The sequence below is a fragment of the Mustelus asterias genome, chromosome 18 (genome assembly GCF_964213995.1).
Source record: "Mustelus asterias chromosome 18, sMusAst1.hap1.1, whole genome shotgun sequence".
In the NCBI taxonomy this organism is placed as follows: domain Eukaryota; kingdom Metazoa; phylum Chordata; class Chondrichthyes; order Carcharhiniformes; family Triakidae; genus Mustelus; species Mustelus asterias.
The window spans coordinates 85,708,543-85,780,631 of NC_135818.1; the positions used below are offsets into that span (position 1 = coordinate 85,708,543).

The following is a 72,089-nucleotide window of genomic DNA, read 5'->3' on the forward strand; positions in this document are numbered from 1 at the left end:
ACCAGTCACTGAATGTAAGCATGCAAGTGCAGCAGACAATATATAAGGCAGATGGTATGTTCGCCTTAATAGCCAGAGGATTCAAGTACAGGAGCAGGAATGTCTTGCTGCAGTTATACAGTGCGTTGGTTAGACTTGGAATACTGTGTGCAGTTTTGGTCTCCTTATCTGAGGAAGGATGTTCTTGCCATGGAGAAAGGCAATGGAAGTTTACCAGATTGATTCCTGGGATGGCGGAACTGACATGATGAGAGATTGAGTCAGTTAGGATTATATTCGCTGGAGCTTAGAAGAATGAGAGGGAAACCTATGAAATTCTGACAGGACAAGTTAGGGTACAGGTTACTGAGTTAGATGATCAGCCATGGTCATAATGAATGGCGGAGCATGCTTGAACGGCCAAATGGCCCACTCCTGTTCTTATTTTCAATGTTTCTATTTAACAGCCATTTGAGAATCTGTTGAACCAGAGTGGAAACAAGCTATCCTTGCATGGTGGTGCAGCGGTTAGCACTGCTGCCTCATAGCACCAGGGACCCGGGTTCAATTCCTGGCTTGGGTCTCTGTCAGTGTGGAATCTGTATGTTCTCCCCGTGTCTACGTGGGTTTCCTTCGGGTGCTCCGGTTTCCCCCCATAGTCCGAAAGACATGCTGGTTAGGTGCATTGGCCATGCTGAATTCTCCCTCAGTGTACCCAAACAGGTGCCAGAGTGTGGCGACTTGGGCATTTTCACAGTAACTGCAATGTAGTGTTAATGTAAGCCTACTTGTGACACTAATAAATAAACTTTAAATCCTGAGGGACTGCCTAAGAAGAAGAAAGGTAAAATTTGAAAAGATGGGACATTTAGCCTTAAAGGAAAAGGATTTGAAGTGCGGATTGTCCATATCGTATTCGTATTGAAGGGGCGGGGGGGGGGGGGGGCAATAATGTATCAGGGCTCTTGTGGACATGTCTAGTTGAAATGAATTAGCTTAAATTTGCCACTATGGCTCTTTTGGTTTGAACTCAATGTTATAGAAGATCATGTAGCCACCATTGAACATGTACAGTTTGTGATCTGAAGGATTGTAGTGGAGACTTATGACATTTTCATGCTTCTTTTCAAAAGGGATGCTGATAAAACTCTCCTTTCCTGTCTTTGTATCAAAGGTGTAAAATATCTCTTCCGTTTGAATTGTCAATGCCCGTGTCACATAGAGAACTCCACAGAGCATGAAGGCATTGCTGGCTGCCCTTTTGAACTGATTGGTCTCCCAAGTGGCCTGCACAATGAAGGATTCTTCATTGATTTTACTCACTACAATTTTTCCCTTGCTTTTTTCAGTGGCATAAATCACCCACAGGCCATTTTCATCAACAGAAAAGTCAAGATTTTGGTAGTCAGAAGAGCTGTATGAGAATCTATTTCCAGTGACTGCATCCTCTAACAGAATTGATTGATACTGGCTTGGTGATGATGCATTTGCTCTTGTGATATATCTGTTATCGTTATAGTAGTTATAGTAAAAATAATTTTTAAACATCACAACGCCTGATCCATAACCATAAGTACTGAATGAAGACGTTTGAAAATGCTCTTGGAGAATTAGATGTGTGTAGTCTGAGTAAAGTCGAAACTGATACATTGTTGGAAATGAATCCTGTGAAGTCACCCAAAACATGTTCTTCCTGCCAGGGACTGGATATGGGTCTTTCCCCCATGCACCATGTGGGTAGCTGGACCCGTAATAATTTTTCTGCACGACAAATCGTTTGCTCAAGTTTGCAATTCCTCCGTGTTCACAAGATCCTGGTATGAGGAAAGAGCAAAAGGTAGGATACAAAATCAAGTTGAAGTCTGATTAAATCTTCCTCTACTCTCCAACCTGCTGTTATATTTTAATCGTGGTTTTCTCATTTATTCATGGAATCTGGATGTAACTGGCAAGGCCAGCATTTGTTGCCCATCCTTAATAACTCAATAATTTGTTAGGCTATTTCAGAAGGCAATTAATAATCAACCACATTGCTATGATCTGGAGTCTATATAGATCAGACTTTGTGAGGAAAGTAGATTTCCTTCCATAAAGGATGTTAGTACATCAGATGTATTTTTATGATGGTCTAATAGTTTCATCATGCTAGCTTTTTTAATAGATTTTTAACTAAATCTAAATTTCTGGGTGTCATGGTGGGATTTGAAGAGCATTAGTCCACGTTTCTGGATTGCCAGTCCAGTAATATAACTGCACCATTACTGTTCCCCCTGTTGAAACAGAATTCAAACTGAAGGTTAACTTTTCCCAGAACCTGTTAACTGTCGAACTCCTTCCCTTGCTCAATCTTCCCTTCCTAAATTTGTTGGATTCCAAACCTTCTGCCTGGGATTGACTGAAAACCAGACCCCACAGCAAGAGAGCATTAATCTCATACTGTGTGGCAGTACGATGTGCCTAATCTTGACACAAGAGCAGCACCATTTTATGTGTAGCTTGTATATTTATTCACGAGTAATGATTAATATTGGGTTGCTGAAACTGATATCATTCCATTCCCCATGAAAGTGTTTATTATAAAAGGAGTATGGAGGTAGGGATAAATGTAGAAAATAAACACCAAATAAACCAGTTGGGATGAATGGCCTGTTTCTGTACTGTAAATTCTATGTAAGATGTCATTACCGAAATCGCCACCCTGGGATCCATTGTGAAGTTTCTGACATTCCTCCAAACGCTGCTGCAGTTCCTGAATTTCACGCCGCATAAGGAGCACATTGTTCTTATCGTAGTGTTCCAGCTGGTTAACAATGGCAGTCATGTTTCGAATCTAAAGGTACATTTGAGTTAGTAATGTTCTTCATGTCCATGTTAAGAACAGACTCTTTTCTCTGGAAAATTGAAGACTGAAGGGTGACATAATGGAAGTCTATACAATTATGAGTTAAGACAGATGAACTTAGAGCCTTGACTCATGCGCGTAACTTGGATGCGGTTGTGGTAACGGAGACTTGGTTAAAAGAGGGACACAACTGGCGGCTAAAAGTTCTCAGGATACAGGTGTTTTAGGCGAGGCAGAAGGGAAAGCAAAAGAGGTGGGGGAGTTGCAATACTGGTGAGGGAACATATTACAGCTGTGCAGAGGGAGGATACTTTGAAAGAATTATGTAATGAGACACTGTGGGTAAAGCCCAGAAACAGGAAAGGGGCAGTCACTATGATAAGGGTGTACGACAGGCCTTCCAACAGCCCACAGGATGTTGAAGAATGGATATATAAGCAGATTCTGGACAGATGTAGAAATAATAAGGTTGTTGCAGTGGGAGACTTTAATTTTCCTCATATTGATTAGAAATCCTTTAGGGCTTGGTGTCCGGATGGTGAGGAATTTGTTAGGTGTGCCCAGGAAGGTTTTTAGAACAATATGTGGATAGTCCAACTAGAGAGGGGGCTATACTAGACCTGATACTAGGGAATGAGCCCAGCCAGGTCATCAAAGTTGCAGTGGGAAAACATGTGGCAAACAGTGACCACAATTCCGTAAATTTTTGGATACTCATGGAAAAGGGCAAGTGTTGTCCTAGGGTTAAGGTACTAAATTGGGGAAAGGCTAACTACAACTGGATTAGGCAGGATTTGGAGGCTGTAGTTTGGGAGAGGCTGTTTGCAGGTAAATCCACATCTGGCATGTAGGAGTCTTTTAAGGAGCAGTTGATCAGAGTGCAGAAAAGGCATGTGCCTATGAAAGGATGGACAGGAAAGGCAGGATTGGGGAACTGGATAACCAGGGAAATTGCGAGTCTAGTCAAAACAAAAAAGGATGCATACATGAGGTCCAGGCAACTAAAAACAGAAGAAGCACTTGAAGAGTACAGAGAAAGTAGAAAAGAACTCAAACAGGGAGTTGGGAGGGCAAAAAGGGTCACAAAATGTCGTTGGCAGGCAAGATTAAGGAGAATCCCAAGGCATTTTATACATATATTAGGAACAAGAGGGTAGCTAGAGAAAGAGTTGGTCTACTCAAGGACAAAGGAGGGAAATTATGTGTAGAACCAAAGGAGTGGGTGAGATCCTTAATGAGTATTTTGCATCGGTATTCACAAAGGAGAGGGACACGTTGATTAATGCTGTCTCGGAGGGGTATGTAAACTCTCTAGAGCAAGTCATCATTATGAGGGAGGAAGTGTTAGGTGTATTAAAAAGCATTAAGGTAGACAAATCCCAGGGCCAGATGGCATCTATCCCAGATTACTGAGGGAGTCAAGAGAGGAAATTGCTGGGCCTCTAACAGAAATCTTTGTTTTCTCGTTGGCTACAGGTGAGGTTCCAGAGGATTGGAGAATAGCCAATGTTGTCCCATCATTTAAGAAGGGTTGCAAGGATAGCTCGGGTAATTATAGGCCAGTGAGCTTGACATCAGTGATAGTGAAATTGTTGGAGAAGATTCTTAGGGATAGGATTTATATACATTTGGAACTGAATGGTTTTATTAGTGATAGACAGCATGGTTTTGTTCGAGGCAGGTCATGTCTCACTAATTTGATTGAGTTTTTTGAGGAGGTGACAAAAATGATTGACAAGGGAAGCGCTGTAGATGTTGTCTACGTGGACTTTAGTAAAGCATTTGACAAGGTCCCTCATGGCAGGTTGGTGCAAAAGGTTAAATCACACGGGATCAATGGTGAACTAGCTTGGGCAGCTTGGGTGAGCACTGCTGCCTCACAGCGCCAGGGACCTGGATTCAATTCCCCGCTCGGGTCACAGTCTGTGTGGAGTTTGCATGTTCTCCTCGTGCTTGAGTGGGTTTCCTCTGGGTGCTCCTGTTTCCTCTCACAGTCCAAAGATGTGCATGTTAGGTGAATTGGCCACACTAAATTCTCCTCAGTGTATCCTCAGAAAGTAGTGGTGAATGAATGTTTGTTTCATTAGAGGAGGATATGCAGTGGGGAGCCCCATAGGTCATTGAACAGAGGGACCTGGGGCTGTATATTCACAATGAACAGAGGGACCAGGGGCTGCATATTCACAATGAACAGAGGCACCTGGGGCTGCATATTCACAATGAACAGAGGGACTGGGGGCTGCATATTGACAATGAACAGAGGGACCTGAGGCTGCATATTGACAATGAACAGAGGGACCTGGGGCTGCATATTGACAATGAACAGAGGGACCTGAGGCTGCATATTGACAATGAACAGAGGGACCGGGGGCTGTATATTCACATTGAACAGAGGGACCGGAGGCTGCATATTGACAATGAACAGAGGGACCTGGGGCTGCATATTCACAATGAACAGAGGGACCTGGGGCTGCATATTGACAATGAACAGAGGGACCTGGGGCTGCATATTCACAATGAACAGAGGGACCTGGGGCTGCATATTGACAATGAACAGAGGGACCTGGGGCTGCATATTGACAATGAACAGAGGGACCTGGGGCTGCATATTGACAATGAACAGAGGGACCTGGGGCTGCATATTGACAATGAACAGAGGGACCTGGGGCTGCATATTGACAATGAACAGAGGGACCTGGGGCTGCATATTCACAATGAACAGAGGGACCGGAGGCTGCACATTGACAATGAACCCCGGGACCGGAGGCTGCATATTGACAATGAACAGAGGGACCTGGGGCTGCATATTCACATTGAACAGAGGGACCTGGGGCTGCATATTCACATTGAACAGAGGGACCGGAGGCTGCATATTGACAATGAACAGAGGGACCGGAGGCTGCATATTGACAATGAACAGAGGGACCTGGGGCTGCATATTGACAATGAACAGAGGGACCTGGGACTGCATATTGACAATGAACAGAGGGACCTGAGGCTGCATATTCACAATGAACAGAGGGACCGGAGGCTGCATATTGACAATGAACAGAGGGACCTGGGGCTACATATTCACAATGAACAGAGGGACAGGGGGCTGCATATTGACAATGAACAGAGGGACCTGAGGCTGCATATTCACAATGAACAGAGGGACCGGAGGCTGCATATTGACAATGAACAGAGGGACCTGGGGCTGCATATTCACATTGAACAGAGGGACCGGAGGCTGCATATTGACAATGAACAGAGGGACCTGGGGCTGCATATTCACATTGAACAGAGGGACCTGGGGCTGCATATTCACATTGAACAGAGGGACCGGAGGCTGCATATTCACATTGAACAGAGGGACCTGGGGCTGCATATTGACAATGAACAGAGGGACCTGGGGCTGCATATTCACAATGAACAGAGGGACGGGGGACTGCATATTCACATAATGAAGGAAATTATGCTAAACCGACATGAGCCTCTGGTTAAGCGCCAGTTGATGTATTCTGTAGAATTCTGGGCATAATTTAGGAAGATGTCAAGGTCTTGGAGAAGGTGCAGAGGAGTTTTATCAGTGTAATACCAGGGATTAGGGAGTTCAGTTATCTGGTGATACTGGAGAAACTGGACTTTTCCCCTTCGAGCTGGAAGGGTTAAGAGAAAAACTGATAGGAGTATTGAAATTATGAGGAGTCTTGATAGAAAAAGTAAGGAGGAACTATTTCATTGGGACTTGGTCGCTAAGTAGAGGTCATAGATTTAAAATAATTGGTATAAGTACTAGAACATAGAACATAGAACAGGACAGCACAGAACAGGCCCTTCGGCCCATGATGTTGTGCCGAGCTTTGTCTGAAACCCAGATCAAGCTATTTCCTCCCTATCATCCCGAAGTACTCCATGTGCCTATCCAATAGCTTCTTAAATGTTCCTAAAGTTTCTGACTCCACTATCCCTGCAGGCAGTCCATTCCACACCCCAACCACTCTCTGAGTAAAAAACCTACCTCGGACATCCTTCCTATATCTCCCACCATGAACCCTATAGTTATGCCCCCTAGTTACCGCTCCATTCACCCGAGGAAATAGTCTTTGAACGTTCACTCTATCTATCCCCCTCATCATCTTATAAACCTCTATCAAGTCTCCTCTCAACCTCCTCCGCTCCAAAGAGAAAAGCCCAAGTTCCCTCAACCTTTCCTCATAAGACCTACCCTCCAAACCAGGCAGCATCCTGGTAAATCTCCTTTGCACTCTTTCCAGTGTCTCCACATCCTTCTTGTAGTGGGGTGACCAGAACTGCACACAATATTACAAATGCGGTCTCACCAAGGTCCTGTACAGTTGCAGCATAACCCCACGGCTCTTAAACTCAAACCCCTGTTAATGAACGCCAACACACTATAGGCCTTCTTCACGGCTCTATCCACTTGAGTGGCAACCTTCAGAGATCTATGGATATGAACCCCAAGATCTCTCTGTTCCTCCACATTCTTCAGAACCCTACCTTTGACCCTGTAATCCACATTTAAATTTGTCCTACCAAAATGAATCACCTCGCATTTGTCAGGGTTAAACTCCATTTGCCATTTTTCAGCCCAGCTCTGCATCCTATTTATATCTCTTTGCAGCCTACACCAGCCCTCCACCTCATCCACTACTCCACCAATCTTGGTGTCATCAGCCAATTTACTGATCCACCCTTCAGCCCCCTCCTCCAAGTCATTTATAAAAATTACAAATAGCAGAGGACCAAGCACTGATCCCTGTGGCACTCCGCTGGTAACCGGTTTCCAGTCCGAAAATTTTCCATCCACCACCACCCTCTGTCTTCTGTTAGATAGCCAGTTACCTATCCAATCGGCCAAACTTCCCTCTATCCCACACATCCTTACTTTCTTCATAAGCCGACCATAGGGGACTTTATCAAACGCCTTACTAAAATCCATGTATATGACATCAACTGCACTACCTTCATCTACACACTTAGTTACCTCCTCAAAAAATTCTATCAAATTTGTGAGGCAAGACTTGCCCTTCACAAATCCGTGCTGACTATCCCGGATTAATCTGGATCTTTCTAAATGGTCGTAAATCCTATCCCTAAGGACCTTTTCCATCAACTTACCGACCACCGAAGTAAGACTAACCGGCCTATAATTACCAGGGTCATTTCTATTCCCTTTCTTAAACAGAGGAACAACATTCGCCATTCTCCAGTCCTCTGGCACCACCCCCGTGGACAGTGAGGACCCAAAGATCAAAGCTAGTGAGGAAATGAGGAGAAATGTTTTAACGTCATGTCTTATGACACAGGTTGTTATGACCTGGATTGCAACATCTGAAACTGTGGTCAAATCAAATTCCATAGAAAGTTTTAAAAGGACATATATTCGAAGAGAACCAAATTACAGGATTATGGCAGGGAACGACTGAGCAGTGAGACTAAATTCCCCTCCTTCTGTATTGTACGCTTCAATGGGCAGGATTTTCCCTGCTGGCTTCTAAACCCTGTCGTCAGGCTGAAATGTGGGTCAGAGTGTGCAATGTGTGGGAAACAGTCACTCGTTGTGATTTTCCCCAGGGTGGCTAATTAATGGTCAGAGGGATGGCTCACTGTCCAATTAAGAATAACAGGTTGTCCTTCACAACTGGAAGGCCAGTCAGCTTAAGAGGAGCAGCAGGCTGTGATGGCAGGTAAGTAAGCGAGATGGAGTTTCAAAATGAAGGTACCCTCTCTCCAAACTTTATAAAATTTAAACTTAAAAAAAAGGCTGTGTAGCACCCAGGTAAGTGGGGAGGGCCTTTACGCCTGCCTGGAGCACTAGCTTCCTGATCTGTGCTAAGAAGCTGTCTCCAGGCAGTTAGATCTGCCCCCACCTCCTGCAGGAACCTGACTGGAAAATTTCAATCAATATCCTTTATTTGTCCTTAGTAAGCTCGTTAGGAGCTGAGTGAGCTATGTGTATGCATGTGGATACCCCTGCTATCCCCTCACCCTGCTTCAAGTGGGGTGGGTTGACACTGGGGAACTGGCATGCCAGACAGTGCTGGTATTTTCATCACCCCACGCTTCTGTCTCTGCCCCAGCCCAGCAGAACCCAACATCAAGTCCTATGATCTTTGAGCATGATTTTTCAACTTGACTTGCCACCTTTAAAGATTTGTGTATGATCCTACGCCATATCTTACTTGTTGTTGTGGCCCCAGAGTTCCATGAGGTCACACTGCCACCTTCTATACTTGATAAAGAGAAAGTACAGACATTGCCGTGTTAACTTGTATCTCAACAGTATCACATAATTACCTCCACAAACAGTGTTTCGAACACATGACTATCTCCCTGAACTGACTGCATCAGCTCGGTGATGAGGCGTTCCATCTCTTTCAGTTCCACACGCAGAAGCTCAAAGTCAAGTTTGGTGAATGTGTCTTCACTGTTCTCCATTGCTTCAAGCCGCTGAGTCAGATTTATCAGTTTGTCTCCATAATGAATAAGCACACTCTCGTACACTTCAAGCTATTAGAGTTCAAGATATTCAGATATTAAGAATCTCATTCAGTCAAGAAAGAATCAATATGTAAAGACTTTAATTTTGATATAACTAATCCTTTCCCCTCAGTGTTTGCTTTGTCTAAGCAAAATACACAAACTACAAATCAATGTTAGTTGGTGAAAGTGGAGGGTAGGTTTTGAGCTCTAAGCTCTAATTCAGGGTGGAAAATGGATAGTCCTCTTTACACAAGGGTCAGTATAAAAAATGGAGCTGCTATTTTTTCTGGTTTGGTGCTTTGGATCTGGATCCTCAGCTCCACTGAGGATCCACCAATCCTCTTATCCACTGCTTGGTGGCATGCTGAGCATCAGGCCAAGAAATTCCTGACAAATGAATTCCCTCTTTCTGACCCCATCTCTTCTGTCAGCATGCGCTATGTTGGGAGAGGATAGCAGTTCTGCCTCAATGAGAGCTATGATGTGGAGATGCCGGCGTTGGACTGGGGTGAACACAGTAAGAGTTTTAACAACACCAGGTTAAAGTCCAACAGGTTTATTTGGTAGCAAATACCATTAGCTTTCGGAGCGCTGCTCCTTCATCAGATGGAGTGGAAATGTGCTCTCAAACAGGGCACAGACACACTATAAAGTTACAGAATACTGATTAGAATGCGAATCCCTACAACCAACCAGATTTTAAAGATACAGACAATGTGGGTGGAGGGAGCATTAAGCACAGGTTAAAGAGATGCGTATTGTCTCCAGACAGGATAGCCTGCAAGTCCAGGAGGCAAGCTGTGGGGGTTACTGATAATGTGACATAAATCCAACATCCCGGTTTAGGCCGTCCTCATGTGTGCAGAACTTGGCTATCAGTTTCTGCTCAGCGACTCTGCGCTGTCGTGTGTCATGAAGGCCGCCTTGGAGAACGCTTACCCGAAGATCAGAGGCTGAATGCCTGTGACTGCTGAAGTGCTCCCCCACCCATTCCTGTGGGGGAGCACTTCAGCAGTCACGGGCATTCAGCCTTGGATCTTCAGGTAAGCGTTCTCCAAGGCGGCCTTCATGACACACGACAGCGCAGAGTCGCTGAGCAGAAACTGATAGCCAAGTTCTGCACACATGAGGACGGCCTAAACCAGGATGTTGGATTTATGTCACATTATCAGTAACCCCACAGCTTGCCTCCTGGACTTGCGGGCTATCCTGTCTGGAGACAATACACATCTCTTTAACCTGTGCTTAATGCTCCCTCCACCCACATTGTCTGTATCTTTAAAATCTGGTTGGTTGTAGGGATTCGCATTCTAATCGGTATTCTGTAACTTTATAGTGTGTCTGTGCCCTGTTTGAGAGCACATTTGCACTCCATCTGATGAAGGAGCAGCGCTCCGAAAGCTAATGGTATTTGCTACCAAATAAACCTGTTGGACTTTAACCTGGTGTTGTTAAAACTCTTACAATGAGAGCTGAGCAGAAACTGGAGTGTGAACTTGGGATTGGATATTGGTCAATTTCAAACTCCTCCATTGCACTCCTGACAAAAGTCAACCTGGGGAGGTGATGGCCTAGTGGTATTATTGCTAGAAGATTAATCCAGAAATTCAGCTAATGTTCTGGGGACCTGAGTTCGAATCCCACCACAGCAGATCGTGGAATTTGAATTCAATAAAAAATATCTGGAATTAAGAATCTACTGATGACCATGAAACCATTGCCGATTGTCGGAAAAACCCATCTGGTTCACTAATGTCCTTTAGGGAAGGAAATCTGCCGCCCTTACCTGGTCTGGCCTACATGTGACTCCCAAACCACAGCAATGTGGTTGACTCTCAACTGTCCTCTGAAATGGCCTAGCAAGCCACTCAGGTCAGGGGCAACTAGGGATGGGCAATAATTGTTGGCCAGCCAGCGACGCCCATGTCCCACATATGAATTAAAAAACCCAGGAATTCTGGGCCCAAATACTGAATCGATAGAGATCAATCAATGGGCACTATTGCACAAATTGGTAATCAAACTACTAGCCCTAGTTTAATTTGTCCACTAACGTGGCCAAACATCTGAGCCTGTGGGATATTTAGCCTTGTTTTCTTTGGAGCCATCTGAGTTTTTTTTATATCACCATGACCTGATGTAATCAAAATCACTTGGAGCTGCTGGAAGAGACACAGAAGTATAAATACACTTGTGAAAACATTATGTTAACATTAACAAGCAATGCTAATTAGCTCCAATAAATTAAGAAAACATGAAGCAGATTAATACACAATAAGCCCGGATTCTTTACTTCACCTTTGAAGTTTCAGTTTCCACTTTCTGAGAGAGGTTTTGGTAGGTCTGTTGCAAATCCAGACTTTATCAACTGGGAATGTTGTATCAGGCAGGAACACTTTACACACGCACTGTCCATTTCCATCAATCTCTCCAGTAACATTGCCTTGCTGAATGGGCTGAAGAATTCATAGGTTAAAAAGAAGGGAACTGTCAGAGCTAGATTAGTGCAAGATTAGCTAGCGAGGTACAAATGTCCTTTGCAATTTTCATGCTCTACGTCTGCCAGTTGTGCAGAATATTTAAGTGTAGTGTATAATTAAAGTTCCATTCACACAAAATGACGACAAAGGCCAGGGAAGGAATCAGGTTGCAGATAAGGAAGAAAGTGGGTAAATTCATCTGGAAAGAAACAGTAGTTTAGGTGTATGAAATACCATGGAGTCAAATGCAATACTTTTCATGGGCTTTTATTTTCTAAATGTTATTCATTCTGTAATGTCACAAGGGGCTGGGTGCTGGAGGGGTGGTATTTCTGATACTAGCTCCACTTTCTAGATTGCATCCATCCCTCACACAACATGGCTGCCAAGTACAGCCAGGCCTCACGCAAGATGGCCACCAGAACTCCCAGAATGAACTGGCAACCTTCAACCCAGAAAAGCTTCCAAGTCAATCTTGGAGATGAGGTTCAGCTGCGAACCCTTAGATAGAATATATAAGTAGCTCACTGAGCAATAGTAAAGGGGTAGAAATGCTCGGGTGAAAGTGAGATGGGGGTTGGATTACTTGATTTATAGATTACTTGCTTTGTGGATTATGACCAGAACGAGACTATCAACCCACTTTGGAACCTGACAATGGATTGTAAGAGAACCTGCCTCAGTAACTTGAGCCTTTTTTTGTTTATACGTCCATGGGCTTGGGTACATGCCTTCAACATGTGTTAATTGATAAATTGTTTATTGATTTGACTTGGTCTTCTGGTTCCCTATTTTGTGTCTCTAAACCCCACCTAAATCATCACCCGACCCCTTGCAACATTACATATGTACAACCAGTGTCCCACTAATTATTCTCCCTTGCTTACTTCAGGATACAAAATGTACAATTTGTGCCAAAAGATTTGTTAGTCTTTAGTCTCTTAGTCGAGCATGAAACTAGCAGCTGGAACTCCACAGAAAAATAGATATGATATAACTTGGAGAAGGATACAAGCAATGGTGAAATTATTGAGAAAGAGAAGACTGGCCATCAATGATGGAGCAATTAAAATTGGGGATGCTCAAGAGGTCAGAAAACAGAGATAAGAAGGAGGACACAATGGAGGTATTTGAAAACAAAGGTGAGGATTTTAAAATTGAGATGTTCCTTGACCAGTTGTGATTGTAGGTCAACAAGGCCAGCATGGTGATTGAGCAGAGCTTGGTGTGATTTAGGATATAGGCAGAGTTTTGGATAAGTTACCTTCATGGAGGGAATAACATGGGAGCCTGCCAGGAGTGTGTTGGAATAATCAGGTTTAGAGCAGACAATGGCACAATGAGGGCTTCAGCAGCAGATATGCTGAGGCAGGACAGAGCTGAGCAATGCTATTGATGTGGGAACAAGCAGGCTTAATGATGGTGCAGATGAATTTTCGCAAACTTACCTTAGGTTTAGATATGACACCAAGATTGTAAACAGTCTGTTTCAGCCCCAGACGATTTCCATGGAGCAAAATAGAGTCAGAGCTCGGAAACAGAGATTGTAGTGTTGTCCAGAGATGATAATGTTATCTTTTCAATATGTAGTTAGAGGAAATTTCTTCTCATCCTGTACTGGATGTCAAACAAGCAGCCTGACAATTTAGAGATTCTGGAGTGGTTGACTGAGGTTGTGGTGAGATGGAGTTGATGTCTTCAGCGTGTGATAGGCCTAAATCTTTTGGTCCCACCCATCGTGGGAATTACCATGGGCCGGATGGAAATTTTAATGGACTAACGAAAGGACTGTTGATTTAATATGAGAATTTACAGTCTCACAGTGGGCGGGATAAGAAATAGGAAGGGGCCAAGGGTTATTGGGGCACACCAGAGGATCAAGGTACCAAAATAGGAAGAGAAACCATTGCATTAGATTTTCTGGCTACAATTAGATAGGTGTGTATGGAACCAGGGGATTCCAGTACCACCCAACTGGATGATGGTGGAGAGGTTTTTAGAGGAGGATTGTGTGACACTGACTAGACTTGTCCATTCCTAGTTGCCCTGGTCAGATTTTCTCTTTGAACAAGTGCAGCCCTTGTGCTAATAGTGCTTCCACCATAGTGTCACATAGGAAATTCTACTAACCCATTGATAGTGATGGAATAGCAGTATGTGTTCAGTACGCAAGCCTGTTCTGCCATTCACTCTTAGATCGCACACAAATTATCCCACAGGATGTGGAAATTAGTGAAGCAGAAAGACGTGATCAGCTAAAGGGACTTAAAACTATCAAACACTTTGGAGCAGATGGCAGATATTCTTGGGTACTGAAAAACTCTAGGCAACCAATTTGTGAGGCACTAGTTATTTTCATGGAGAAGTTATTGCAAACCAGTTACGCAACGTAGATTTGGATGCAAGGAATCACAGTTCCTATTTATCCAAGTGACTAATCAACATGCAACTATATGTTCATTTTGCCTCATATTATCATCAATGCAAATTATGCAAACTTTGCTGCGGAGAAGGCTGGGGGGGAGGGGCATTGTATGGTAATTATTCAACAGAAGCAGTCAGCATAGATTTAGAAGGACAACACCTCAACTGACAAATCTGTTTGATTCTTTGAGGGCATTATAAGTAAATTAGATGAAGGATAGCGAAAATATATGTTTTGTTAGGACTTTCAGAAAGCTGTAATTCTAATCAAACAGAGCTATGAAAATCGAGAATAGAACATAGCTTCCGATAACAAAAGGTATTTGAGTCCTATTGAGATATAGGGTGAAATCTGAGTGGTATTGAGACCAGTACTTGACCTCATGCTCTTTCTGATCTCTAAATTCCTTCAGTGTCAAAGCCCATCATAAACATGCACAATTCTTGGAGGAGCAATAGAGAAAGGGGTGCAATTGATGATTTGCTAACTATTTAGATGAGTTAAACAATTAGGCAGAGAAAGTATAAATGAGATTTAACACTGTAAATTAAGCATTCCACATTGGTTGAGTAAAGTGTACAGTAAAAACCTACAGGGTGGAATTTTCCCATTTTTTTGGTAAACTGTGTTTTCAGGCAGGAGATGGCAGGTTTTCTCGCCTAGCCCCATTGGGGGGGAAGAAAGTTTTCATGGCATTCACACTGTCTCCGTGATGGGTGGCCTCTGATTTGCTCGCCCCATCATCAGCTGAACTCTTCAATCAGCAGGGTGCCAACGCTTTATGGCACTGATGGAAGCTCAGTGCCCAACTTCAATGTATGACCTCATCGAGGTCTTATGATCTTACCTGATACCCACAGAAGGCTGTGTAGGAATCATGAAATCAAGATCCCTATAGTTCAAAAATGAATGTTTTGTCTTTGTGAGTTGCTAATTATAATGACTAATTCTAGACCAGGTCATTTTGAATAGTCTCTCGATCAAACTGGAGATTCTTTCTGGTCTATTTCAGTACTACAGCTACGCTAAGCGATTGGGAAGTTTAAAACTGTTATTAATAATAATGAAGCAGAAATAAAAAGCAGTACTCACAATCCATGACAGCACAGAACTAAATAACCCGAATATCAAAAGGAACAGAAACATCCTTCCACCTCCTTCACTTTCTGCATGGAAATTCTTCAATGATGGACACAGTTATTTATATTGTTACCTTATCTCAGTGGCTGGAGACATATTTGTTTGTTTCTCAATTTCTACCGTCACTGGCAAACAGATATTATTTGATGTGACTTTCCTATCAGGAAAACATATATTAATAATTGATGAGGAATGATTACTGTATTTTCCTTTCATTCATCAATCATATTCTTGTGGAAAGCTGTTAACTCTATGAAATGCAAGTCTATCCAGCATATGAATATTGCTACCATATATAGCGAGACCCTTCTAAAACATGTCCAAGTCATCTGCAGAGCGCACGAGGGAAACCGTTAGTTATGATACCTATTATTAGCTTTGATACTTCTTGCAGCATTTTTCTATGTTACTATAGAAAACAGGAGGAGGAGTAGGCCATTTGGCCCTTTGAGCCTGCTCCCCCATTCATCATCTTGTTCCTGCTTTCCCCTTATGTGCTTTGATCCATTTCGCCCCACAGAAGGCTGTGTAGGAATCATGAAATCACTTGATCGCAATCAAGATCCATATAGCTTTATCTGACTCCTTAAAACTGTATGTTTTGGCCTGAACTGCTTTCTATGGTAGAGAATTACACAGGCTCACTCACCACTCTCTGTGTGAAGAAACTTCTCCTCATCTCAGTCCTTAATGGTCCTGTATCCTTAGATTAGGACGCCAGGTTCTAGACTCTCCCTCCATCAGGAACATCCTTCCTGCATCTACCCTATCTAGTTCTGTTAGTATTTTATAGGTTTCTATGAGCTCCCCCTTCATACTTTTAAACTCCAGCGAACATAATCCTAACCAACTCAATCTCTCCTCTTAGTCAGTCCCACCATCCCAGGAATCAGCCTGGTAAATCTTTGCTGTACTCCCTCAATAGCAAGAACATCCTTTCTCAGATAAGGACTGCACATAGTACTCCAGTTGTGACCTCATCAACGCCCTATACAATTTCAGGAAAAGATCCCTATCCCTATATTCAAATCCTCTCGCTATGAAGGCCAACATACTACTTGCCTTCTTTACTGCCTGATCCTGATTCTTTCCTAATCCTGCCACTGTTTTCCAAGTACTCTGCTATTAAATCTTTGATAATGAATGTGAGCATTTTCCCTCGACCGACATCAGGCGGACTGTTTTCTCTCTACCTCCCTTCTTAAAAGTGAGGTTGCATTAACTCCAATCTGTGGGAACTGTTCTAGAGTTTATAGAATCTTGGAAGATGACTACCAATGCATCCGTTATTTCTAGGGCCACTTCCATAAGCATGCTGGGCTGTGGATTATCAGCCCCTGGGCATCTACTGGCCTTCAATCCCATCAATTTCCCCAACACATCTCCCTCCTAATACTGGTTTCCTTCAGTTCCTCCGTCCCACTAAACCTCGTGTTCCCCAACATTTCTGGTATCTTATTTGTACCCTCCTTTGTGAAGACAGAACTAAAGCATGTATTTAGTTGGTCAGCCATTTTGTTGTTCCTCATTATAAATTCCTCTGTTTCTGACTGTAAGGACCTACAATAACCTTGGCCATATATTCATTCATTACTTTGCAACTTGCTGAATGACATACTTGATGCGCGATTGATTCACACGGGAGGCTAGAATGTACCTGGGAATAAAGGCTTTTATTCACTACAAATAGGAGCACACTACTCAACAATATTCTCCCAGACTAAAGACTAGTAGGAAGTAGCAGTGACCTTTATACTCCTGTAAGAAGGCGGAGTCCTGGGCGGAGCCGAACGGAGTGTACCACATAAACAGTAATAACAGGTGGAACACCCAACAACTCTAACCCCAACAGCAACGAGAGTAACATATATACAAGTACCCATAGTGGTAACCATCTATGGTTCATCACAATACTTTCTATTCAGACTTGTGTATGTGGTAGTCCCTTCCATAGCCTTTGATGCAACATGCCTATTGTGTCAGTTTGTCTCAGTTGATAGACTCATGCATCCAAGTCAAAAGATCGTGTGTTCATGTTTCCCTCCAATAATTGAACATATAATGTAGCCTGATATTTCAGTGCAGATATTATATGATGTTAAAGGTGCCCTATAAATGCATGCTGTTATTGTTGCTGTGGTGAGATGGTGCTACATTGTTAATGGTGCTGTCCTATACATGAGATCTCTTTTTTTCCATTTTCTCTCTCCCCTCATCTTTTTTTCGATTTCCGTTGTGGAACTCCACTGAAACTTTCTAATTAACCAGTGTTGGCTTTTCTATATTTTCTAATGTTAATCAGTTTTGAAGGTGGCATATTGGTACAAATTGGCCTCCAAATGGCTGAATACCAGCTACAAATTCCTTCACACAACTGGGGTCCTGAAATGTAAAGACTGCTTTGGTCTGTTTAAAACAAGTTTAAATGCAAAACAAGGAAGTTCTACCAACCAGTAGCTGTGCAATGATGAAATAGCTGATGGAATATCTGCTTGAATTAAAAATTAAGATGAACTATAAACTCATCATGTTATTTCTATTTTGAATGGAATGTCTCAGTTTAAGCATCTAACTATGGCAATTTAGAGTCACTGGAAAGTGTTCTACCACCTTTGTTCATCCACGTGTTTCCTTATCTCAATCTTGCCATGACCAGATTCCCCTGAGAGGGGAAGAAAAGTATTGAAGGAAGATTCACCATTAGGCCTACTCTTGCACAACTTCCTGGCCACCAGTTAAGAAAGGTGCATGGGGTTTAAAGAATGAGTAACTGCAGTCAATACATATATGAAAAGTAAGCTCTCATCAATTTCTCTTTCCTTTTCTCTTATAGATTTATGTATTTATTTCTCATTCTGAGGATATGGGCATCCCTGGTAAAGCCAACATTGATTGCCCATTCCTAGTTGCCCTTGAGAAAATGGTGGAACTTCTTGATCTGTTGGCGTGGATGCTCCCATAATGTTGTTAGGTAGAGAGTTCCAGGAGTTTAGCACGATGATGATAAAAGAACAACAATATATGTATAAGTGAGGGATGATGTGTGATTTGGAGGTGAACATGAAGGTGAGAGTGTTCCTATGCACCTTCAGTTCGTGCCCTTCTAAGTTTGGAAGTTCTATTGATGAAGTTTTGGTGAGTTGCTGCAGTGCATCCTGGTACAAAAGGCAGCCATGGTCCACCATTCATGGAGGAAATGGATGTTCAGGGTGATGAACCAGCTGCTGATCAAATAGATTCTTTTTTTCTGGATGACATCAAGCTTTTTCAGTGTTGCTGCAGCTGCACCTATCCAGGCCAGTGAAGACTCTTCTATCACATTGCTGATTTGTGTCTTGTAAATGGTGGAGAGGCTTTGGAGAGAGAGAGAGATTGAGAGATGTGGTTCTATTGTTGCTCAGTAGTACCTGCACCTCAGCCAAATGGCCATTCTTCACCTGAGTCTAGAGGAGGAATGTTGGAGGCTGCTTCATTCTGATTGGCATTAGAGCTGAGCCAGATTCTGTTTTCACCAATGAGAATGCTCCTGAACTTTCCAGATGGGACTATTGGGTAACTATCAAGAGCAAGAACTTTAGTTGTTATTTCTCACTACGGCAATGAAGTCTTCGGTAACACCCTTATTGCGTCCTAGCACCAGTGGTTCTTTCCATCTACATGACTCAGTTTCGCAATGGGCGATGGTGCACTTAACAGCTGAGCCACAAGGACTCCAGTGTCTTGGAATCCTTCTTAAAGTACGGGGCGTAATTGAGCTGCGTGGTTTGCAAAATGACCTTCTCATAATTGAAATTGTTATTTAAAATAAAAACAACACATGGTGGAGAGCAGCGGCTTTCTCCTGAGAATATACCGCGTGGAAGTGACAGTCCGAGTCGTATTTATCAAAGATAAATCAATAGCTGAGATGGAGTATGTTTGTATTTCTGTGAAATGCTTGTTATTTTCCATCGATACGACTAGGACACAACACGACCTTTGTGATAATGGTGTGTTTTCTCACCTTTTTTTCTCAGTGCCTTTGGTGACTAAATGGCACATAGGGGCCGATTTTACCAAATCGGGACTAAGTGCCGAGTCCAGTCGTCAAACGGATCCGCGCCCGGCAGCCGCGCTCCAGCGCGCCCATATGCCTTTTTTCGGCGCTGGTCTATTGGACGGGGCTTAGCGCTGTTGGAGCGGCCGGAGCTCCAACTGCACATGTGCAGTTCGGAACAGACTGCAGGCAGTGCGCCCGGGCGCGAAAGGCAAAGCAGCACAGCCAGCAGAGAGGAATTCCCTTTGGAGGATAATGTCCACGTTATAATCACAGGAACCAAAAACCTGACAGTCCAAAATCTGGGATAATATTACAGGACAGGGATGGGGGGATATACATTTTGAAATATTATCCCAGATTTTGGACTGTCAGGTTTTTGGTTCCTGTGATTATAACGTGGACATTATCCTCCAAAGGGAATTCCTTTCATCCTCTCTGCTGTCTGTGCTGCTTTGCCTTTCCCTGGGGGGGGGAGGGGGGGGAATGGAGAAGGGAGTGACGTGTCTCCCTGGGGTGGAGGGGGTGGGGCAATGGAGAAGGGAGTGACGTGACTGCCCCTGGGGGGGAGGGGGATGGAGAAGGGGAGTGATGTGTCTGCCCCGGGGGTGGGGGGGGGGGATCCCTCCTCCGGTGGGGAGGAGGGATCGGCCGCAGACTGGCAGCCCCCCCCCCCCAGGGGCAGACACGCCACTTCCCTTCTCCATCTCCCCCCCACCCCCCCCCCACCCCCATGGAAAGGCAGAGCAAGGCCAGGAACGTGCGGGAGGCTGTCGACAGACTGCAGATCGGAAGGATGGTGGAGGGAGACCAGTGATCAAGCTAGGTCAGGGGTGTGCCTCCCAGGGGGGTCCGATCCCGGGGGGGGGGGGGGGGTCTGCCGGCGGGGCCTGCTTCCTAGGGGGTTCCAATCGGGGGGGGGGGGGCTGCCGGGGTGGTTCGCGGTGAGGGTCCGTGAAGGATGGTCGGGGGGGATTGGCTTCGGCGGTTCCCCTGCTGAATTGGAGTCCCATTCGGACTTTTATTTAGCAGGTCGCTTAATGCGCGGACGCCAAATGCGCCGCAACCTGGTAAAGTCGGATTCGTAGGTAAAGTTGGGCGCAAGCTTCATTAAGTCGATTTAAATGCATGCAAATGCATTTAAATCGTCGCGCCAGCCGATTCGGGCGCGCGCCAGACCCGCGCCCCGATCGGGGCTCGGTAAAAACACGATCTGCCATGAGTCGGGTGCAGATCGCGTTTTAGGCCCGACGTCCAACTTTACCGTGATTTCGCGCCAATCGGGCCCATAGTGTGACGATCAAAGGGGAAAATTAACAAGTAAAATTTACAAATTGCCAGATATAATGAAGAACTGAAGAATGAAGAATCTGCAAGAACCATTCATCAAGATTTATTTTTTGTGCTGTGTATTGTTAGGCCATATTGTGTTATTGACAAAAAAAGGTAGAAAGGCAAGTTGCGAGAGGGGAGTTGGAGTATAAGAGTAGGGAAGTCTTGCTGCCGCTGTACAAGGTACTGGTGAGACCACCAGTACCTTGGAGTACTGTGAGCAATTTTGGTCCCCTTATTGAAGGAAAGATATTTCATTGGAGGCAGTTCAGAGAAGGTTCACTAGGATGATCCCTGGTATGGAGGAATTGTCTTTTGAGGAAAGGTTAAAAAAATTGGGATCCTACTCATTGGAATTTGAGTGGTGATCTCATTGAAACATATAGAATTCTGAAGGGGTTTGACAGGGTAAGTGCTGAGAGGATGTGAGAGCCTAGGACCAGAGAGCCTAGTCTTAGAGTAAAAGAATGCCAATTTAAGACTCAGATGAGGAGGAATTTCTTGGTCTATTGCAGTGAATGCAATAGACCAAATTTGAAGAGGTGCAGATGAAACGCTGCTTAACCTGGAATGAGTGTTTTGGGCCTTGGATGGTAAGCATGGAAGAGGTAAAGGGGCAGGTATTGCACCTTCTGCGATTGCATGGGAAGGTGCCATGGGTGATGGGAGAGGTGTTGGGTATAGTGGAGGTGTGGACTAGGTTATCCCGGAGGGAATGGTCTCTGCGGAATGCTGACAGAGGGAGTGAAGGGAAGATGTGTTTGGTGGTGGCATCACGCTGGAGCTGGCGAAAATGCCGGAGGATTGTGCTTTGCATGCGGAGGCTGATGGGGTGAAATGTGAGAACAAGGGGATTCTATCCTTGTTCTGGGAGGAAGGGATCAGGGTGAGGGTCATGGTACGGGAGATGGACCTCATGCTGTGGAGGGCCCTGTCAACAATTGTAGGTGAGGAAGAAGGAACATATATTAGAAACCACTTTGGAAAGTGGCATCAACGGAACAAATGAGGTGAAAGAGCTGAGAGAAAGGGATGGAGTCCTTACAGGATGTAGGGTGTGAAGAGTTGTAATCCAGATGGCTGTGGGAGTCAGTGGACTTGTAATGGATATTGGTAGATATCTCCCATATAAATATCTCCCACTTTCAAAGGGTCGTCTGGATTCGAAATGTCAGCTCTTTTTTCTCTCCTTATAGATGCTACCAGACCTGCTGAAGTTAAGTTGACTGTCTCTGTGTTGCAGTGACACACTATTCATTCCCATGCAAATTAACACTAAATGGGTATCAGGTTTTTATTTTAATGATGAACTTGCTTAGCGATGTAATGATATCTTCACAACAATTTCCATTTCACTTTTCAAGGCATGACAACAAGTCTCACAAGACAGCTATGAAAGTCATAGTACAGCACAGAAGGACGCCATTCAGTCCATCATCCCCATGTTGCCTCTTTGGTAGAGCCATCCAGTTGGTCCCCCTCCCCTTCCTTTCTCCCATAGCCTTGCAATTTTTTTCCCCTGAAATATTTAGGCAATTCTCTTTTTAATATTATTATTGAATCTTTTACCACCACCTCTTCTGGAAGTACATCTCAGACCATGATATCTTAGTGTAAGAAAAAAATCTCATTTCTCCTCTGGTTCTTCGGTTAATTACATTAAGTAAGATACATGTCACAAAAGAATGCATGAAAAAACATCGGAAAGAACTTGATCAGCTGGTAATTACCCTGTGGATTATGAAACTATTCACACCATGACTATGCCAGGGTTAATTCCTGGGTAGTGTTGATTTTGTCTATACCCCAGTGGTATCAATATCCTTGGCTAGGGAGAGGGAAATAAAAATGGTGATGAGGAAATCATGCTTTAGTCATTATAAAGACTGACACACAAATAATGGTTACTTTCTGAGGAACAAATGGTGTCTGTGGAACCATTACCATAGCAACGACCATGGCGTAATTCACTGATGCCGTATGCCCCCCTACCACTGCCAGTGAGAACGGACAACTTGGTTCTCAGCCAAATCGGAATTTACAGCAGTGCAGAACCGGAGAATCCCAGCTGCAGGCAAGGTCAAAGAATTCCAGCCCATCTCTTCAAAAGAGGAGAGGGGAGGAAAGTTGGCAAGAATTTGTTTTTTAATGTTTCTTGATTTGCCATTGTCATATAGGAGGTGGTTAGCAGGCAATGACCAAGGGGAAGCAACTGATAGGAAGTGGCTGCTGGGAGATAATTGTGATGGGATAATTGATCAGAGGTAACTGATAGGACGTAATTATCGGGAGATGATTAACAGGGAGGTGATTGACTCAAATTAATTTATACAGGCCAGTAAAATCCCATGAAAAGACAAAGATTTCACTGACTGCATCATGTCTGAGTCTTCACCTGGCTTCATTTGTGGTCAGAAGTTGCTGCTTGCACTGTGCGAAATGAAGTAGCAGGCCTAGACTTTGTGACAGGGTCTACATCCAGATTGGAGGTCAGACTTGGGAACGACAAAGAATGTACACATGATTCAGGCAGCAAGTCAGGTTGTGAGACTGAGTGCACCTGGACGGAAGAGCTCAACCTGGCACTGGAGACAGAGGGGCCATTGTTGGAATGGCTAAATGGGCGGTGCATTTGTATACTGCTCAGGATTGGCACCGAGTACCGACTGCTGATTGTCATTCCCATGTGATGCCATGAGCTCAGTGATGTGCCAGCTAAGTGTTGTGAACTGAAGGATTTGAGTGGTTGAATGTCTGGGAGCTTGACCTGATTGGGTAAGATAACGATCGAACTTCGCGGAGTAATGGCCTTCATCGCACTCTTGAGTGTTTTCAACACCCTCTGGGTCTTTTGTTTCTCTTTTCTCTGGCGCGTTTCCTCCTTGTGGATTTGCTCCCGTTGATCTCTGATCATCTGATTCCTGGTGTCGACGAGATTCCTGTTCAGCTCAGAATTGGGATGAAGGAAGAAAGGGTCCAAATAGGTAAGGAGAAAGAACATAAAACATGAGACCAAAAACATGAATTATCAAATGTTTTTGTTTAAAACAGAGCAGATTAATCACATATAACTGTTTGAAATTCTACAGCAGGAGGGAGGGGGAACACCTTGCTGCAAATTACGTAAAGTGCTCACTCTGAACCTCCATGGTTGGACACCTCCAAAATTGGAGAGGTCAGGACAAGCTCTCTTAATCCCCATGGCACAGGTACATGCATCCAAGGCAGTTGGCCATCGAGAGAATAGGTGACTGTAGGGATGGAGATACAGGGATTATCCAGAAGCGTCTTTATAAGGGGGCTGTATTTAAATTCTTACAACTAAAATTTAACATCTCCCTTTGGACCTCACTTGTCTCTGAGTCATTTCAGCACGACAAGGCACATAATTGGTCATATTTTAAGTCAGCAGTTTAGTATGTATATGCTGTGTCTTCATCTACATTCCAAACCTGAACCCTTTCCGCAGGGAAAGAATTATTAGCTGGCCCTGGGCTATTTATTTCCCCCATTAAGATTGCTTTTCTTTGCCTCCAAAAATGTGCATTTTATGCAAGAAAATACAGTATAATTTTAAAAAGACATATTTGAAGAAGTGGGAAATTGTAGGTTTTTTTTGGGATGGCTCGATGGAATGCAATCTTTACACAGGCTTGTATTTTCCTTTGTTCCCACATTCAGAGTGTGTAAAATTATGCACAAATTCTGTGGAATACACATCCCCTTTCAAACAAAATTTGAAATGAACAACTTACTTTAATGTTTCTTTTTAAATAGAACAAAAAGTTGCCATGGAAAGGGTAACATAACATACAGTGTTTCTGTAGTTAACCTCATCTTCTCTCTCCATTTTTTTGCTCTCTAGTTGACTTTTACCCTCTGGTACATGTCACCTGATTTATCAAAATCTATGGTTCCTGAGGCAGTGTGAAGCTATTTTGAAAAGAGATAAAAAGAGTTTAGCGTGCAGCAGGTGGTTGGGGTACTAGGGGATCAGGTATATCAGTTTCTCTCTTTTAAAATCTGCTTACCGTTCATGAGTAGACGTGGAATGTGTTTTGTAAGCTTACCCTTAAAACAGATAGCTACCTGCCTAGTTTTATTAACGTTTACAGATCATGAAACAAATCCCAATGTTTCAGTCATGAAGTATCAGGGCGAGACCTAAAACTAGTCTTAATCCCTCATTTTTCTGGTACACATTTCTTAAATTCTGTTTTTCCCAATGTGTATGCCTTCCCTCCTCCCCTGAAAGCAAACTGGTATATAGCTCCATTGCGACAAGCATTTCTCTGCAGAAACAAATATGAAGTGTTGCAACCTATAGAGCTACAAACTAAGAACTGGAATGTGGGATGCCACAGGCCATTTAAATTGCCTTTTACTTCAGTGAGACAGTAATATCTAGCTGGACAGGAGGGCCTGTAAAATCCTGGCCATTGTTTCTACCCCTTTCAAATGACCATTCTTTACGGTTGGCCCCAGATGGTTTGTGTCAGAAGGCTACTTCACCATGGCTGTCGCAAGGTAAGAAGGAGGCAATTTAACCCAGTTGTTCATCCTTCCATTAAAAAAATATTTCATTTCATCACAGCTAAACCTAATCCAAAACCAGGGAACCTGGGAGACTTTTCCTCTCACTAGCACAGTGATGCTACATTTAATTTCCTCCAAGACCTTCCCCAGCATGGACTGAATCAAGGATATTCTGCTTTATGTCAGCCTTGGCTCAGTAGTAGCAATGGCTCCTGTGAATTAGAATGTCATACATCAAACCCTCTGTCCACACCTTCAGCATATCATCTCAGTTGATTTTCTTTTTGGGGTTGTTTTCTTTTTGGTGAGATGTTAAACGGAATCCTTGTCTGTCCTTTCAGCTGGATGTATTTTGTGTAATTTGAAGAAGAAAAGACAAGTCCACCCAACATCCTGACCAATATTTATCCCACAATCCACATCACTAACATATGTTAATTTATTGGATTGCTGTTTTTGAGATCTTGCCAAATACAATTTTTTTCGATGTTTTCTATTTTATAACAAAGATTGTGATACAAAAGTGCCTCATTGACATAGAGGGAGTTCCTGAGATTGCAAAAGGCATTGTGTAAATACAAGTTCTAACAGGACAATGCAATCATCTGCTGCGATAATTGTCCCTTTTAAAGCTAACCTAACCCAGGAAACCAATCAGAGACTAAGTTGGGAATTCACCCTAGCAAGCAGAGGTTTCTGTTCCAGAAACATCTCGGGAGCTGGCTGCAGCTACAAGGCTGCAAACATCTGTATAGCCTTTACCCCATAATAAACATGTTGTTGTTTTTCGCTTAACTGGTGAACAAGAATTATTACATTTGCTGGGAGCACCTCATTAAAGGATAATTTCCCTTTTATTTTCCTTGTTGGCTGGCCTTCATTCAATGCCTCTGCATTCCAATGCAGTTGAAATTGTCACATTTCCTTCTTTACATCTCCAAAAATGTACCTGGTCTGACTAAAACAAGTTTCCCTCCAAGTCACACACCGGGTGGAATTTTCCCATCCCGCTCACCATGGGAATTGTAGCGAGCTGGACACGGACCATGCAAAGTTCTGCTGAACTTGGGTGGATTTTCTGGTCTTGGGGCGAGTGCAGCCAGAAAATCCCGCCCACCATCTCAATTTGGATTTACGTTACTGTTCCTTCATTGTTGTCGTGTCAAAACCCTGGAACTCCCTAACTAATAGCACTGTGTACCTTCACCACATTGATGGCAGCAGTTCAGGGGGAAGACCCAACCCCATCTGAAAGGCAACTAGGGATGAGCAATAAATGCTGGTCTGGCTGGCAATGCCCATGGTCCCAGAATGATTTTTTTTAAAGAGCAGATCCATCCCCCTCTGAGAGAGAGAGACAAGTTGGTTGAACAGTTATCAGTTTTTACAGCTGAGCAACCTCTCTGGCTCTACTGTGAACATCGAAATAAAACTCAAAAGGAGTGAAAAAAATTAAACTATTGTTGATCTTTTCCTTTAAAAATAATAAAGAATGTGTTATCGTGCAGTGGGAATTGACATATGTAACTAGTTATTTAATCTCTCATTCAAGGAGTGTGTCGCTGACCTCCAGTATGTTCTCTACTGTTGGAAAGGAAGTCTGTTCTAAACGCAATCCCTCAAAAATTTATTAAAGGGATCCACGCAATACCAACAAGGCCAGTATTTATTGCCCATCCCTAATTGCCTTTAAGAAGGTAGGCCATCTTCTCAAATATAGTTAAGTGGTTTGTTAGTCCGTTTCAGAGGCTTGCACTGATTATCTAGTGACATGAGTTCAAATCCCACTAACAGATCATAAGAAATAGGACCAAGGATAGGCCATTTGGCCCATTGAACTTGCTAGGATTATGGCTGATCTAACTGGGGCCTTAACTTCACATTCCTGCCTGCCCCCACCAGAGCCCCCAAAACCTTTAATGCCCTTGTAGATCAAAACTCTGTCTAAATGGGGAATTTAAATTTAGTTAATTGAGTAAATATAGAATAAAAAGATAGTCTCAGTAATGGTGATCCTGAAACTGTGGGATTGTTAGAAAAAGCCAGCAGGTTCACTGATATCCTTTAGGAATATCTTCATCCAATCTAGACGTACTCCAATGTGATGACTAATAGTCCAGTATCATAATCACAATCATACCTTATTCATCCTGAAATTCCTTACCTGTAGTCAATTGCTCCAGTGTTGTCCCTGTCAAGTTTGCTGAGTAGTTCCTGAACCTGAATGAGATCCAGTGGGATGTTGAATTGCTGATGGAATAAGATTGATAACAGAGGAATGGGAGACACTGAAAAATACATTGTCATTATTGATATATTTCTATAGAAGAGGTTACACAGAAATGGGGTTTTTAGTGCAATTAGCCCACGTTGACATTTACCCTCCTTGTGAGCAAATAGTTGTGTTCTCTACCCTTGATGCAGTTGATATTTTGCAGGAATCTTTATCCCTAATTTTGTTGCCCATAAACATGACTCTTCCAATGCTTTTCTTTGCTGGCCTCCCACCTTATGCTCTGCTTAAATTTGAGCTCTTCCAAAACTCTGTAGCCTTATCCTAACTCACACCAAGTTCCTTCCATCCCTCCCATGCAAAATGTGCTGGTAGCTCTGTGTGATTACACAGTTGAGGCTGAAGGACAAATTTACTGTAGTCCTTGGTGTCTACTTAACACCCTCAAAACTTACCTACTCATTTCTGGGACACAGATTGGATAGGGATTATAATGAGGCATTGCTTGGGGTGGCAGTAGTACTGAGGTTTACAATGGAGTAGGCAGGGGAAAAAATCCAAAACAAATTTAATCTGATGTCCTGTTGCTTTGGAATGCCTAGATGGGGAAGATCCAACAACACTCAAGAAGCTCAATGCCATCCAGGACAAAGCAGCTCACTCGATCGACATCCCATCCAGCTTAAATATTCATTCCCTCCATCATAGTTGCAACATAGCTGCACAGGTACACAGCAGCAAATCGCCAAAACTTCTCAACAGCTCATGCCAAAACCATACCATCTACCACCTAGAAATACAAGGACAACAGGTGCATGGGAACACCACCACTTGCAATTTTCCCTCCAAATCACACATACCAACCTGACTTGGTGACACACCATCACCACATGAACTAGGTGGTTCATGGAGACAGGTTCAACCAGCTTCTCAAGGGCAATTAGGAATGGAACAATAAATGCCAGCATTGACTTCATCATATGAATGAATATATATTAAAAAGAGGAGTAAACCATTTAGCCACTTGGATCTGCCCCGCAATTCATTTAGCCATGGCTGATCTATATCGTTAACTCCATTTACCCATTTTGGCTCTGTTTTGGATGTACATACACCACTTGGACTGGAGAAGTTTAATAAGGCAGCTCACTACCACTTTCTCAAAGGAAGTTAGGGATGGGCAATGCTTGGCCAGCCAGCAATGACCACATCCCATGAATGAATAAAAAAAACCTTCACTACTCTTGTCTGACAAAAAATCTTTGAATCATAGTTTGAATTTTTCAATTGATCCACCCAGTCTTCTCATAGAAGATAGGAGCAGGAGGAGGCCATTCATCCACCATTCATCACGATCATGGCTGATCATCCAACTCAATAGCCTAATCCTGCTTTCTTCCCATAACCTATAGAAGGGAGAAAGTTCCAGATTCCCTTTACATCTTATGCTGAAGAAGTGCTTCCTGACATCACCACTCAATTGCATGGCTCTAATGTTAAAGTTGCTGCTTTTAGTTGTATTCATAATTTATTTGACAGCACCACAGTATATAAATCAAAATTAAAATGATCACACCTAGGATTCCATGGTGCTGGCTTTCCAAATCGTAATTCTGAATGTATTTTGTTTTTGTTAGTAGGATGTGTACATTTTCAGAAGTTCAAATCATTTGTGCACATTTTCAGCAGTTCGTTTATGTGAGAATCTCCCCAAACCTGTAATGCTTTCTTGAAGTCAGAGACAGACACACTCATATTTCCAACTTTGTCCATGTTTCGGAAGAAATCGGAGAGTCGGAGTTTGCGCTTGTCGAGGTAATTCTGTTTGCAAACAATTGTATAGCCGTCAAGGACAATGTTAGAATATTTAGTAGCTATTTCTTTCTCTTTCCTTCTTTCTTCAAGGATTTAACACACCGGCTTTGCTGAAAAAATACATTTTATCAAAGCTTTTTCTCTTGCACTGATCAGGATGTTATGGTATGGATCACCAACCCCAAACTATATCATGAAGCCCGACTAGACCCCAATATTTCTTCTATTTTGACTCCAGGTGTGATTCAACTGACACACTAGGAAGCTTTTATCAAACAAAACGTTATTTAACTATACAGCTTAACTATAAGAAAAAGAATTAGCTTAACATTTACCAATTGAACAATATTTGAACATGACAAGATACAGTTTTTAACTGCTAATCTATCTCTCTTAGTTCCAATTCAACCAGTATTCCTCTCATATACTTAAACACATCTTCAAAATCAGTTAGCAACACACAGGCTTACATGCTTGTACTTGGGCTGCCAGTCCTCAAACCTCCAGAACACCTCTGGAGAGAGAGAGAGAGAAATCTATTTCTCCTAGCATGTCCCAAACAGCAGCTTCCAGAGAAAGAGAAAGAGAGCCACCTCTTGCTTTCTTCAGAACCCTGTGGTAACTGCCTGCTTTTCCCTGTAGGCACATGATTCTGTCAATCAACCTAATCACAACTCTACTCTGAAAACCCAGGGGAAAACACAAATAAACAAAAATGCATGAACTCTGATGAACACAAACATTTCCCGAGCTAAAATCACTCATCAGCCTGCATTCTCAGCATGAGAACTGCCTGATGCCCAGACAAATTGGCACCGTGTAAAACAGAGCTGAATTTTAAACATACTCCTTACAAGAAACATGATATAAATACATTTCTTGAATGCACTGTATTATCACAAGGGCAAATATATGGACACCAATGTGAAGGAAAACAACTTTATACTGTATGAGAAAACAGTGTTGATTCGTTGGCAAGTGGACTCTGATTGAAGGAGGCATTGTCTCCATTTCTATTTTCAGCAATACCCAAGCTCATACTACCAAATGACTAGTTGTACACTGGCTGTTCTGTCAAGGTGAGAGATGATAATGTTGGGTAATGAAAATAATAGTTTCCACTATCAGCATCAAGCACTGCCAAGTTAGATATAGCACAATTGGTTGCACAGTAAAGCTCCCTTACTCTGACCCAATCGCAGCTCAGTCAGGTGCAGTTATTCAATGTTAGATTCACTGAGATAATTGCAGATAGCACTCTTAGAACCAAACAAAATTTCCATCCCTTTACTGCCGGCAGTCCTCCAAGGTGGGACTTCCATCCAAGTGAGGACGAAAGTCCCGCGCACTGCCAGTTGATGTTCATTAGAACGTAAAATGGCAGTGGGCTTGTCAGAGTCAGCAGAGATGTGCAGCCACAGTCAGATCCCCACCATTCTAAAGATTCAAATATTTAGTTGTTGATGCTCTAGTGACACACTTTGGGACATCCTATCATGTTACGGGTGCAAATGTTTGTGAAATGTGATGAAACCAGAGGAGAGGGAACTACTTACAATGTCAGTTAATACTGGGGCCAGAGGAAAGTTCGGTTGTTTGGTGAGAATGGGGTGAAGGAAGAATTGGTGCATTACTGATTTAGATTTACAACTGAAGGGATTGGTGTCCAAATTTTCCGCTTTTAGCCAAATAGGAAGCATTCCACCTCATAATTAACCCCTTCTAATTCCACCCTCTCGCGCATCCTGGTTTTAGTTGATCCAGTGTTGGTGACAGTACTTTCAGTTGCTTAGGCCTTAGCTCTGGAATTCCCTGCCTATTTGCTCATTGGTATGACTTTCTCATGAATTAGAAAATTGTCAATTCAATCCCCAGTCCCCTACTTGAGCGCATCTACGCTGACACTCCAGACAGTACAGGGGGAATGCAGTATGGTTGGAGGTGGCGTCTTCAGGTGAGACAATAAATTAATGCTCTATCTGCCTATCCCAGTGGATGCCAAAGATCCAATGACAAGTTGTTTAAAAAAATACAGAGAATTCCTCAACCAACACCACCGAACAGATTAATTGCTCAGTGCAGTGTATTGGGTACAAATTGTCTGCCATCTTTGTCTACAAAGATCAACAGTGAGCACACTTCAAAAGTAACATTACTGAATGTGAAGCATTTTGGCACATCCTGAGGATGTGAAAGTTGGAGTATTCAGATATATGCAAGTTTTTGTTTAGCTGAATAGGACTCCCTTCATTGGATGTACTTTAATAAGGATCTACATTGCTAGGCTCTTCTTACCTGTATTACTTTCATTGGATCAGGTCGACGTGTTAGGCTCCCAACATTGGATCCTCCAATTCCTTTAGTTTCAATCTGAAAATGTGGATGGTCTTGAGTGATGTTCCTCAGTAACTCCATGAAGGTTTCATTCACCAATACATTCTGCAAACAATGAATGTTTCTGTAGTTCACTGGCTGCAAACAATTCTAAAAGACATGTGCGATGGTTTTTACTCCTCGATTATGTTGAGTCTCTTCATACCTCTGATGACTTAAGCTAGGTATGATGAAAGGTCATTGATTGGGAAGGTAATATCCGCTCTTCCACAGACATTGCCTAACCTCCATGAGCATTTCCAGCATTGATTTATTTTTTGTTGGGTTGTCCTTTTCTGCATTGTCTGAGATGTCTGGATTTCTTTGGTTGTGAGCAGAATTGTACTCAAAACTCCAGATGTAGCTGCACCAGTACCAGATGTAGACTATTTATTTCCTCAATCCTGGGATTGATGCTCAATCCCACTCAGTCTGCACTCAATGATCTAATTGATTGCATTGGCCATGCTACTTTCTCCCTCAGTGTACCCAGGCACCAGAGTGTGGCGACTAGGGGAATTTCACAGTAACTTCATTGCCGTGTTGATGTAAGCCTACTTGTGACACTAATAAATAAACTTTAAATTTTATTTTTGATTCTTTGATTGTTCCTCATTTCTATCATACACTGCACCAATGCCAGTTGCCCTCCTTTTTGTTTCCTGCAGCCTACATCCATATTCTATATTCTAACTATTTATTTCCTTCTAACTTCCACTGAACATCGATCAGACTCCCTTATGGCATGCACTCCTCCGCTGCCTGGTTTTCCTGTATTTGTTGTGAGCAGGCAATCCAAACTGATGGACAGTAATATGAAAAAGCCTATCACCTCAGTATGTGAACCGTATATCATACTAGTTTGGGCACTCCAGCTATTATACAATTAATACTGTCCCAAATCATGTAAACAAAGGATAAGACTTACTTCGAGGCTGATCTTTTCCAAATTTGATTTTTCATTCTTCCGCACAACCTCTAAAAGACGCAATGCACCATCCACTGTTATAGGATTATTGGACAGCTGAAATAGAAAAATAAGATTAATCAAATGGTGGTTAAATGACTACTGACTGCTCAGTCTAGTGCACCTTTATATTAACATGAAAACAAACAAAGTGTATGTCATAGATAGTAAATAATGTTCTTTAGGGAGTTTTAACCTTAATTTACCAGTGACTATCTTATATTTATGGCCCCTAGTTTTGGACTCCCCACCGGTCTAAACATCTCTGTATCTGCTCGATCAAGTAATTCAAGAAACAATCAAATCATCTCTGTTATCTTTTTCAGAGGCAAGAGCTCTAGTTTGTTCAGTTCATTGAAATATACAGGGCAGAAGAGGCCCTTCAGCCCATCGAGTCTGCACTGACACGTGAGAAACATCTGATCTCCCACCTAATCCCATTTACCAGCACTTGGCCCATAGCCTTGAATGTTAAGACTTGCCAAGTGCTCATCCAGGTACTTTTTAAAGGATGTGAGACAGTTTGTTATTTCATGCCCTCTCAGCTCTAATGTCATTTAAAAAATGTTTTTTGCATTTTCTCCAGCAATGTTCGATTGTCCAACTAACATCTTCTCTTAACCTCGTAAATCTGAACCTGGGTTCAGCAGCAGCAAGAAATTCCCACCAGCACTATTTAACATTAGTAACATTCAGGTGAGTTGCTGGTAAATTTTTACGAGCTATTTCTGATTTAGAAATCCATGGAGATTTATACAGTTACTTAAAGTTGGTAGTTTACAAGGAATAGTGTGGCATGTGTGGTCTAGGCTTTCACTTCAAGAGTTTTGCTTGGATCAGCTGTTCCAGTCATGAATGCTGTAGTTTCTCTTTGGCCTTGGCCTGCAGCATGACAAGGCGAATGAGCAGAGGAGGAGAAACTGAGGGAAGAAAGAGAAGGGGGAGATGGACTCTCAGTGGTAGGCCATATTCATTCAGGATCCTAATAGAGCAATTCCCCAACCTCACCCTCAGCCAAGAGCAGTGTGTTCCTCCTAGAAGGAGCTCAGTGAAGTCGACTAGCTTTTGTAGGCAGACATGCAGCCTCAGAGCAGAGTGAGTACAGCATTGCCAGTGGCTGTAAAGTTGACAATAGCCATGATCCTCTTCCCTGTAGGCTCCTTCCAGATTACAGCAGGCAACATTTCCAATATGTCATAGTTCATCATGCACTGTTTGTATGAGAAACCTCATTGACACTTTGGTGGCAAAGAGAGGATTCGTAACATTTTCTCTTCCCAGACAGAAGCAGGCAGGATGTGCACATGGCTTCATCAGGATAACATCCTGCCGGTGTGAGATTGATAACTTAGTGCTTAATTATCTGTGATGAACCCATCACCAGTAGCTAGAGTGTGAGTACTCCAAACTCAATTCATGGCAGATCCTAGAACCAGTGAGCGAGGCTTTCATTGCATCAGCCCAAGCAAGATTTGAATTCAGAAACTTCCTGAGCCACCCAGCCCTCTGCCTACATTTCTCTTCGAGCATGAGATGTTCACAAATTCTGTTTCCTTCCGCCAGCCTTCTCCCCTCCACTGGTGACCAAGGTCCTAAACACAAAAATTCTCTCCCCAATCCTCTCTGCCCCACCATCTCTCTATTTTCCTTTAAGACACTCCTTAAAAACGATCTTTAATCAGGCTTTGGTCACCTGATGTGTCTGGTGTCAAATCTGATAATACCCCGTGTGAAGCACCATGGGTCACTTTGCCATGTTAAAGGTTCTATATAAATGCAAGTTGTTGTTACATTGTATTTGACCTTACTAACTTGCAGCCACCTTACTCAAAACAAAACGTACACACAAGATCTTAACATTATCATTGATGTCCAGCCCTTTACACAACATGTTGACCCCCTCGTTGTTGATGTGGTTGGTGTCAAGTTTGAGTGTGAGCAGGGTGTTATTGAATTTCAGAGTCTCTCCCATGGCGAGCGCTCCTTCATTTCCAAACCCATTATAAGAAACATCGAGGACCTTCAGGGTGATGTTCATCTAAAAAAAGAAGACAAGCTGTGACTGAATGAAAATGACAGACTATATTTAGTCAACCTGTAACATCAACAACATTACTCCAGTGAGGCTATAAATACAACTAAAGACCACCGTCAGCTATCACCAGCAGCAGATTTGTTTTTCCCTCAGTCTTTGGGCCATGATTAATTATCTATGAAGTTGAGAAGTATAGGCGGGGATGGAAGACTCTGTATTTTTCCTTTCTGTTCAATGAGAGAAGGCAAAACAACATTCTAGGACCTATGGGTGGCACGGTAGCACAGTGGTTAGCATTGCTGCCTCACAGCACCGGAGACCTGGGTTCAATCCCTGGCTTCGGTCACTGTCTGTGTGGAATCTGCATGTTCTCCCTGTGTCTGCATGGGTTTCCTCTGGGTGCTCTGGTTTCCTCCCACATTCTGAAAGATGTGCTGGTTTCGTGCATTGACCTGAAAAGGTGCCGGAGTGTGGCGACTAGGGGAATTTCACAGTAACTTCATTGCAGTGTTAATGTAAGCCTTACTTGTGACAAATAAATAAACTTTAACTTTTACTTTCTCCCATCCAACACAATGAATCATTCTACTGAAATACACCCTTTAGTTTTCTTTTCACCCTCATGTATAGAATCGTACAATCTAACAGCACAGAAGGATCATGTATGTGCCAACTCTTCAAAAGAGTTATTCATTTAGTTCCACTACCCCCTGCAAATATTTCCAAGTATATAAATTCCCTTTTGAAAGTTATTACTGAATCTGTTTCCACTCTTCCTTCAGGCAGCACATTCACACCTGAAGAGATGCCACGCTGGTTTTCCCACCCACGCGATTTTACTTTTCATTTAGGTCAATATCAGCTGAGGTGTGAAACAATTGTTTCTACCAATCCCAGGAGTTTCTTGCACAGTATATTATTAGATTCCTATTACTCCCTTGATATCTGGACACAGGTATAGCCACTATAGGCTGACGTATTGCAGGCCTGCCTGAGGCAGTGGAACTGTACTCAACACGAGGTACACTGCCTTCAGAAGAGGAAAGAGGGGAGAAAAGTAAACATTGGCATCAAGTGTGTGTTCTCACCCGTAACCCTGCACTCAAAGCCACTGCGCCCTCTGTTTGGATCTGGTTCCATCGTAGATTCAGTATTTCCAAACTTTCATTGGTTGCTTCAAGCAAAGAAAGAGAAATGATATTTAAGCACTTCGAACACTCTATTTAAATTGTAACCACTGTTAACGACTATGATTAAAAGTACTAGTTAGACCAAACCAGATTGATGAATTCCAATATCAGTATGAAATCCATTGTGATATAAAAAAGTGGCATTGTGTCATTGCTGGTACCTGTACTCTACATGAAGCAGCACATTTAATATATTTTAATAATGCACAACAATTCCATTTAATCTTACGATCTTCAGCAGTCTTAGCTACTCAGCAATAATGTGCTCACTGATGCTCAGTTTGGGTTCCACTAGGGCAGCTCAACTCCTGACCTCATTACAGCCTTGGTCAAAACAAGGACAAAATTGCTGAACTCAAGAGGTGAGGTGATAATGGCTGCCCTTGACATCCAGGCAGTATTTGACTGAGTGTGACATCAAAGAGCCCTAGCAAAATTGGAGTCAATGGGAATCAAAGTGGAAAACTCTCCACTGGATGGGGTCATACCTGATACAAAGGAAGATGGTCGTGGTTTGGATTGCACAATGTTCAGCACCAACTGTGATTCCTCAAACACTGAAGCAGCCTGTAGATATGCAGTAAGATTCAGGTTTGGGTTGATAAGTGGCAGGTCACCTTTATGTCTCCAATAAGAGAGAATCTAATCATCTCCCCTCGACATTCAATGGCATTACCTTTGCTGAATCCCCCATTATCAACATCCTGTGAGAGTTACCATTCACCAGAAACTGAACTGGACTAGCCATATAAATCCAGTGGCTACAACTACACATCAAAGTCTTGCAATCCTGCACACAGTAACTCACCTGATTTCCCAAAGCTTGTCCACCATCTACAAGGCACATGTCAGGACTGTGACAAAATACTGTCCTTGCCTAGATGAGTGCAGCTCCAATAGCACTCAAGGAACTCAGTACCATCCAGGACAAAAAAGCCTGCTTGATCAGCACCCTATCCACCACCACCTTAAACATTCACTCCCTCCAGCACCAATGCATGGTGGCAACTGTGTGTACCATCAACAAGATTCACTGCAGCAACTCACCAAGGTTCCTTCGACAAACATGTGGCCTCCAGCACTTAGAAGGACAAGGGCAGCAGATGTATGGGAATATCATCACCTGCAGTTCCCCTCCAACTCACACACCATCCTGGCATGGAACTACATTACTGTTATTTCTTTGTTGCTGGATCAAAATCCTCCCTAACAGCAGCGGGCATGTTCCTACAAAACATGAACTGCTCGTTACCACCCTCTCGAGCAACCTGTGATGGGCAGTAAAAGCTGGCCTTGCCAGCAACACCCTGTCCTGTGAATGAATTTTAAAAGGCTATGGGTAGACGTTTTACGGCTGTTCATGCCAACAGGATCCTTTGGTTCCACCAACAACACACCCCCACTGTGGGTTTTCCCAGGGGCAAGGGGTACATTCAACGGGAAACTGGCAGATTGCATGGGAAATTCCACCCATAATCTCATATTGCTCCTAGCACCACATCCAGCACCAGACCTGCAGCAATCAGTACTGTTCCTTCGTGTTATGATGATCAAAATGCCCATTCCAACACAGCAAACGTTTGCCGAGACAACAATGGTATTGTTTTTATCGTCTTGAATCTGATGAGAAAGTGTTGTACGGGGTGTGGGAGGTGGACATGGTGGGAGGAAGGTGACTGCGGTGGTTCTTAAATCTACAGTGTGGCAAAACGGTGGCACAGTGGTTAGCACTGATACCTCACAGCGCCAGAGACCCGGGTTCAATTCCTGGTTTGGGTCACTGTATGCACGTTCTCCGTGGGTTTCCTCCAGGTGCTCAGGTTTCCTCCCACAGTCCGAAAGACGTGCTGGTTAGGTGCATTGGCCATGCTAAAGTCTCCCTCAGTGTACCCGAACAGTCTCTGGAATGTGGCAACAAGGGGACTTTCACAGTAACTCCATTGCAATGTTAATGTAAGCTAACTTGTGACACTAATCAATAAATAAACTGTAAAAACTGAACTATGGCATCATTGAAATTATAGTCCACATATGTCCCCTCAAACAAAAGAGAAAATTAGCAAAATTAAATCCATTTGCTTGAGTGCGACTATTTGTGAATGGATATTTTGCCATTGTTCTGTGGGAATGTTGTACGTTGTAATTACTATGGTGAGCGTCTTCTCAGGGAGGGAAAAGCAGTAAATGCAGATAGTAAGCATGCACGCTGGGTCTCTCTTATGGTTCAATGAAGTGTTGGTACTGAACCCATTAGAACCCATTAGCTCAGTTCTTGATCTCTGCACTTGGTGAGATGATCTGGGGAGAGGTCTTGTGGCGCAGTGGGTAGCTTTCCTGCCTCTGAACCAGAAGCTCTGGGTTCAAGTCCCACATGATGTGGAGATGCCGGCGTTGGACTGGGGTAAACACAATAAGAAGTTTAACAACACCAGGTTAAAGTCCAATAGGTTTATTTGGTAGCAAAAGCCACAAGCTTTTGGAGCCTTAATCCCCTTCTTAAGCCCCTGACTCACCTGAAGAAGGGGCTTAAGGCTCTGAAAGCTAGTGGCTTTTGCTACCAAATAAAGCTGTTGGACTTTAACCTGGTGTTGTTAAACTTCTTACTGTGTTCAAGTCCCACTCTAGGACTTGAAGGCCACGGAAGATGCGTTCATAATTTGGCCAAACAGTTTGAGTATCAGCCTGTGGCTGGTGCTAAGAATGGGAGAGATTCCGAGTCAGCCATGAGATGGAAAGAAATTAGAGCTTCTATCATCATTAAGCATAGCAAACAAAAATGGAAAAATGCTTTAAAACAACTCAGAGCTCATACAGACTCGAAATGGTAACTATTTTATCTCGCTATAAATGCTGCCAGATCTGCTGAGCTTTTCCATTTTTCTGTTTTTGTTTCAGATTCCAGCATCCGCAGTATTTTGCTTTTATCATTAACCATAGTTCTGGACTGCGACGTGAATGTAAAAATTCAAGTTGCCACAACAACTTGGACTGCCTTGGGGTGTTAGATGGCTGGTCAGCCAATGTGGATCAGATTGGTAGCAACAGCACAGGTTAGATTCCTGTCCCGGAGGGGTTGAATAAAGGATCTTCCTCCTTTTGGAAGTTGTGATGCTAGGGGTTGGACTTGTCTTCGGACAGAGAACTGAAGAAGGTGATATAGGTCAGAATTTTACAACTGGTCTGAGCACCACTGTCACAATCAGTGATCAGACTCCTATAAGGAAACGCACGTGTGAGTAAGAATATAAGAAATAAGAGCAGGAGTCAATCACACAATCCCTCGAGCCTGTCTTGTCATTCAATAAGATCGTGACTGAACTTCTACGTCAACTCCACTTATCTGCCTGATCCCCATAGATCTTGGTTTTTGTAGTGTGCAAAAATCTATCTGTTTCAGTCTTGAATAACTGAGTGACTGAGTGTCCACAGCCCTTTGGGGTAGAGAACTCGCAACCCTCCAAGTACAGAAATCTATCCTTATCTCTCTCCTAAATGGCAAACCCCCTATCCTGAGACTGGCTCCTAATTTTTGACTTTGTAGCCATGGAAAGCAGCATCCACCCTACCAAGCCCAGTAAAAATGCAATGTGCTTCAATGAGATCCTCTTTCATTGCCTAAACTCTGGTGAGGACAGGATTTTGCTCGGCTGCAATGCTTTTCCTACCCAGACAGCCTCCTCACTGTCTGACTTCATACTCAAAGAACGATCTATTGAATAAGATATTAAACAGTAATTGCTGGTGTCTCTAGTGCTGATGTGGAAATGCCGGCGTCTCTAGTGCCAAGCATGGAGAGGAGTGGGGAAATAAAAGATGTGCGGTTGTAAATTCAGATAATGGACATTCACTGACGAATCATTTAAGCCCCCATAGACCCATACTAAAATTGTAGTTGTTAAGTTAGGAGGTATATGCTTATGAAATGTAATTCTGTAAATAAATATATGTGTGTAAAGATTAGCTCTAGCTTTAGAATAGAATAGAATCCCTACAGTGCAGAAGGAGGCCATTTGACCCATCGAATCTGCACCAACCACAATCCCACCCAGGCCCTATTCCCATAACCCCTCATATTTACCCTACTAACCCCCTGACACTAGAGTTAATTTATCATGCCCAATCAACCTAACCTGCACATCTTTGGACTGTGGGAGGAAACCGGAGCACCCAGAGGAAACCCATGCAGACACGGGGAGAACGTGCAGACTCCACACAGACAGTGACCTGAGGCCGGAATTGAACCCGGCTCCCTGTCGCTGTGAGGCAGCAGTGCTGTGCCACCGTGCCGCCCCTATCCTTCTGAAATGGAACATCCTTGCCTGCTGAGCGCATTGTTGATTGGGGAAACAAGTATTCAACCCCGACCCTCTTAACTACAGAAAATAATCTAAATTGCGTAAAAGAACAAAACCAAATGAATGAACAAACAGCATCTGTGGAGGTAAGGCTCACCTAGCATTTGTCCCAGGAACTCTGCTCCTTTGTCTCCAAACTCGTTGTAACTGAGATCCAGCTCTGAAATTCTGAAATTAGACTATAGGTGCAATTTTGAGCAAAGTAACTAAATATAAGTTATTTTGAATCTGCCATCAAATTAACTCTGCATAAGCTTATTATGTTCCCACCTGGTTAAGTAACTTCAATGCAACAGCAACTCAGTTACAAGAGTTTAAGGAAGCTTGCTAGCAAGAAGATCTTTCCTCCAGTGACTTTACTATAAATTCTTCCTGAGGTCCCCACCATTACAGATGCTGGTGTCCAAGTCGCATTAAGCTGTTGAACCCACTGCACATAACAAGGGGTATGGGCACTGAAAATATTCCATCATATTGTTGAAAATCTGTCAACCAGAACCAGTTGACACCTTCCAACAACCTCAAGCCCACACCAGGAAGTGTGGAAAATGTGCAGGCCTGCAGGTGAGAGTAAAACAATGCAGTCCCAAGGCCCCCTCCCCAGCTTACTCCTGGCAAATGTCAAATCTTTGGAAAACAAGCTAGATGAACTAAAGTCAGACTCACTTTTCAAAGAGAACTGAGAGACCGCCGCGTGCTCCGTTTCACAGAGACACAGATCACACCTGCTTCACCGGACTGTGCCCCACAACCAGAGGGCTTCTCTATCCACTGAATGGACCGTACATTGACCTCAGGCAAGACTAAGGGAGCTGCCTTCTAATCAACATCTCTTGCTGCCTCGATGTAGCAACACTGGTGAGTTTCTGCTCCCCAGACCTAGAATACCTGATGCTCAAATGCCTTCCCTACTACCTTCCACAGGAGTTCACGTCTGTTATCCTGACAGCAGTTTACATCCCAGTTTACATGGACGTGAAGACTGCACTGGATGAAATCTACACCACCACAAACAACCTTGAGATGAAACATCCCGAGGTCTTGTTCATCGTGGCTGGGTACTTCAATCAGGCCAGGCTCAAGAGCGTCCTACCAAGATACCAGCAACATGTCTCCTGTTCCATCAAAGGCCCAAACATTCTACACCACTGCTACACAAATATCAAACATGCCTACCGCTCTATCGCCCACCCACACTTTGGCAAATCAGACCAGAAGGCTGTACTCCTGCTCCCGGCTTACAAGCAAAAACTGAAACAGGAGAATTCGTTAAAGAAAGTTGTGCAATGTTAGTCTGAGGAATTGGATGATTTCCTACGGGACTGCTTAGAGTCAGTAGACTAGTCAATATTTAAAAACTCAGTGACCAGCCTGAATGAATATGCCACTGCAGTACTGACTTCATTGGTAAGTGTGTACAAGACTGGATGCCAAAGAAGCAAATCCATTTGTTTCCCAACCAGAAACCATGGATGAACAGGGATGTCCACTGCTTGCTGAAGTCCAGGTCTGAGGTGTTCAAGTCAGGCAACCCTGATCTATACAAGAAAGCCAGATATGATCTAAGGAGATCCATCAGAGATGCCAAAAGACAGTACCGCACCAAGCTAGAGTCCGAAGCTAGCCACACGAACTCCCACCGACTATGGAAATGTCTGCAAGACATAGCAGGCTACAAGATGAAGGCATGTAAACTTGTAAGGCAACATCAGCACAGGAACCAGACAAACTGCCAATAACAACCCAACCACATACCATTACAAGATCTGAACACATTACATGCAATGCATGAATAGGAATAGACAAAAGTGAATCAGAGTAGAATGCCCAGTTGTCTGTACATGCGTGCATAGACCATGTATGTGTTTGACTTGCAGCTACAAATGGTAGTGCACGCAGGTTGTTTTCTAATGAAAAGGGGGGTCTTTGGAAAAGTGTCTTGTGCCTTGTGGCTTGATCTTATGACCTCTGATGTCATACCTTCACAACAAATGGTCCTGGCATAGTCAAGGTATATCCCCTGAAAAGGGAAAAGTAGGGCAAACAAATCCAAAGCTCCCTGGATGAAAAAAAGTAAATGGAAATTAGGATAAGGAAGAAAAAATGTGCTTGTGATAGGTATCAGGTAGAAAACACAATTCAGAACCAAGGGGAATACAGAAGGTTCAGAGGGGAGGTGAAAATCACATTAGAGAAGGGAAGAGGAATTATGAGAAAAGATTGGCTGCCAATGTAATGGGGAATCCCAAAGTGTTCGACAGGAATTTAATTGTAAATGGGGGATAAAAGTAGGAGGACAATTAGGGACCAAAAATGGAATTTACACATGGAGGCTGGGGACATCCATGTTCAGGCTTGGGCTGACAAATGACAAGTGACGTTAGCACCACACAAATGCCAGGCAATGACCATCTCCAACAAGAGAGGATCTAACCAACACCTCATGACATTCAATGACATTACCATTGCTGAATCCCTCACTATCAACATCCTTGGGGTTACCATTGACCAGAAACTTACCTGGACTAGTCATATAAATACTGTGGCTATCAGAGCAGATTAAAGGTTAGGAATCCTGTAGCAAGTAACTCATCTCCTGACTCCCCAAAGCCTGTCCACCATCTACAAGATATGTCAGGAGTGTGATGGAGTACTCTCCACTTGCCTGGATGAGCACAGCTCCAATAACACTCAAGAAGCTTGGTACCATCCAGAACAAAGCTACCCCTTCCACTAACATTTATTCTTTCCACTACCAACGAGCCATGTGTACCATCTACAAGATGCACTGCAGGAACTCACCAAGGTTTCTTTGGCAGCACCTTCCAAACCCATGACCATGATTATCTCAAAGAACAAGAGCAGCAGACACATGGGAACATCACCATCTGGAGGTTCCCCTCCAAACCACTCACCATCCTGACTTGGAAATATATCACTGTTCCTTCATTGTCAATGGGTCAAAATCCAGGAACTTCCTCCTTAACAGCAGTGGGTGTACCTACACTTCAGGGACTGCAGCACTTCAAGAAGATGGCTTACCATCACTTTCTCAAGGGCAACGAGGGATAGGCAATGAGGAATAGGCAATAAAACTGCTGGGCTAGCCAGCAACACGCACATCCCATAAGAAGATTTTTTTAAAACTTCAACAACCAGCATGTTCTATGCAATATTTGACCACATTACAACATTCAAATCCCATCCCAAAACAAATAGCTATCCAAGCTGCATTTTTAGTGGGAGTAACTGAGGTGTAGGAAAAGATTATCTGGCTGCCATCTTGATTGCTGAAGCAAATCAGAAACACAAATAAAGGGAAATTGTGGGAATGTAATAAAACAAATACTCAATTGTTGGTCCAACTAGACTGTCTAATAGAAAATTAGTGGAAATGCCAGCCAGATTTCAGCTCAGTTGGAAATAGACTTTGGTGTATTTCACCGAAAGTCTTCCTTTTTACTTACAGATAAAGTATCAGCAAAATATGTAGCATCATTGCTTTTCAGTTTGTTTCCTGTAGTTGAGAGAAAAAAGCATTGATGAAATTATGATGCATTGAATTTGGCCATCATTTTGTGAGTACTTCATAATGCATAAGGTGCCCAAAGGGCAGCCTGAACACTTGGCATTAACCCCCCACCAGTACAGAAAGAAGATCCCAGCGGCAGTGGGAGGAGGACTTTAGATGGCCAATATTTGGTCCACAAGTGGGCGTGCCATCTAATGCCTCCATGTATAAAGTACCCACAGGGGCAGGTGGGGTCAGAGGATTGTAGGCAAACAAGCACAGTGCTACTACCATGGTGCCCAATTTAATGCTCCCTTGTCATGCTGACCCTCAGAGGGAGGACAGGTCCTAAAATTCACCCTGACAATGAGGGGGAGGGTGTATACTCTCCACTTTTGTCATGCTTGATCTGGGAGTATTTGATTCAAAATGGACATTCCATTCCACAGCATTGACATCCCTCCCTGCAAAGAACACAAAATAAATAGTACACTTCTTGTTCACAGAGTTCTTTGTGGTTACTGTCATGACAAAGGCTTGTTAGTCCAATGACCATCATACCAATTACTATTCATGCACGAGATTTCTTTATAATTAAGCTTTGTATAGTGACTGATTTGGTTTTCCATTTATACTATATGGCCATGAAAATAATACAACCTGGCTTCAGAGAATGTTCTCTGATATCAGAGAGCAACACAAGTCCTGCGGTGGCCAGCTCCGGGACCCCCACATCAGCTGCTTTTCTGCTGACGCTCTAGAATGCTCTGAAGTTAAAAGGGATCTGGTTCTATTCTGATACTATAGTACAAGCCTGAGCCTGCGTGATGTGTAGTTTGCACTTTCAGCTGAAGCTGAATTTTTAGACTTTTACCCTGTTTATGATGTTTACAGCCTTTGCCTCCTAAGCCTGGGAACTCGCTTGTATGATTTGCACAGGGAGGTGATAGCCTAGTGGTATTATTGCTGGACTATTAATCCAGAAACTCAGCTAATGTTCTTGGTTTGAATCCCGCCACGACAGATGGTGGAATTTGAATTCAATAAAAAATATCTGGAATAAAAGAATCTACTAATGACCATGAAACCATTGTTGGGAAAAAACCCCCCATCTAGTTCATTAATGTCCTTTAGGGAAGGAAATCTTCCGTTCTTACCCAGTCTGGCCCACAGACTCGCGAGCCACAGCAATGTGGTTGACTCTTAACTGCCCTCGGGCAACTAGGGATGGGCAATAAATGCTGGCCAACCAGCAACGCCCATGTCCCATGAATGAATAAAAAAATGCCTTTGATCTAAATGGAAGACCAAATCAGTCACTATAATAAAGTTTGTGAATATAAAAATCATTAATACATCAGCGGAATTATTGTCACTGGCATAACAAGCGTTTTGTTGAAAGAAAGATTTGCATTTATATCAATGGTGACCAGTAGGCATCCCAAGTAGCTACAGCCAGTGACATACTTTTGAAGTGTCGTCACTGTTGTAATGTGAGAAGTGTGGCTGCTCATATGTGCACATCAAACTCCTACAAACAGCAATATGCTAAAGATCAGATCATTATATTTTGTGATGTTGATTTGGAAACAAATATCGGCTAGGACCCAACGTATAACTCTCCTGCTTTTCTAGTGGAATTTCACAGTGGTAATGTAAGCCTTACTTGTGACCAATAAATAAACTTTAACTTTAGTGCCATGGAATCCCTGGGAAGCAGATGGGGCCTGGGTATAACATCTCAACCAAAGGTGGCACTGCTGACAGTGTTGTGCTCCCTGGGTACTGCACTGGAATGTCAGCCAGGACTTTTGTTCTCAAACCCTGGAGGGGGACTTGATCCCAGAAACATGTGATTCCAGGACTAGAGTTCTACCCACTGACATGTCATGAGAAGAAATCCAATAACAGTCACAGTGGTGAATCCTCTTCATTTTTAGTTTTGCATCAGGGAAAATAAGTTTTCTGTCCTCATTTGTGCATTAATTCATTCCATTCTCTTTAAAACCAGTTGTAGATTTTGAGCAGCTACAGAACAGACAGACCAGTAGGCTCAGAGTGGCATGTCTGGGATTTACGATAGACCAGCAGCACTTGTGACCAGAATCACTCCCAGTTGCTCCAAATCCCCATTACTGTACTGAATCTGTCATGTTCTAGGAGTAGCCATCAGTGAACTGTTTTGATAAACAAGAAATGTTCTCAACCTTTAATAAACCTGGTGCCCACCTGAGAGTTTGATGCATTTAAGGGAGATGTTCAGCGGGAGCATTTTACACAACACTTCCACTCCCCATGTTCGTAATTCATTGTTGGACACATTCTGAAATGCCAGGAATTAATATCAGCAATGTGAGAGAACTGAAGTGATAGAATCATAGAGTAGTTACAGCACAGAAGGATGCCATTCAATCTGTTGTGCCCATGTTGGCTCTCCTGCAAGGGCAACCAAAATTCAAGGGAGGTAATGTTGCCTTTGTGTGATAGGGTAAAAGAGGTAATAGCAAATTGACAACCTACTTTACTTCTCTTTCATTGAAGTCAATGGAAATAAAGTGCGGGTTAAATTAAAAATGGGCTGTCAAAGCATGATCATCCATTTTCCACTATTGCATGAAGTCAAAACTCAGTCAAACAGTCAGCCCACATAGGTCCTAAATAAACACACATGCAAATACACACGTTGATAGATATGTATGCACTGAACCACACATATACCCATTTAAAATCAAGCAAAAACTGGCACAGCAATATCAAGAAAAGTTGGCAACAATAACACAGCTTGAATGTAGACCAATGCCACATAGTTATACCAAGAGAACAGTAGGATACGGGTTTGCCAAAGGTTAACCTGAGGGTTTAGCCAATTTACCACCACATGTATAGAGAATACTAAAACAAACTTCATGGAAAGCCAAACTTCCTTCCTTACTCTCTCAACAAATTTGAAAAACTATAGACAGTAATATGTTTGATAATTAACTTTATTTATTACCAACATTACGGTAATCTTTAAAGCACATACAGTGCGGTGCACACGAGCTTTATCTTTACCACTCATGAGCATTTGATGAAATGAGGAATTGTGAAATGGCTTCTCCAAACCTGTTGACACCATGAGATTTTGAAGATAGTAAGAGGTTTTTCCTAAGTAAAAACACTGCATCTTTGCTAATCCCATTTTCTTTAAAGTCTGCTGGATACAATACAGATGTTTTATAATGCTGATGTTTTATAAACACCAAATTGTTTCAACAGATTGTCAAACTGAGATAAGGGGCCTCATGCTTTTACACACCATTCTGATACATATTTTTTTCAAGTGTCAAAAGATGTGCAGGTTAGGTTGATTGGACATGCTAAATTGTCCCTTAGTGTCAGGGGGATTAGCTAGGGTAAATGCGTGGGGTTATGGGGATAGGGCCTGGGTAGGATTGTGGTTGGTGCAGACTCGATGGGCCGAATGGCCTCTTTATGCACTGGAGAGATTCTATGATTTTATGAAGTAGGCTTGCATTAACATTGCAATGAAGTTACTGTGAAAATCCCCTAGTCGCCATACTCCGGCGCCTGTTCGGGTACACTGAGGGAGAATTTAGCACGGCCAATGCACCCTAACCAGCACATCTTTCAGACTGTGAGAGGAAACTGGAGCACCCGGAGGAAACCCACGCAGACACACGGGCAGTGGCGGATTAACCATTAGGCTGAGTAGGCTTAAGCCTAGGGGCCCGGAAGGGAAGGGGGCCCGAGAGCAAAAGAAAATTGGTTTAACCCTTTTCAGGGTGAATAAATTTTCACTAACTGTTCAGGTGAGCGTTCATTTTCGGCACTGAAGAGGATCAACATCTATTTGCGCTCAACAATGAGCGATAAGAAACTTAGTCATCTGGCACTCATGCACATTGAATCAGACACGCTTCGATCTGTTGATTTACATGCTGTTATCAACACTTTTGTAAACCAAAAAACACGGAAGCTTTTTAAAGTACAAATGTAAAGAAAATGAAAAATAAATGAATAAAAGGGCTGTAATTGATTCATATAACTTTATGATATTATACATGTAGTACATTATACATAGTACAACGATATAAGTTATCTAATGTCACCTAACGTCACTTTATTCTATTCAACGAAGGGTGGGGCAGGGGGCCTTACTAAAGCTCAGCCTAGGGGTCCGGGTGGTAGTTAATCCGCCACTGCACATGGGGAGAATGTGCAGACTCCACACAGACAGGGACCCAAGCCGGAGATTGAACCCGGATCCCTGGCGCTGTTTGACAACAGTGCTAACCGCTGTGCCACCGTTCCGCCCATTGGGGTGTTTGGGACTGTAAATGTTAATGTGGGACTGAACAAACACTAGCATCTACATTATGATGCAGAGAGTCACGTGGGGGTAGTAGAGTGTAGTAGTGAGTCTGATAAAGGTTGACATGGAAATAGCACCTGGTCAGCCTGTAACCTATGGCTGGAATTCTCTGACCTCACCCATGGCTGGGATTCTCCAGCTGAGCGCCAAATTCTCCATGCTCGCTGGCAGCTGTGGTGGGGACTACGACATCAGAGAATTCTGGCCTATGTATATGTAAACAATTATTTGTTACTGATCAACCATCATTGTTCAACAATACAAGCCTCCTGACCTCTTCATGAGAAAACATGCAACCTTTAACTCTTATTGCTTTTCCTGAGTCATGGCTTATTTGTGCAAAGTCCTTCAATGCATGTGCGACACAACATATTGAATTTTCACGTTACTGCAATCTATTGCTGTGATGTAGAACCTGCGTCAATCTCAATAAACCTTCAAGCTCATTATTATTCATGTAGTTTAGTTATGTGATTTATAATCTGTTTGTGTTCATCTTTGTCGTGCAATGTCTTTGGTGCAGAAATGGATCCTTCTCTAATGTTATCAGCATCATTGAGTGGAAAGGGCCGGCACGGTGGCACAGTGGTTAACACTGCTGCCTTTCAGGGACTTGGGTTTGGTTCCCGGCTTGGGTCACTGTCTGTGTGGAGTTTGCACATTCTCCCCATGTCTGCGTGTGTTTCCTCCAGGTGCTCCGGTTTCCTCCCACAGTCTGAAAGACATGCTGATCAAGTGCATTGACCCGAACAGGCGCCGGACTGTGGCAACTAGGGGAATTTCACAGTAACTTCATTGCGGTGTTAATGTCAGGCTTACTTGTGACTAATAAATTAACTTTAACTTAACTTTTAAGAGCACAGGTTAAACCAATTCTGCCTACATTACATGTTTAGTCTTTGCTAGAAATAAAAGTAATATAAAAACATATCAGATTTCATCCACATAGTTATTTAGCTACATGGGTAAGATGGATATATAAGGATATGGGCCAAATGTGGGCAATTGGGATTAGCTAAGGGATTTAAAAAAAAGAGCAGCATTGACAAGTTGGGCCGAAAGGCCTGTTTCCATGCTGTAAACCTCTATGACTCTATGTTACAGAACTATACTAGGTAATGTATGATGTCCTGGAGTCTCCAGGAATTAAAGATTAATTTCATGTCACTGTTTGGGGAGTAACACTCATGATTAAGAAAAAAACATAGGGATATTAAGTATATAAAGGTTTTCACTTTATTAGTTATAAATATTTCAGACAACTGAAAAATAAAAGTTATTTGACAATCGGGGATTATTGAATCTGTTGAAGAGTCTATTCACTTTCCAATTGTCCATGGGAAGGTGTGAAATGGCGCAACGTGTTGCGGGACCAATGGCTGGTGTGTGGGGGCACGGCAAATGGAGGTGATGTGGTGACACTTCCAGAAATATGTCCAACCAATGTTGACAAGGTCATGAGATCTGTGCTACATATCTCACTCCACAGCTTAAAGATTTCCTTACCCCTCATTGCAACCCACCTCAAGATTCTTGTATTTATCAAGCATGATCTAACTGAATGATGGAACAGGCTCTGGGGCTGAATGGCCTTCTCCTGTTTCTATGGCACAGCATACAATAAATGTTGCTAGGCTCAGTTAATGAGAGCTCGATGAGTCAACTGCAGCCACTCCTAAAAAAGACAAAATGATCTTACCAGAGTCTGGATGAAACAATTTTCAACTAACATTTCCATCAGATATTGCATGCCTTCTGCATTGATTCCACCATGTTCTAGCTCCAATGTAGTCACTGATGTATTAGTCTGCAGAACAATGAAAATTGTGTTCATTCTACCTGTCTCTTCTCATTCTTACTCTCTCTGCCTATTCTTTGTTCCCAGTATTTGTTCTCAGTCTCAGCTTTCTCAAACTTGCTGGCTTGTTTTGGTCTTCCCTGACAGTCCCAATGATGAGAAGGAGGTAATGGAGTTAAGAGGGAGGCCGGAGATTAAGTTTCCAATCTGATCTAATCCCAATATGATTGCCCTGGAGCAGCCTGCACCCACTGGCTGTCACAGACCATACCCACAGGGCCCCAACTCACCAGCCTTTCCTGCCCACTGATCAGGCAGTGAACCGGAGAAGTTTTATTTAAGTGAAGACCCACCGTTTAGTAAGCCGGGCCCCTAGCACCCCGCCCTGTTCAGGTGCATCGTTTGCTATCATACCCACATTCACATCCCTTTCTGTCTGCCTCTATCCCTCACTATATTTCTCACTGTGTTTAGGTTTCTCTGCATGTGTTGTAAAATTGGTCTTGGGTACTGGCATACATGGGGGTGAGCGAATCAACAGCCTGTTTTATAGCTGAGTTAAAGAAAATGAAGCAGGATATAAAACAGACTACCCATTTATCATTATCACCCATTTCCACCAATGTTCAAGAACACAAAGATTGGCCGGGTGGTTAACAGTGAGGCAGAGTGTCCTGGGCTACAAGAAGATATAGACGGAATGGTCAAATAGGCAGATAAGTGGCAGATGGAATTTAACCCTGAAAAGTGTGAGGTGATATACTTTGGAAGAAATAATTTGACATGAACGTATTCAGTGAATGGTAAGACACTAGGAAGTTTTGTGGAACAAAGGGATTTTGGCATGTTTGTCCACAGATCTTTGAAGGCAGAAGGGCATGTTAGTAAGGTGGTGAAAAAGGCATATGGGACACTTGCCTTTATCAATCGAGGCATAGATTAGGTCAGAGGTTGTAGGGATTTGCATTCTAATCAGTATTCTGTAACTTGATTTTGTGTCTCTGTGCCCTGTTTGAGAGCACATTTCCACTCCATCTGACGAAGGAGCAGCGCTCCGAAAGCTAATGGTATTTGCTACCAAATAAACCTGTTGGACTTTAACCTGGTGTTGTTAAAACTCTTACATAGATTACAAAAGCGGGGAGTCATGCTGGAGTTGTATAGAACTTTGGTGAGGCTACAACTGGAGTACTGTGTGCAGTACTCCATTATAGGAAGGATATGATCGCACTGAAGGGGTGCAGAGGAGATTCACCAGGATGCTGCGTGGGATGGAACATTTAAGTTATGAAGAGAGGTTGGATAGGCATGGGTTGTTTTCGTTCGAGAAGGCGGAGGGGTGACCTGATCGAGTTGTACAAGATTATGAAGGACATGGACAGAGTGGATAAGGAGCAGCTATTCCCCTTAGTTGAAGGGTCAGTCACAAGGGGACATAGGTTCAAGCTGAGGGGCAGGAGGTTTAGGGGGGATGTGTGGAAAAACCCAGAGGGTAGTGACAGTCTGGAATGTGCTGCCTGGGAGGGTGGTAGAGGCGGGATGCCTCACATCCTTTAAAATGTATCTGGATGAGCATTTGGCACATCATAACATTAAGGCTATGGGCCAAGTGCTGGCAGATGGGATTAGGTGGGAGTTCAGATATTCCTAATGTGTCGGCGCAGACTCAATGGGCCAAAGGGCCTCTTCTGCACTGTATGATTCTATGATACATTCACTTGTTGTGTTTGCAATCTGTGGTTCTGTTACTTTGTCTCTTTCCTTTACTCTGTTCGTTATGGTTCTGTGTTCGGGAATCAGTTTCAACTCTTGTCATCTTCTTTGACTTTTATCCCATTCGGTTTCCGTGACCTTTAAGTTTCTGTTTGTGAATGCTTGCGATTCCCCCTAAAGTCATGAGCTTACAATGCTGAGGGATGGAGCTCTTCCCACTTCTCAATCAAGGCAAGATCCAAACCAAGATTTCCCATTGCAGGTACAGTTTGAACCTGAATGATTAAAGGCTTTTTTTTTACAGATTTCACTGCCCCAATCAATCCTTCTTCGTAGATAACAGATACTTACCACGAGTGCAATTGACAGGGCCTTCACTGCTTTGGGTGACATGCAGCGGTAGTTCAGGTTAAGATGAGAATCGTGGTGGTGCCGAATGTAGTAAGATATCGGGCTGACTCCAATGTCCTCACATGCCTTACGATAGACCTGCTCCTCAGTTATAGTCTCACCAGGTTTCCCTTTTCAAAGTTGGTTGGGGAGGGAGAGGGGTGGCGGGGGTTGGGGGGGGGGGGGGGGGGGTTGGTGGCAGCGGAAGTGGGGTGGAGAGGAATGGGAAAGATAAAACTACTTTTAAACAATTCAGGATAAAATTAATGCTATGGAATAGACAGTGCAGAAACAGGACATACCCAGCAGCCATGCCATGTGTTCTGCCCCCAACATCTCCCCCTCACCCCACTCCCTTTTGCTGGCACTAGAACAGCTGCAGCGGTGGGATAAGGCCCTTATGTTTCTTAATTGGTCATTTCAGAGCCTCAAATAGCTTAGGGGCAGGAAGACAAAACTCAACCTTCGCCAACCGACTTTATTGGTGGGAAGTTGAAAAGCTCTGCATCTTGTGCTTAAATGGCCCCATCAAAATGGCCCTGACCAAGCTCCGAGCCCACACAACAGATGAGGTGGAGGGTTCAATTCCACCCTTTGTGTGTAGAAATGTTTCCTAATTACACTCCTGAAACGTCCAACTCAAGTTTTCAAACTAAGATGCCTGGAGTGAGAATTTCTGGCCTCCCAATGGCGTATTTCTCGCGGCGGGAGGTGGTGCACCATTGGCAGGGAGTGGGACCTTCTGGTCCCACTGTTGTCACTGGGATTTCCTAGAGATCATTGAATGAAGGTCAGACCAGGAACTTTTGCCAATTTCCCATATCGCCCATCACCCATTATCTTCCCACTATTCCTCAACAAAGATTATTGATACCAATTATAATGCCTCCACTGTGTCCTTGCTAAGGTCTAACTCAGTGCAAAATGTGGAGCACAATAGCTAATGTTCAGTACCTTGCCCAACCTGTTCCAAAATGCTTTACAATCAATGAGACACTTATTAAAAGTTTCGTCTTTTTTGAAGCTTTGTCTCTGCCGTAATGCAGGCAACCAATTTGTACACAGCAAGAGCCCACGCAATGAGATAATGACCAGGTACTCTGTGTCAGCGATGTTAGTTGAAGCATTAATATTGCCCTGTACTTTTGCTCATCTTTGAATAATGTCATGGGATCTTTTCTATCACCCAAGAGGCCTCGATCACCTGAAAGACATTATCCAGGCTGACACTGTCATTCTCAGGGAGAACTATGTTAACATAGTGTTAGCTTTCTGATGGGACATCAAACCAAGGTGCCATAAGACCATAAGATATAAAAGCAGAAGAAGTAGGCCATTTGGCCCATCAAGTCTGTTCCCTTACTGATTTTAAATCTGTCTCTCTCAGACAGTGCCCTCTCTCAGCGCCCTTCCAGGTGGCAGTAAATGACCTCATGGCAATTTATGGTGCACAAATTGATCGCTACCTTCTTCCATATTACAGGAGTGTCTATTTCAAAAGTGGCTATGAGGTGCTTTAGAATATTCCAAGGCCAGGAAAGGTGCTGTATAAATGCAAACACTCCTTCCTTTACAGGACGGTGAGAGACATCAGTATTGCTGTTCACTTCAGTCAAACCTTACAATGGGACTTACTAGTGATTGGCACATGGAGTGCACAAAGTCACAAGTTTGATCATGGCTACAGACAAATGCACTGCAAATACCCCACCTCCCCATCCCTTATTACATGTCCCGCTGAAATGGTAGGGGCCAGGGTTAGTTTTGAACACTGCATGAATAACAAGTTGATCATGATATCTCCTTTCTTACCATCAAGATCCACATCAGTATCATAGTCGTCTTCACTGGTCTTTTCCAGGAGCTGATGCATTGGTTCATCGCAGAGTGAATCATAGCTCTCTACATTGTTCACATTTGATATAGTTGGAGTGAGATGCACTATCACACTGTGGGTCTTAATAAGCAGCTGAGGAAGGAACAAATGTATGGTAGGCCTCAGCATTGACTATTCCAGCTAAACTATAATAGGCACAGGACTAGCTCTTCTCCACAAAAGATACTAAATCCGCCACACCATCTTTATATACAAAGCTTCAATTCTCTTATCACGTGTATAAAATATACATGTAACATTTTGAAACTTTTAGGATCGGATATTTTCATCTATGCTATCAATACAAAGTTAGATTCAGCTTACAAAGAGTTAATACCTCGAGGATGGAACAGCACACGTAAATATCCCTTTGTTTACTTTTGCTCATAATAGAAGTCATACTGGACTCAAAACGTTAACTCAGTTTCTCTGTCCACAGATGCTGCCTGAACTGTTGGACAGAATTCTCCAATCCCACCTGCGGCAGGTTTGCTGGTAGGCGGGAGTGGAGAATCTAGCCGGAACCAAAGAGTTAGAAATCCGCCGGTGTGAAAACATGTTGCAATCCTACCAGTGGCGGGTCAGTCTTCCCACTGGCAGGTGGTGTGAATGCCATTTACATTAGTTTGGATCTCATGAATGGTCATTAAAACAGCTGGCTGCCGGAAACCTGTCAGGCCTCCCAACCTTGCACCGTGCCAGCGGGAAATTACATCGGTCCTAAAACCCGATTGATAAAGAATGGTGTGCACAGGTGGTCCTCAGTTCACAGGAGACTTCAAAGTGAAAGCAAAATACTACGAATGCTGGAATCTGAAACAAAAACAGAAAATGCTGGAAAATCTCAGCAGGTCTGACAGCATCTGTGGAGAGAGAATAGAGCCAACGTTTCGAGTCTGGATAATCCTTCATCAGAGCAGAGACTTCAAGGTGAGTGCAACATAGAAAACCTACCCAGTGCCGTGCTGTTCCTGATGCACTGTACACCACTCTGCCAGGGCAGACAGGTTAAAAGCAGAAGGCTTGCTCTGAATTAAAAAGACAACTGCAAGAATCAAATTTAAAGTAAGAAGCCAGACCTCCAAGGTAAATCAAAAGTTTGGTAGTGTTTTGTTGGCAGGGCTGGGTACCTGAGAGATTGCGTGGAAGATTAAACGCACATGGCAATCCAAGGCAGAGGAATACTGAAAGGAGGAATTGAAATCCTGGAAATGGAAAGGCAAGTTGCGAGAGGGATACAAACATCTTACAGAGAGATATTGATAGGTTAAATAAGTGGGCAAAAATTGGCAAATGGAATATAATGTGGAAAAATGTGCAGTGATTCATTTTGGAAGGGAGAACAAAAGATTATTGTTTAAATAGAGAGAAACAGCAGAAAGCTGCAACACAAAGGGACTTGGGGGGGAACTTGTGCATGGAACACAGAAAGCTAGCACACAGGTACAGCAGATAATCAGGAAAGCTATTGGAATGTTGGCCCTTATATCAAAGGGGTTGGAGTATAAGAGTGGGGATGTCTTGCTGCAACTGTACAAGGTACTGGTGAGACCACATCTGGAGCACTGCGAGCAACTTTGGTCCCCTTATTTAAGAAAAGATATCATTGGAGGCAGTTCAGAGAAGGTTCACTAGGATGGTCCCCGGTATGGAGGGATTGTCTAATGAGGAAAGGTTAAACAGGTTGGGACTCTACTCATTGGAATTTAGAAGAATGAGAGGTGATCTCATTGAAACATAAAGGGCACAATTTACCCACCCCACTATGCTACTCGAAAAGTGTAACGGGGGGGGGGAAATGTCAGCGGGGGCCAATGAGAGGAAACACAGAATCATAGAATCCCTACAGAACAGAAGAAGGCCATTCGGCCCATCGAGGCTGAATTGACAACAATCCCACCAAGGCCCTATCCTTGTAACCCCATGTAATCCCCCTGACACGAAGGGGAAATCCCACTTAGACCTGTTACCCGTAAACCCCGAGTATTTACCCGCTAATACTCCTAACCTACACATCTTGGGAAACTACGGGCAATTTAGCATGACCAATCCAACTAACCTGCACATCTTTGGACTGTGGGAGGAAACCGGAGCACCCGGAGGAAACCCACGCAGACACAAGGAGAACTTGCAAACTCCACACAGTCACCCGAGGCCGGAATTGAACCCAGGACCCCGTGGTGCTGTGAAGCAGCAGTGTTAACCACTGTGCCACCGTGTCAATCATGCCTGGCATCTGGCCAGTTAGGATCTTTCCAGGCCACTGTTATTTACATAATCAGCCTGGCACATTGGGAGTGCTCACTGTGCACTGGGCAGTGCCAAGGCAGCAGGGCCTGAGGGGGAGGGCCACATAGGTGCAGGGCCAGGTGGGGATGGAGCCAGACCAGAAGAGTGGGGGGAGGTAGGAGAGATGGGAAGGGGGGAGCTCTGCATTGCGGAATAGGGCTGATGTGGGGCCGGGGATTGGGAGTAGGAGAGGAGTTGGGATCAGCAATGCCCGTGGGGCAGGATGGGTGGGTGGGGAGGGGCCAACGATCGGGAGGCCAGCGATTGGAGGGATGGAGATGCATGTCAGCTGCCGGGAGATGCACAATGGCCCCCTAAGAACTCTGCTGCTGGCCTCTCCAGCGGGATTAGGCTCAGCCTCTTACTGGTATGAGTCACCTGATGGCCTCTGTATTGCACAGAGCATCATAAATCATCAAAACTCAGCTCGCCGAAAAAATGGACAGGAAAACATTTTGTTAGGAAAATTGCACCCATAGGATTCTCAGGGAGCTTGACGGGGTAAATGCTGAGAGGATGTTTCCCCTCATGGGACAGTCCAGGACCAGAGGGCATAGTCTCAGAATAAAGGGGTGCCAATTTTAGACTGAGATGAGGAAGAATTTCTTCTCTGAGAGGGTCGTGAGTCTTTGGGACTCCTTGCCACAGAGAGCTGCAGGAGCAGAGTCCTTGTGTATAGTTAAGGCGGAGATTTTTGATTTTTGATCAATAAGGGAATCAAGGGTTAGTGTGACGGGCAGGAAAGTGGACATGAGGAATGTCAGATCAGCCATGGTCCTATTTTTTTTATTCATTCATGGAACATGGGTGTCACTGGCTGGCTAGCATTTATTGTAAGAAGTTTAACAACACCAGGTTAAAGTCCAACAGGTTTATTTGGTAGCTAAAGCCACACAAGCTACCAAATAAACCTGTTGGACTTTAACCTGGTGTTGTTAAACTTCTTACTGTGTTTACCCCAGTCCAACGCCGGCATCTCCACATCATAGCATTTATTGCCCATCCCTAATTGCCCTTGAACTGAGTGGTTTGCTACGCCTTTCCAGAGAGCAGTTGAGAGTCAATCACATTGCTGTGGCTCTGGAGTCACATGTAGGTCAGACCAGGTAAGGATTTCCTTCCCTAAAGGACATTAGTGAACCTGATGTGTTTTTCCGACAATTGACAATGGTTTCATGGTCATCAGTAGATTCTTAATTCCAGATTTAAAAAAACATCAAATTCCATCATCTGCCGTGGTGGGATTTGAATCCGGGTTCCAGAACGTTAGCTGATTTTCTGGATTAATACCACTAGGCCATTGCCTCCGCCTAAATGAATGGCAGAGCAGGCTCAAGGGGCTGAATCGCCTACTTCTGTTCCTATTTCTTATGGTCTTATCCTTGGTGAAGTTATCTGAGATAAAGCTTTATTTGCAAGAAGATTTCAAGGTGTGGTTTTTTTTGCGAGTGAGTTTGGAAACACTCAGGTGAAAGTCAGGTTCCAGTGAGATCAGTTGGCTCAGAGTGTTATAAGAGTCTGGGGGATTTGCTGAGAAATCCACAGGAGTTGTATTGGGTGGCGTCTGTCACTTTGTTTCGGAGTGTGGTGTGTCTGACCACAGTTGGCCAGTTGATTTACATGGACTGTGTACTTACTGAGAACATCGGAGTGTAAGATATATTTTGTAACGTGTATTATACTTAAAATCTCTGTACATCTGTGAAGATACAGGTGGGGTGAAGGAGTATTGTGTCATTCAATTGTTGAAAACATTGAATAAATGTTTTATTCTTTTGTTGAAAGTTAATTGGCAATCCTGTGCTTCTGTTCATCCATGCCCCTGAACAAAAATAATGTTACAATCTACTGAGCCAGGGTTTCATTCTGGGACCCGACTGTCCAATAGTAACATCAGCTGGGATCGTAACAAAGATTTTTTGCTGATTGTGGTAACAGCAAATCATTCATATGTACATGGCCGTTAATAGTAAACCCAGAAGAATTTCTATATAGATTCATGACATCTGTAAATTTTATCCATAACTATCAAAAAACATCGGGCGGAATTTTATGAGAATGATTCTAAGTGTTCAGCTAGCATGAAAATGGGAGAGTTCCTGATCCATTTTTTGGGTGGATTTTCACACCCAATCTTACGGACTTAGACTTGCAAAGTATTGCCTAGATTGTTTCCAGCTGCTGTAGGCAGTGGGCTGGGCTTAATTCACCATGTGGAGATGCCGGCGTTGGACTGGGGTGAACACAGTAAGAGTTTTAACAACACCAGGTTAAAGTCCAACAGGTTTATTTGGTAGCAAATGACATTAGCTTTCAGAGCGCTGCTCCTTCATCAGATGGAGTGGATATCTGCTCTCAAACAGGGTAGACAGAGACAGGTGTCTCTGTATGCCCTGTTTGAGAGCAGATATCCACTCCATCTGACGAAGGAGCAGGGCTCCGAAGACAGGTGTCTCTGTATGCCCTGTTTGAAAGCAGATATCCACTCCATCTGACGAAGGAGCAGGGCTCCGAAAGCTAATGGCATTTGCTACCAAATAAACCTGTTGGACTTTGACCTGGTGTTGTTAAAACTCTTACTTAATTCACCAGCCAGCCTGCAGAGGGAGCTATTGCACCTGTGCAGACCTCTGTTTCTGCACATGTACAACAGCAACTGCAGGGGGAGCTATTGTGCATGGGCAGACCTCATATTCTGCACATGCATAATTTCAACAGCAGGGGTCTGACGGACAGAGGGCTGTCAGCCCCCTGCTGCTGCAGACAGCCTCACAAACTCCCCTCCCCCCCTTCAAGGGGCACCCCTCCTTGCCCTTATCCTCCCCGGGGGACCTCAATGGCCTCTGGTTCCACTGGCGAGGCCAACCCAACTGTTCCCAGTTTGTGGGGAGCAGGTGTTTTCCTCGCCGAGAGAACCTTTCCTGGCAAAGCCATAAAGGGAAGCGACCCCGGACGATTCAGCACCGGGCTCGCTAAACAAATGTAAATTAAGTTTATAATCAATTTAAATAAATTATTCAGCCTCTCGCCCGTTTCCGGTGAGAGGCTGACCTCGCTGGAAATCGCGAGAGCCAAGAAACCAGGGGTGATTCTGGTTTCTCGGCTCTCGTGCGATTTTACCGACTCACTCCACCCATCGATAGGCTGCGTAAGCCAGTAAAATCCCAGTCACAGAGTCACAACGTGACACCTGAGTGGCGATGTGGTTTGCTCACCCATTATAAAGTTGCCCAATTTATATCCCATTGATGTTGGTGCGCTCAATATTGGGAGGGTTCACAAAGCAGGGTGTTCGGCTCAGCCAAGCTGTCGCCTACAATGTAAAAATTAAAAATATTTCTGCCACTGAACGTCTGCACAAACCTGTCAACAAAACCTTACTCCCTGTGGCCACTGCATCGCACTTTGTCATCATTCTTTCCACCATTAATTCCTATGTGCACGTTTATGATAGAAATTGCCTGTATAAATGTTATGGTATCATTGTAAAATCTGGCTAACAAAGGGCCTTCCCACATAAATTGTTTTTAATATTCTTTATCTGAAAATTTTTTGAGATGGTCATCTTTTTTCCTCAGTTTTCTGATATCCAGCATAAAATATTAGAAGAAATTTATGAGGTCGATTTTCTAGTGGAATCTAGCAATACTCACCCCATTCAGTCCATAGTGCTTCTATGAAAGAGCTGCCCAATTCCAATTACTCCCATTCCCTTGCACTATCCCCATCGCCCTGTAAATGTTACTGTCAAATAATTATCCAATTCCCTGTTTCCACTACCTTTTCAGGCAGCATATACACAATCGTAACAACACACTGCATAAACAAAATCTTGTCATATTTAGTTTAGAAAGGCACCATGTGTCAGCGCAGGTGTGGTGTGTCGAAGGACCTGTTCCTCTGCTGTACTGTTCTTTGTTTTTTTGCCACTTGTTCTTTTGTCAATTACCTTAAATCTGTTTCCTTTGATTAAAGACCCTTCTGTCATTTTATTTTTAGTCTATTGAAATCTTAATGATTTTGAATTTCACTGCGTTCTAGGGAGAATAATCCCACTTTCTCCACTCTCTCCATATATACTGGAATCCCTCATCTTTAGTCCATTCCAGTACACCACCTCCTATATAAACAACCATGGACCCTTTAATTAGATTCCAGCTCAAAACTAACTACAGGGTATCTGTTATTTTATATATTAAACCAACTGAACCCCTTGATTAAATCACAATGTGTGATGTGCTGCTGGGGTCGTACCTGTTATTCGGGATCATATAACTTCACAGCACAATTTGAGGCTTTTCAGCCCATTTTGCCTAGACTGGCTTTTTGAATCGAATGAAAATCTGTTTGGATGTTGTTCCCTTGATTAGATTCCAGCCTGTAACTCAGCTGTGTATCCATTATTCTATATATAAACCCCTCAAATCTGATGACTAGATTCCAGCCTGTAAATGACTGCTTGAGTTACTGTTATTCTATCTCTAAAATCATCCAAGTCCTTTGATTAGACGTTAAGCTGTAACTGACTCCTAGCTATTTATTATTCTATTAATAGATTAGCTTAGAATCATGCAACACAGATGGAGCCCATTTGGCCCATTGTGCCTATGCTGGCTGTTTGAAAGGTCCATTGAATTAATACCACTTTGTTCCTCGTTCAAGTACGTATATATTGAATTCCCTACTAATAGTTATTATTGAATTTACTTCTACCACCTTTTTAGGCAGTATATTCCAGATCATAATAACTCCATAAAAAAACATTCTTCTCATCTCCCCGCTGACCCCTCTGCCAATTATCTTAAATGTGTGCCCTCTGGCTACTGCCCCTCCTGCCTGGATAACAGGTTCTTCCCATTTACTCTGATCAAAACCCCTTGAACACCTTTACTAAACCTCTGCACCACAGAGAACAATTTCTGCTTTTCTAATTTCTCCACATGATTCAAAACACAGTGCCTCTCAGATTGGTATTTTCTGATCTCATCCATTGGATTCCAGATTGTAAATCATTCCTTAGTCATCCCTTGCTCCACGTATGAGTAGAATCTCACCTGAAGTGATGCACATACTTCCATTGATCAATCGGACACCTTTGTTGGTAAAAAGGAATCAGAATCCGTGCCACTCCTGAGCTCGTGAACACTTATAAAATAGCCTATTGAGGAACATGCCCCATGTCCCCAACAGATTTGGAATGGAACTGGAATGGTTAAGTCTTCTGCTGTCTGAGACTTATTTCAGCCCTTCAATGTGACACATTTTGTTGCACGCTCCAACATATCTGTCATTCTGTGTGTAATCATGGTCTTCCACGTAATGCTGTGTTATCCTGTGTTTATTTTATTTAATTTGATTTATTATTGTCTCGTGTATTAGTATACAGTGAAAAGTATTGTTTCTTGCGCGCTATACAGACAAAGCATACCGTTCATAGCGAAGGAAACGAGAGAGTGAAGAATGTAGTGTTACAGTCATAGCTAGAGTGTAGAGAAAGATCAACTTAATGCGAGGTAGGTCCATTCAAAAGTCTGACAGCAGCAGGGAAGAAGCTGTTCTTGAGTCGGTTGGTACGTGACCTCAGACTTTTGTATCTTTTTCCCGACGGAAGAAGGTGGAAGAGAGAATGTCCAGGATGCGTGGGGTCCTTAATTATGCTGGCTGCTTTGCCGAGGCAGCGGGAAGAGTAGACAGAGTCAACGGATGGGAGGCTGATTTGCATGACGGATTAGGCTACATTCACAACCTTTTGTAGTTTTTTGTGGTCTTGGGCAGAGCAGGAGCCATACCAAGCTGTGATACAACCAGAAAGAATGCTTTCTATGGTGCATCTGAAAAAGTTGGTGAGAGTTGTAGCTGGCATGCCAAATTTCCTTAGTCTTTTGAGAAAGTAGAGGCATTGGTGGGCTTTCTTAACTATAGTGTCGGCATGGGGGGACCAGGACAGGTTGTTGGTGATCTGGACACCTAAAAACTTGAAGCTCTCGACCCTTTCTACTTTGTCCCCGTTGATGTAGACAGGGGCATGTTCTCCTTTACACTTTCTGAAATCGATGACAATCTCTTTCATTTTGTTGACATTAAGGGAGAGATTATTGTTGCCGCACCAGTTCACCAGATTCTCTATCTCATTCCTGTACTCTGTCTCATCATTGTTTGAGAGCCAACCCACTACAGTGGTGTCATCAGCAAACTTGAAAATCGAGTTGGAGGGGAATTTGGCCGCACAGTCATAGGTGTATAAGGAGTATAGTAGGGGGCTGAGAACACAGTCTTGTGGGGCACCGGTGTTGAGGATGATCATGAAAGAGGTGTTGTTGCCTATCCTTACTGATTATGGTCTGTGACTTAGGAAGATCAGGATTCAGTTGCAGAGGGAGAAGCCGACGCCCAGCCCATGGAGTTTGGGGATGAGTTTTGTGGGAATAATAGTGTTGAAGGCTGAGCTGTAGTCAATAAATAGGAGTCTGACATAGGTGTCTTTGTTATCTAGGTGTTCCAGGGTTGAGTGCAGGGCCAGGGAGATGGTGTCTACTGTGGACCTGTTGCGGACCTGTTTAAGACTCTGTATCCCATGTGTTATTCTGCAAGTAACATGCTCCAGGCTGTTTGGTACATAAACCAGCTTATGTTCTGTACAGGATACTACATGAGTTTGAGCATGGTACATATAAGAATAACATGCAGCTTTTGGATTATCCTACATTTAGCTCTGCATTATGTTTGTATAATATTTCAGTCCATGTGTCATCTTGTGTGTAACTGTCTGCCTGCTTGCCTTTTATCTAAACATCTTTCCAAGCTTCTGTTAAACAGCTCCTCCTGTTTGTTCTATGAAATGAATAGACAGAGACACGGGAAGGCAACGAGAGAGAAACTCAGTCATAGAATCATAGAATGGTAGCAGCTCAGAAAGAGGCTATTCAGCCAGCCATGCCTGTGCTAGCTCTCTGAAAGAGTAGCAGCAGTCAGCAAAGTTGAGCAACGTTTTGCCACCCTTTTCCATTCTACACATTCCAGTTCAGGGTTTTACCATACTGTTTCACTCTAACTAGTTCAGTTCACAGTTTGACCAAACTTCTCCAACTCTAGAATGGCTCCAACACAAGGAGGCCATTCAGCCTGTTATTTCTGTGCTGGCCCTCCACAAGCCCAATTCAGCCAGTCCTACTCACCTGCCCTTTCTCTATATCCCTGCAAATCTTCTGCCTTCATGTGCTTATCCAGTTCCTTTTTAAAAACCATGACTGAGTCAGCCTCCACCACACCCCCAAGCTGTACATTCCACATCCTAACCACTCTGTGTCAAAGCTATTTCCCTCATGTTGCTGTTGCTTCTTTTACAGTCACCATAAATTTGTCCCCGCTGCTTCACAACCCTCCTTCAGTGGGGAAATTTCTCTCTGTCTACTCTGTATAGACTCCTCAAAATTTTGAATAATTCTCACCAAATATCACCAAATATCTTCACAGATTTATTTTCTCTAAAGAGAACAACTCCAGCTTCTCCAATCAATCTACACAAATGGAGTTTCCCATCCGTTAAACAATTAAAAAAATATTTTCTGCACCTCTCCAAAGCCTTCACGTTCAACGTAACACTCCAACGTTTTATAAAGATTCATCATAACATCCTTGTTTTTGTACCCTATGCCTGTTTTAAAATCTCTAGGAATTTAGGATTCTGATGCCTTTTTAACCATTTTCTCATTCTGCCCACAATGATTTGTGCACATGTAGCCCATGTCCCTTTGCTCCCGCACGCTTAGAATTACACCCTAATGTTCGTACTGTTCCTCCTCGTTCTATTTACAAATGATATCACTTCACATTCTGTACATTAAATCTCATCCACCATGTATCCGTCCACTACAGCAATCTATCAATGTCCTCCTAAAGTTTATTCCTATCTTCCTCACAGTTCACAATAACTCCAAACTTTGTGACATCTGCAAATTTTGAAATTTTGCCCTGTCCACCCAAGTCTAGGTGATTAATATAGGTCAAGAAAATCAGTGGAACTGACACTGACCCCTGGGAAAGCCTGCTATAAACCTTCCCAAAACCTTCCCTTCTCGTGCCAAAAGCAGCCGTTCACCTGTCATTCTGTTTCCTGCTTTGCTCAGCCTACATCATATCTATACTGTCCTTATTCTGAATTAAATTACCATGTTTATTGTCAGGTACCAATCATAACACACAAAAGAACATTTCCCCAGTCACATTCTAACAAATTAAATTCCAATTAGACATGTTCCAACAAAGTACATTCTTCCAGATACAGTGACTACTGACTATGCTATCAATGCAACACAGAAATAGGTGGATGCAGGGTCACTAATGCAGGAATAGGTGGATGCAGAAACACCAATACTGAAAGTGAGATGACGAACCCAAAGAGGATTCTCTCTTTTGATACAGGGGTCACTGGATCAAAGGCAATGTGGTTATGACTCTAAAAAGATGTTGATTAGAGTGCAATTGGTCTATTGTAGATAGTTTGGTATAGCACAATTATAAGGAAATTGTTCTTGGGGTAATGGGCCCTTGTCAGAAAACAGTATATTAATCAACTCACATTGAGCAATAACAGGAGAGATTAATTTTGATTGAATAATCAGTACCTGGGGGTGAGTTACAGGATGAAATCTGATCAAGGGATTTGGTTTGTTTATATGTAAGATCACGAGTGCTGGTCACATTTTGTCGCTGATGTGTCAGGCCAAGGCGAATGCTGAATTCTGTCCTTGTGAATTCTCCATTCTTTTTTCTAAGTGCGGTGGCAAACGGTTCCGGCAGCACTATTCCCATTGGCTGGAATGGTGGGAAATCACAGCTGATTTCACGCTTGGAGCCTCATTAATTACGCATTAGCAAGCATCTCTCTGAGTCACCTGGCAGGTCAGGAGCTGATTGGTCCAGCTGCTGCAGGTTTGAAGATCTGGTTACCTTTTGCAAACACCCCTCCAGCACATTCATATCCCTCTCTCCAGCCCACCTGTCTTCATGACAACATAAGACCATAAAACATAGAAGCAGAATTAGGCCACTCGGCCCATCGAGTCTGCTCCACCATTCAATCATGGCTGATATTTTTCTCATCCCCATTCTCCTACCTTTTCCTCCATAACCCTTGATCCCCTTATTAATCAAGAACCTATCTATCTCTGTTTTAAAGACACTCAATGACCTGGCCTCCACAGCTTTCTGTGGCAAAGAGTTCCACAGATTCACCACCCTCTGGCTGAAGAAATTCCTCCTCATCTCTGTTTTAAAGGATCATCCCTTTAGCCTGAGGTTGTGCCCTCTGGTTCTAGTTTTTCCTACTAGTGGAAACATCCTCTCCACGTCCAATCTATCCAGGCCTCGCAACATCCTGTAAGTTTCAATAAGACCCCCCCTCATCCTTCTAAACTCCAACAAGTACAGACCCAGAGTCCTCAACCGTTCCTCATATGACAAGCTCTTCATTCCAGGGATCATTCTTGTGAACATCCTCTGGACCTTTCCAAGGCCAGCACATCCTTCCTTAAGATATGGGGCCCAAAACTGCTCACAATACTCCAAATGGGGTCTGACCAGAGCCTTATACAGCCTCAGAAGTACATCCCTGATCTTGTATTCTAGCCCTCTCGACATGAATGCTAACATTGCATTTGCCTTCCTAACTGCTGACTGAACCTACACGTTAACCTTAAAAGAATCTTGAACAATGATTCCCAAATCCTTTTGTTTCTGATTTCCTAAGCATTTTCCCAGTTAGAAAATAGTCTATGCCTCCATTTCTCCTTCCAAAGTGCATAACCTCACACTTTTCCACATTGTATTCCATCTGTCACTTCTTTGCCCACTCTTCTAGCCTGTCCAAATCCTTCTGCAGCCCTCCTGTTTCCACAATACTACCTGTCCCTCTACATACCTTTGTATCATCTGCAAACTTAGCAACAGTGCCTTCAGTTCCTTCCTCCAAATCGTTAGTGTATATTGTGAAAAGTTGTGATCCCAGCACTGACCCCTGAGGCACACCACTAGTCACTGGCAACCATCCTGAGAAAGAACCCTTTATCCCCACTCTCTGCCTTCTGCCAGTCAGCCAATCCTCTATACATGCCAGGATCTTACCCTTAACTCTATGGGCACTTAACTTATTTAACAGTCTCCTACATGGCATCTTGTCAAAGGCCTTCTGGAAATCTAAATAAATCATGTCAACTGATTCTCCTTTATCTAACTTCCTTGTTACCTCCTCAAAGAACTCTAACAGATTTGTCAGACATGACCTCCCCTTGACAAAGTCTCAGTCCTACTTTATCATGCACTTCCAAGTACCCTGCGATCTCATCTTTAATAATGGATTTTAAAATCTTGCCAATGACCAAAGTCAGGCTAACTGGCCTATAATTTCCCATCTGCTGCCTCCCTCCCTTCTTAAACAGCGGTGTTACATTAGCTACTTTCCAGTCCTCTGGTACCCTCCCTGCCCCCAGTGATTCCTGAAAGATCACCACAAATGCCTCCACAATTTCCTCAGCTATCACTTTTAGAACCTTAGGGTGTAGTCCATCTGGTCCAGGCGATTTATCCACCTTCAGACCTTTCAGTTTCCCCAGAATCTTCTCCTTAGTGATGGCCACTACACTCATCTGTGCCCCCTGACTCTCCTGGAGCTCTGACATCCCACTGGTGTCTTCCACCATGAAGACTGATGCAAAGTAACTATTCAGTTCCTCTGCCATTGCTTTGTTTCCTATTATTACTTCTCCAGCCTAATTTTCCAGTGGTCCAATGTCTATTTTTGCCTCTCTCTTACCTTTTATATATTGAAAAAAACTCTTCCTATCTTCTTTTATATTACCAGCTAGCTTACACTCAAATTTCATCTTCTCCCCCCTTATTGCTTTTTCAGTTGTTCTCTGCTTGCTTTTAAAGGCTTCCCAATACTCTGGCTTCCCACTAATCCTCGCCACTATGTATGCTTTTTCTTTTGCTTTTATGCTGTCCTTGACTTCCCTCGTCAGCCATGGGTGCCTCGTCCTTCCCTTAGCATGTTTCCCACTCCTTGGGATGAATTTCTGTTGTGCCTCCCGAATAACTCTCAAAAACTCCTGCCATTGCTGTTCCACTGCCTTCCCTGCTAGGCTTCCTTTCCAATCAACTCTGGCCAGCTCTTCCCTCATGTCTTTGTAGTTACCTTTATTTAATTGTAATACGTTACATCTGTGGTGACCCACTGTAATTACATGTTGTATGCCTGGACACACCCCTGCTGCGCCTGGCCCGAGACTCCTCCCTTTCCACCTGAGACTCCTCCCTTTCCACCTGAATGAGGTATAAAGGTGACGGTTCCTCCTCCTCGCCTCAGTCTGGGCCAGGTTAGCTACAAGGGTGTGCTCCAGTTCTTTGCGAATAAAAGCCTGTTATTTCACTCACTCGCTGGAAACCTCGTATCATAATTGATAGTGCATCAACATCTGACTCCAGCTTCTCCCTCTCAAACTGCGGGGTAAATTCTATCATATTGTGGTCACTGCTCCCTAAGGGTTCCTTCACCTTAAGTGTCCTAATCAAGTCTGCTTCATTACACATCACCAAATCCAGAATTGCCTGTTCCCTAGTAGACTCTGTCACAAGCTGCTCCAAAAAAACATCTGTCAGACATTCCACAAATTCCTTTTCTTGGGATCCACCACCTATCTGATTTTCCCAGTCCTCCTGCATGTTGAAGTCCCCCATGATTATTGTAATATTGCCTTTTTTATCTCCTGATTTATTTTCTGCCCCACATTCTGACTATTGCTAGGGGGCCTGTACATAACTCCCATCAGGGTCTTTTTACCTTTGCAATTCCTCAACTCTACCCACAGATATTCTATGCTTTCTGACCCTATATCGCTTCTTGCTATTGATTTAACTTCATTCCTTACTAACAATGCAACCTCGCCCCCTTTGCCCATCTGCCTGTCCTTCCGATAGGACACATATCCTTGGATATTTAGATCCCAGCCCTGATCCCCTTGCAGCCACGTCTCTGTGATGCCCACAACATCGTACCGGCCAATTTCAATGTGCGCAAAAAGCTCATTTGGCTTGTTGCCTATAGTGCGTGCATTTAGGTACAACACCCTCAGTCCTGCATTGACCATGCAGCATGTCCAGAACCCAGAGGCAAAAGGCTAGCAGCCTCAAGAAGAAGCCTATACCCAGACTGAATCACCAAGCCCCTCAAAGCTTTCATTCAAGGAGTCTGGGTGCGGAGGCATGTCCTCTACCTTGGGAAGGCTCCAGAAAGTACTGCAACCTCACCTCTCCTCCTTCGGAGGGCATTGCCATGGAGGTCAGCACAGCTGGCAACTGCACCAGCAGCACCACACAGTGTAGGAAGCTGATGAATGATCTCCTTGCACTCCACCAGGACAAGTCCTCTCCCAGCTCCCTCCAGTATCAAACTCACTTATGGCATCATGTGCTGAAATGGTGACTCCCTCCACAGATCATTGAAGTCTCAAGTTAACTGAGGTCTGCCTTGTGCATGTTGTTCTTTTCCAAATGGGTTTGAGGCTGACGTAATTTCTCGCCGATTTCCGAATCCAAGATTGAATCGCGTGATGAGATTTTGTCAAGCAGCTTTTTTAGTGAGCACTCATGCAAATGAATGCAAATAGCGTTCACGCCACCAGGCAGCGGGAGAACTGACACACCTGCCATTTCCAAACTGTTTTTACACTGGCAGGTTTCCGATTTTCTGGCTCCTGCTGGATTCTCCAATCCCGCCCGCCATCAAACCCACTGCAAGAGGGTTGCTAACTTTAACCGAACAAGTTCTTGGAGGTGCAGCACAGGACCTGCTGCTTTCAACCACCCCCTCCTGGTCAAACAGACATTTTCCCTCCCCAGGTTTCAAATCAAATCTTTAAAGAAACACTTTTTTAAAAAATCCCCCAAAAATCCATCTCCTGCATACTGCTGCATGCAACCCAGGAGATGAGCCTTTAATTCCTGCTGAGTCCAGGACAATGCTGAAGGTTTGACAATCCTACCCACACTCTATCCTTATCCTCTCTACCTTGGATATACTTCCAATTGCGTCCATTTCCTGCTGGTATCACTTTGTCTTTCTTGCTCTTGCTATATGACATGATAAACTTTGAAAAATCCCTGGCACATCTTTTAACTACATCACAAGCACTGATGTCACAGTAAAAGCAGTGATGTTTCCTGTAGCAGCAGTCGTTTCCCTGGAAACACTCGAGGTGGTTGGCTCCTAGCAATTGGTTGCGTGTTCAGACAAAGAAAAGAAAGGGCAATAACATTAACATTGCAGTTTACTGTTGCTGTAAATCTGACCAACTGTTACAGGTATTTGTTACACTGTCATAATTACTACAGAAACTGAAACTTACACAAGCTTGTATACGCTGGATTTCCATCTTTAATACAATAAAACACCCAAAGTGCTTTATAGGAGTGTAATCAAATAAAATTTGACCGAGTCACTTAAGGGCATTTTAGCCAGATGACCAAAATCTTAGTCAAAAGGTAGCCTTCATGGAGCATCTGAAAGGAGAAAGCAGAGGTGGAGAGGTTTAGGGTGGAGAATACATAGGTTGGGGCTTTGGCAACTAAAGAACATAAGAACTAGGAGCAGGAGTAGGCCATCTGGCCCTCGAGCCTGCTCTGCTGTTCAATAAGATCATTGCTGACCTTTTTGTGGACTCAGCTCCACTTATCCGCCCGCTCACCATAACCCTTCATTCCTTTACTGTTCAAAAATCTATCTATCTCTGCCTTAAAAACATTCAATGTGGTAGCCTCAACTGCTTCACTGGGCAGGGAATTTCACAGATTCACAACCCTTTGTGTGAAGAAGTTCTTCCTCAACTCAGTCCTAAATCTGCTCCCCCTTATTTTGAGGCTATGCCCCCTCGTTCTGGTTTCACCCACAAGTGGAAACAACCTCCCTGCTTCTATCTTATCTATTCCCTTCATAATCTTATATGTTTCTATAAGATCCTTCCTCATTCTTCTGAATTCCAATGAGTAAAGTCCCAGTCTACTTAATGTTTCCTCATAAGCCAACCCTCTCAACTCTGGAATCAACCTAGTGAATCTCCTCTGCAACCCCCCCCCCCCCCCCCCACCCCCCACCCCCCACTGCCTCCAGTGCCAGTATATCCTTTCTCAAGTAAGGAGACCAAAACTGTACACAGTACTCCAGGTGTGGCCTCACCAGCACCTTATACAGCTACAACATAACCTCCCTGTTTTTAAACTCCATCCCTCCAGCAATGAAGGACAAAATTCCATTTGCCTTCTGAATTACCTGCTGCACCTGCAAACCAACTTTTTGTGATTCATGCACAAGGACACCCAGGTCCCTCTGCACAGCAGCATGCTGCAATTTTTTACCATTTAAATAATCATCCATTTTACTGTTATTCCTACCAAAATGGATGACCTCACATTTACCAATCTTGTACTCCATCCGCCAGAACCTTGCCCACTCACTTAAACTATCTATATCTCTCTGCAGACTTTCAGTGTCCTCTGCACACTTTGCTCTGCCACTCATCTTAGTTCATCTGCGAACTTTGACACACTATACTTGGTCCCCAGCTCCAAATCATCGATGTAAATTGTAAACAATTGCAGTCCCAACACTGATTCCTGAGCTGGGGATGGTGACTCTGATGATGACTCAAAGGTGGAGCAATTAGAATCAAATTGAGTAGTATTGGTAAAATGCAGAAATCTCGGAGTGTTGTGGGCCTGGAGGAGGTAACAGAGAGGAATGTGAAAACAAGAGTGAGAACTTTCAAATTGAGATGTTGCTTTTTGGAAGCAATGTGGGTGAGTGAGCACAGAAGAGTGGGACTTGGTATGAGTTCAGACATGGACAGGAGAGATTTGAATGGCTTCAAATTTACAGAAGGTAGAATATGGATGGTTGATCTTTGTATCTTTTTCTGCACTCTACCAATACTACTCAATTTGATTCTAATTGCTCCACCTTAGAGTCATCATCAGAGTCACCATCCCCAGCTCAGGGATCAGTGTTGGGACTGCAATTGTTTACAACTTACATCTTTGTATTTTGGAATACAAAGACTAGGATGAGGGTTTTGACAACAGCTGAGCTGAGGCAGAAGCAGAGCCAGGCAATGTTACAGAGGTAGATATAGGCAGTCGTAGACTGAACTCATACCAAGTCCCACTCATCCATCTCTTCTGTGCTCACTCACCCACATTGCTTCCAAAAAGCAACATCTCAATTTGAAAGTCCTCACTCTTGTTTTCACATTGCTCTCTGTTACCTCCTCCAGACCCACAACACTCCGAGATTTCTGCATTCTACCAAATTGTTATACAGATTTGTGGTAAGATCATCTTTCAGTCAACTATAACCTCAAAACAGTCTGGTTCAGCCTCTGACAGTTACCAGAGAGAGGGATGGATGACAAAAAGCAAAGACAATGGTTTCTTTCTTTTCAATATTTAGTTCCCAGCCTTTTGCTGGGATTGGTTTAGAGCCCCGTGAGTCAAGCGCTAAAGTGATACATGATTACCATTGATAATCAAGAATCTTATAAGTCACATGATTCTGATTTTTGAATGAGGTTACTACAGCATAGTACCATGATTACTATTGACTAATTAAATATTCAAGCACCTTTTATGAATTATCCAGGAGTTTGGGGAGCCTATAGTTACCCATCTCTCTCTCCATGGCAACACCTTGGCCAACCAAAGTTGACTTGCCAAGCAATCAACACCCTTTTTATTTTTTATAGTATAAACTGTTGTGATCATTAGAATTTTTGCGTTCTCGTGTCTATCCTGATGTGTACGAGACAAAGAATGTGTGTCTCTTTTCAGCAACTGGAGAATGTCACGTGACATAACCATTTGGAATGGT

The 72,089-nt window shown here is 43.4% G+C and overlaps 2 protein-coding genes across 2 annotated transcripts; both read right to left on the bottom strand.

The window, feature by feature from the left end:
• Positions 1 to 987: 987 nt before the first annotated feature.
• On the bottom strand, positions 988 to 22,679 carry LOC144506778 (olfactomedin-4-like). The gene is given in 7 exon segments (XM_078233137.1): positions 988 to 1,793; positions 2,665 to 2,809; positions 9,122 to 9,334; positions 11,362 to 11,469; positions 11,606 to 11,664; positions 11,667 to 11,763; positions 22,665 to 22,679. Coding segments are annotated over 7 exon segments (1,443 nt in total).
• Positions 22,008 to 53,884, bottom strand: lrrc74a (leucine rich repeat containing 74A). The gene is made up of 12 exons (XM_078233139.1): positions 53,741 to 53,884; positions 49,810 to 49,917; positions 44,396 to 44,492; positions 43,692 to 43,741; positions 40,322 to 40,403; positions 35,768 to 35,853; positions 34,488 to 34,682; positions 32,606 to 32,701; positions 31,600 to 31,743; positions 29,206 to 29,310; positions 27,421 to 27,506; positions 22,008 to 23,659 (listed from the first exon to the last, which is right to left on the bottom strand). The coding sequence occupies exons 1-12, from the start codon at positions 53,882 to 53,884 to the stop codon at positions 23,122 to 23,124; spliced, it is 1,731 nt and encodes a 576-aa protein (XP_078089265.1). The 3' UTR covers positions 22,008 to 23,121.
• Between the last annotated feature and the right edge of the window lie 18,205 nt (positions 53,885 to 72,089).

Excerpts from the sequence above, each read along its gene's own strand:
- lrrc74a (XM_078233139.1), bottom strand. The coding sequence starts at position 53,884 with ATGCATCAGCTCCTGGAAAAGACCAGTGAAGACGACTATGATACTGAT. Across the intron at positions 44,493-49,809 it reads ATTGTTTCATCCAGACTCTG|AGCGTCAGCAGAAAAGCAGC; the intron begins GTAAGATCATTT and ends AGAGCATTCTAG. Across the intron at positions 29,311-31,599 it reads ATCCAATGAAAGTAATACAG|AATTACCTCGACAAGCGCAA; the intron begins GTAAGAAGAGCC and ends GTTTGCAAACAG.